Consider the following 70,798-nt stretch of genomic DNA (forward strand, 5'->3'; position numbering starts at 1 on the left):
TTAAATAAATAAAATGTATTTAATATGTAGGGTCTTTAGTATTGTAACTTCCTACATAACCTTTCATATAAATATATTAATTATATGAAGACACAACTTTTCAGATAAATATATTAATTTATGTGAGAATACAACTCTTCAAATAAATTTATTAATTTATATGAAGACATAGCCCCTTATATAAATTTATTAATTTAATAAATTTACATCCGGGCATGACTTTTCAAAAAACATCTCTTCATTTTAAAAATATTCCAACAATTACTAGGCAGCTTATAATTTAATAGACAGACAAAAGAAAGGGGGTAGAGACCTCTCAATAAATGAAATAAAATGCCTAATAAAGGTTTTGCGTTCCTTTGAGTTATTTGAGAGTTATCCAACTTGAGTTATGAGGTTACGAATACGAGTGATTTTCTTTTTTCGGAAAGAAAAGAATAAGAAAAATATTTAATTTAAATCATAGTCTAATGGATTTGATGATTTTTATGAATCTATTTGACATCATAATTCTATATATAGACAGAATTTTGAATTTTCTCACCGTACGAGAAGAAAACTTATACGTTTCTAGGGGTGTATTGTTTACCTATTCCAATGAGCCGTTTATCGAATCGATGCAATTACTAGGCAGCTTATAATTTAAACTTTTATTTTTCAAAATGCATCCCATAGCACAGGAGGGATCAACAATGTGCTCAAAGAATAACCAAATACCTCCTCCCTTGCTCCCTCCTCCAACAATCCAAAACAATTTTGCAATAACATATAGTATCGTAAAATAATTTTTGATGTATCTATCACCATAATTAATATATTTTTTAGTAACATTCAGTATTATAAGTGTAGAAAGTACTTGTTGCTATTAGAAAAATGCTTTAGGGACAAAATTGTACTAAAATTTATTTTAGAACATTAGGTACTACTGAAAAAATATTTTAAAATGCTAAATGTATAAAAATTTTTTTTTTGATACTAAATACCAAAAAAATACTTTAGAATACTAGATATTAATTTAACACAATTTATTTTAGTAATTTTATATTATATAAAATAAATATGTGAAGAAAATTTTGTCTTATAAAATATAATACTACTCGAGTTTTTTATTTTAAGTAACTTAAAACTTATTCTCACATACCAAAAACTGTATTTATGGATAAAATTTTTCAAACACACCCTCATTAAAATTTTCTATTTCTCTTTATCTACAAATCATTCTTACCTGTTATCTCTCTTTCTCTTTCTCTTTTTTCAATAAAAATTAAATAAGAGCTCACAAAATTAGAAAATAATCGTTAAATACCCTACAAATTACCGATGTTTTTGACAAAAAAATTTCTTTACAGGAGTAGAGTGGTAGCTTTTTTTTTTTTTTTTTTTTAGTGAATTAGCGATCCCAACTCGTGGCATTAAAGGGCCAATACATGTTGCCCATGTATAAAGCTGCAATTAATGCAATCAATTTACCCACCGCGCGAGTTTCTTTTTTTTCCTTTTTCTTTTAAAAAAAAATTTAGGGAAGCCTGTCTCCTCCTTAATAATTTCCTGCTCACCAGGACTCTATCTTTCATCCTTTCTTCAGTCATCACATTTCAGAATATTCTTGCAGGTAACAACACTTCGCTCTCCTTCTCAAGAAGAAACCTCCCCTTCTCTCTGTATTTCTTACTTAGATCTGCACTTATCCTTCCTAATCTATCCTATCCAAGCCTCAAACTCTTTTTATCTTGTTGTTTCCACCTACGCCCAATCCAAGTTCTCTTCATTTTATGCTTGTCTTTTTCGTTTAACACGCAGATAATATTCTTCTGCGTAATTAATTTTTGTATGAGACTGGATTAAATCTTTAGATTTCCCTAATTCTTTCTCTTTGATTTAACTTGGTTTTAGTTTGAAGGAGAGATTGGTTGAAATGACGAGAAGGAAGATAGCAATAAAGAAGATCGAGAACGTAGCTGCGAGGCAGGTGGCTTTCTCAAAGAGAAGGAAAGGTCTATTCAAGAAGGCTATGGAGCTGTCAACTCTCTGTGATGCTGAGATTGCTCTCTTAGTATTTTCAGCTTCGGGCAAACTCTTTGATTATGCCAGTACAAGGTATCTTTTCTCTCTCTATATAATGTATATGTGTGTTCTATCACTAGGAATCAGAATAATCTGAATTTTAATCACGTCTGGGATTTTCGTTTTTGTTTAGAGGAAAAGGAATCCTGATCTTTATTTGCTGATAAAGAAGCTGTGATAGCCTATGCTTTTATTCGTCCCATTTGTGCTCTCTTCTAAATTTGTCTATATAATCTCCTTCAGTTTTGATAGAGTGGATTTCACATGAAATGGCTCTAAAAAGCACAATAACTCAACCTAGAATCTAGATTATTAGCATACCAAGTTTGACCCCATAATTCATTTGTCTATTCTTTTTGAAGTGTCAGCATTTATGTATCTCATCTGTTTGATCATCACTTACCATGTTCATGTTTTGGTGAAAATTACCTTCTGTTATGCCAGTACAAGGTACCTTCTCTCTCTCTCTCTCTCTCTCTCTAATTGAAATCATTTAGATTCAAGTTGCTTCCACAAAGTACTTCTCTTGCTGTAAGAGGAAAGCTTGAACACGATGTGCTGACCAAAAAGTTGTGATAGAGTCCTTTTGTGTGCTTTTATATGTGTGTATCTGAGAATTAATCATGTGGGTATAATTGGAAATAATGAGTAATCTCATCATAACTGTGTTTTGCTTATACCTTTAACTTTTTACTACAATGTCTTGAGGTTGCTGCTAAAATAGTTTGAACACTGAAATCTTGATAGTCTTGGAAGAGAGACCAAGGAATTTGTTCAACGTTCATGTGAATATTATGTACAATAATCAACGTTTAAAACTTAAAATAGTACAAAATAGTGGTTTGAAAATAACGAAAACGACACATGTATGGAGGAATATTAGATTTCATGAAGCTGCTTCGGTTCCGGAGGCTTTTGTTAATGTCAAGATGCTATTTTCCTTCTGTAAAAAAAATATGATCCTTGCCATAACAATCAATATAGTTATATCAATTATATAAAATCTACAAGAAACTACACTATTCACAAGTCAAGAATAATGTATTCGTCTTTGATTTCTTAAAAAAAAAAAAAAAGGCCCACAATACGCTGTTCAAGCAGTACAGCATGTCCTCTCTTCATCTCTAGGGAGATATAGTCTGTACGTGAGATAGTTTTTATCTCAACATTTTAATTCTATTTTTATTCAAAATCACTTTCAATGGTGTTGGAAAATTGTATATATTTTTTTACCATGTTTCTTTCAAAATAAAAAATATCAAAAGATGATTTAAATCTTCTAGTTTAATTTAAATGGTCTAGAGAAGTACAAATACGGCATATTTTAAAGAGGTAGGGATGTTTTCTTTTTTAGGTCAATAGAGAACATCCCAAATTAAATTTTAGTTCATAATTTTTTTGTGTTTTTTATTGATTAATTAGGTGGATTAAAACAGTTTAAAGAGGATTATGAGAACATGCTACTGGAACAGTCAGGTCACTTTTGCTTTGAAGATACTAAAAATTTTGTAAGGCTATCAACTTATAACAGATTGCTCTTGAGGTTTTCCTTGTTGTCTTCATGTTTTGATATCCATTAATGGCAATATTTAAATGTTATAATTTTGAATGAGTCTATCTGGAGTCAAGATTCGGTTAATTAAACAGATGCTATTATATTACACATTATTGTCACATATATATATCTCTAAATAAAACACGCATCTGTAATGTTTTGCCATAGAAGCCACTAAGAATAAATTCATTGGTATATATATACATGACTGATTGAATATATAAACAAATTTAATGCTGTATTTAAATTCACTTATTTTAACTATGACTTTCATTGTGCCCCTCCCCCCAGCAAAAGTATGACTTCGATTAAAATTTAAATTCGATAAATAATTTTAATTCATCAAATGATAATTTATGCTATATAATTCAGTTAGAAGTAGTTTTAAAGTATGACTTCCATTTTAATTTGCAATATTTTGTTGTTTTAAGCACGAGGCAAGTAATTGAAAGGAGAAACCTATACTCAGATGTGAACCTTGTGAAGTCATACCAGCCACCTCAAGAGCTACAGGTATATAATTTTTCTTCTGCTCTCTACCCCTTCATCTATTGCTGTTTTGATTCATCTTTCTTTTTCCCATCTCTCTGTCTGTGTGTCTGTATATAAAAAATCTTACAAAAATATTTTTGGTTATAAGACATTTTGATCGTTTCAATGAGCATTAAATATTATTCTCATATATGCCCATATTTAACAAGGATAGTGAGACAGAATAAAAATTAATATGATATTGAAATTTAGTGTGATTAATAAGGATAATATTAGAAATCACTTAAATTTTATGACAAATTTAATGCTTTTAACTATTTTTATTAGTACTTGCAAATTAGTTAGAAACGTCTTATAATATGAATATGAGGGAGTACAATACGCTTCCCTCACCCTAAATATATGAGTTAAATAACTAATTTACATATATTAAGAAAATTAAATTAGTTATTTGTTAAAAAATGTGTGTTGGTTATCCTGAAATATCCCCTCTAGTCACTGGCATTGGAAACTACACTCATTGATGAAAACTCCTTTTATTTGTGCAATTAGGACTGCCTCTAATAGGGGGATATTAATGCCTATAAAAAATAGAGATAATTTCAAGAAAAATTATAAATTTGGAATACAAAGTGAACTGAGGTCTACTTCAATTAGAACCAAAAGAAACCTCTTAACTAATATTTAAAAGCGGAGGGAGTATATTATATTACTGCTATAATTATTCAACAGTAACTTCTTTTTTAATTCAAGGATATGATGGACTATATACATACCTAATATGAAAATGCTTGGAGTATATTAAAATTTTTGTTATTGAATGTGGAAAGCATATGGCAATGGACAGGTTGAAGGTGAATATTTTAAGCTAAACAAGGAAGTAAAAGAGAAGACTCTTGAAATAAGGTATTACTATTACCATTATTAAATGGTGCTAAAGATTTTATAATGGGGGATCTACAATGTGTTTATTATAGCTTCAAATATGTTGCTCTACTCTAATAATAGACAGCTCAACGGAGAAGATCTGCAAGGGCTGTCTGTAAAAGATCTGAGGAAGCTAGAAGATTTACTTAGCACAAGCTTGCATCGCATTTCAAAAGCAAAGGTTTGCCTTTTCCTTTCATGACAGTATTACAAAAATTGAAATATTTTATGATTGTTTTATCCCGTAAATTACATTTATCAACTGTCGATTAAACAATGGCTTATTTGAGAAAAAGGAAAAATTAACAAAAAAAATATCTGTTGAATTTCAAAATGATAGATAAGTGATTTTGACCGATTTTGGCTTATTAAAATCATTACAAGAGTAGTCTAAACCATTACAAGAATAGTCACCATGGCTTATTTGTCTTTTTGAAATTCAACATGTATTTTTTTTGGTCGTTTTCCCTTTGAAATAACTGTCTAATATGCAGAGGCTATTTGACTGTTATTCATCTTGTTTAGCTCATAATATTCGATTTATCCCTTTTATAATGACAAAACTATATATTATATTTCAAATATTCATTGCAGCATAAAAAGTAGGAAGTGAATGACATAAAAATTAGATAAGGTTAAGATCTCCCTATTCTTTTATCATTAGAAAGGTCAACTAAAGTCTCTTTATAAAGCTACCTTTTTGTTCTTTGTATTTTGGCTACCATAAGGCTACTTTTTTTTTTTTTTTAAAGGGGGCTACCATAAGGCTATCGCAATCCATGGTTCCAGCGAAGAATGTTAGCAATGTTCTAAAATTCTTTCCCCTTTTGTGAAGATAATTTTAAATCACAGATTACAAATCAACTATATCCTCATAATAAAATGCATAATTTAAACATTTTCTCTTGTATTGTGTTTCAACTTTGCCTCATGCTACAGGGATCGAAGTAACCTAAATAAATTCTAGTTTTAATGCACTACATGCCCTTTAGTTATACGAAATGATTTTTCTTGTTTGATGCTCATTTGACCCTTCAACTGTGCAAGATGCAAATTAACGAGTGCTCACAATGACCGATTTAAGGCACTAACTAACCTTATCTGCATTCCTTTTATAATTGATAATAAACAGTCTCGTAATCCTCATATCCTATAGGAAAATCATTCATAGTCCTGTCAAATCTCTGTTCATAAATCATTTTATATATTTATAACTATAAGTTACCGAATATGCCAAATATAACTTAGGTTGACCGTTATAACTCCAATAAGAGAAACCTGATAAATCTGACGCAATTATGGGATGCTTTTCATCCCTTAATTATTCCAAATGTAACTGAATCATAATTGAATTGACAACTTGCCTGTCATTGTATGTTCCGCTAACTTCACCAAGCATGGGTTGACAAGAGGGGATGATATTTTGGGGAAAATCCCAATAGGAAGGGAATACACATATATAATAACATCAAATGAATCACCATATAAAAGATGACATACATATTAATTAGATGATATCATAAACACCTAGAATTCATTATTAAAGAACCACTGCACTCTCCCCCTTACCTAGCCTGCTTATTATGCCAAAAAGACATCTCTTAGCCACAAGGCTTTCTTACTATACAGGCTCTGCCTTCGAGTTTCTTTGCCACAAGGGTATAATTCTCTGCCAAAGAGGCAATATTTAACTATTCAAGGCTCTAACTTTGAGTACAGATCTACTTATGACATAAAACTGCATAAAATAAACTAGGCCTCAAGCAAGACAGACATATAAGAAGAGCAGTATTGCTATCTTGTGCAGAATTGACAATATCAAGGGTATTGGGAAGCCTCACAAGTGTAGCGTGATTTACAAGTTTAATGAGCTCTTTTTTCTAATATACTGTCTTATGAGATTTAGCTCTCCTTTTGGGCTTTTACTCGTAAGAGGTTTCCGTACTATTTGTTTTACAACAACAAGCGCTCCAAATAAAGATTGTATCAATAATCTCACAAGCCTACTCAAAAACCTGTCTAGTTTCATGTCTTTTGTCCTGCCTAACATCTTAGTACACCAGGGCTTCTCAAGAAAGAAATTCTTGAAGTTATTGATGCAAAATCCAAAGTCTTGAAATCTTTAATTTTAGAAGAAGGAACTTACATTAAAATTGATGGGAGACTCGCCTCTTGTCTATTTGATATCTTTTATCCTAATCATAACTCCCTATCTCAACAAGTTGCCTTAAATTTTGAATTTTCCATATATGGAGGGATTAGATCTTGTAGAATTAGAGGAGGGAAGTTTAGGTTAGTGATGTAGATAACTTTCTCAATTTTAATTTTGCTTTTTCCTTCCCTGCCTCAGTAAAGCTATCTTTGCCTTTTTTTTGGCCGAGCGGCAAAAGAAAATTGGGGTTTATAATGTGTAGGATTTACTCCATAAAAGGATTAATATTTTAAAAATTTTTTTTATGAAGGGGTAAATATATCAAAATACATCTTTTATAGAAAGATATGGTTTAATCTCTTGTAAATCTCATACTTTCCCTTGTTGTACATTCTAATGTTGAGGGGACTGTTTTGTACCATAATTGTGAAGTTATATATTTCTGCCACAACTTCTCCTTCACTATACATAATTAGGATAAAACCTCAAAACTATATAATTCTCTACAAGTTGGTCCCTACAAATTTTCATGTATGTCCCTGTTAAATTATCGGATGTCACAATTTCTTCTAACTCATCATTTGAAAAGCAGAATTTGAATTAAATTGATAACAGGTAACTGCAACTAAGAAACCAAAAATGAAACAACTCTCACAATTTCAGATTTAGGAGTTGGAGAAGTCTTCTCAAAATTCATACCTTGTTGTTAGTATCCCTTGAAAACAAATCGAGCTTTATACTCTTAAATGCTTCCATTAGTAAGGTCCGGGCCAAAAAAAGCTATTTTTTAACATTTTGAAATAAAAAATATATAAGCCATAATGGTAATGTTCTTGTTCCAAAACCACATACCCTATAATGGTAATCCGTTTTAGTTAATATGAAATTTTGGTGGCTATTAACGTCTCTTGATTCAGGTATACTCCTCTTGTAAAGTGTTAAACATGCCATTCCCAGCATAATTACTCAAGAGGCAATAAAATCCAAAGCTACTCTTTAATGATTATACAGGGTCCGTTAGGTATATGTTTATCCCAATGGCAAATTAGAACACATCTAATCCCACTTTCCCAATCTATATCCATAATCAAGATTCCCTTTGTCAAGGAAAACCCTAATCCTCCTGATTCATAATTAATATTGGCCAAGCATCAACTAAACAAATAAATGCGTGTTTGAACAAACAAAATTAACATTAAGCACAAATAATTGATTCAAACATGCTGTGATCCAGTTCATAATAACTACTCTATGTTAATAGAACATTAGCCATGTTAAATGAAAGAACAAGAGGAGTATGATAGAGTAGAGCACAAGAGGAATGAAGGAGAGCTTAGGAGAAAGAAGTCAAGGACACTGCGTTGTCAGCAGAGGAATGGGGAAATGGGGAAAGATAAAATCACAAACAATTTACACCGCATCAAATCTAGATGGAGAACAACCAAGCTAAGTGAGACTTTGAGAGTTGAAGGAAGAGTGAAGAATTGAAGCTTGAGAATGAGATCTGGGGGCAGTTGGTGTGAGGATGGAGGGACTGAAGCTCTCTTGGTCTCTAGTAGTTTAAAAATTAAAAAACATATATTTAAGGGATGGCCTTTTAATTATTTGACCCAAATGGGCCCAACGTCTAACCCATTTACTCATTTTGGGACCTAATTTTAAGCCTGCTGGTCCTCAATCTAAAAGGGTTTAAATGGGTTGGGCTCTAACAGCTCTACCCGTGGGGACCTTATGACATTTTTTGCCTTCATGAACAGCTAACTCCCATGCATGTCGAGTTTTTGGAATGGCTTGAATCTCCTCTATCGTAGCACTTTGCCGCTCAAATTTTTCTATTGCTTCTAAAGAAGTTGGGTGTGGGGGTTCGAGACATACACAGAAAAACTACAAAATGCATAAATTTACTTTTAGTAAGCGCTTGAATTTTTTGGTGGTATTTCACTAGAGGATCTTGATGCTGAAGAACTTGTTGATCTTTTGGTACTTCTTTCACTAGGTGAGGTGAATGAAAAGGAATATGGACTTGTCAATGGAGGGTGGTGTTGCTTGTCTATTGTCAAACTCTAGTCTATAGGGATTCAAATAAGAATGCCTCCCTTGTTAATATTCCATTCCCAACTAGCCTCTTCATTGGATAGAATATTCCTGCCAACTATTACGTTAACACTTACAAGATTATACAGATGACATGCTTTGGTCTGACTACTATAGCCAATTTAAACTTTAGTTCTTTTTTTCAATTTTTCATCAATTGAAGAATGAAATTTAACCTACACATATGCTAGACAACTAAGAATTGTAAGTGGCTTACCTGAGGCTTCTTGCTTTTCCGAGCTTCATATGGGGTTTGATTCAAAAAAGCATTTTTTGGAGAGATAATATGCAATGTTATTTACCTTGTTATATAAATTAGAATTTATTGATACTGTTTGCTGTTCACTATAACGTTGCCTCTTCTTTTTTCATTTGTTTCTATACTATTTAGCAATAGTAAACAGCTATGATGCGCTTGTAAGTTCTATCTGTTTTTTGATTCCATGGCATGGGTAAAAAGCAGCTTGCAAGATTTATAACCGATAGAAACTAATTCCATGTGTTTCAGGTTAAAGTATTTGAGCAGGAGATCAATATTCTAAAGAAAAAGGTTAGCGTTATATTTGTTTATCAAAAGCATTCTATGCATTATATTCAGTCTTTTCCTCTCTGTTATAATGAGAAGGTATTGATCAGAATTAATTCCTTCTAACTTAACCTTTTATTTTAGTAATTAATGCTGCCTTTGGAATTCTGAAGTTAGTAAAGACAAGGGTAGAATGAAGAAAATGGTAATTATTTTTATCTTCAAATTTTGTAATGACAGATAAATATAAACAAGCATTTTCTTAAAAAGTGACCATTAAAAAGGAATGGAGAGAGTAATTTCTATAACCCTTCAAATAAGCCCATATTTAATAGAGATTACAAAAAACCACAAACGACATGCCTCAAATTAAAGACACGTAAATTCAACATACATAAACTCATACAGAACTAAAGCACATGTTTTTTATTAAATTTTAAACACATAACTTTATCAAAAAGTCTATACTTACCAATGTCAACAACTTAAATACACACAAAAAATGAACTTAGCACATCTGATTAAGTTTAACCATAAACTTGAGTTTATAATTCCAGTATTTCATGTCTTGTGGTAATATAATATGCTATGCAGTAATGTCTAAGGCACTTCCTCCAACCCATATTTTAGTTATAGTAACATGTGACATTAATAAAATATTTGTTAACATTTGTAGTACGATGTGAGTCTTCATTCGTGTCTCTTGTTTGTTTTAATGATGCGTTTAATTTTGATGTCAATAAAGGAAGACGAACTCAAGGAAGAAAACCAGAGGCTAACGAAGGTTGTCAGATTCTTGTCACTAATTCTCTTGTCAATTAATTTCTCATTAATGTGTCTTCATAGTGATAATATAACGTCCCATTTACCATGTTTTTAAACTTAATGCCAATCCAGTTAATCAAATCCACGGAAGAAAACCAGGTAATTAACAGGTTTCAGATTCCCATGGTCTTTGCTTTTGTCAGTACTTATCTGGGAATTTTATCGAACTGGGAAATGAAATAATGTGTTGATAGGCCCAATGGCTTGAGGATGAACAATATCAGCCATCAGACACAGTCTCCCGCAACAAGGCAGGTTGCTATAAACGCCACTGATGAGAGAGCTGTGTTTTATCTCCGGTTACTGTTGGTTAGTTATTTTGCTCCCTCAAAAGTATTTGGTCCTAAATATGGAAGTTAGTTAAAAGCATTGTTTAGGAGCATTGTTTAGGTTTCGACTGTAAGTCCTAAATCCATTTTATTTACAAATTTATAATACTTTTTCAAACAATCATGTTGGTTACAATACTAAAGGGCTTTTAAAAAAAAAAAATCCATGAAGGTAATTTTCAATTCAAATGAATGAATGTGGTGTTTTAGGTAAACTACCACATTTATTACAGATAACAAACCCCATTAATCATTCTCAATAACTGTAAATTAATTATCTGGCACTTATATTTAAGATGAGATTTATTAGATTTTGCTTTGAATGGGCCTAGTGCTCTAAATAAGCTTCACTTTTTACAACTTGTTAGTACTGCAACTTCCTACACTTGCGTGTCTGTGTACATTTGATATGATATTGTTGACCCCATTAATGTAGTTGTCCATGACGATGACGTTTTTAATGGTAAGTCCCTGTGGCTTACATGAATGATTTGCAATCCATGTGGGTGAGTTTGATTAGTCTAAAACTCTAAACAATTAAGATTGTCAAGTTTCATTAATCGTTATTTTATTTACTGAATCGCAGGTTACTCTTTCCCTGAATGAAATTAAAGCTTCTGAAGGAAGAAGCGCAGTAGATCTTTTTTTTTTTTTTGAAGTTTGTGAAAACCGTTCTTGACTGAAAAGCACAGTGCTAGATTTTAAATTTATGAATAGTGGTTGTACCATAATGCAAGTGTATAGCTGTGTGTAGTTGTTTCAACTTAGCTGTTCCTGGGCTGCAATGAAGTGGTGGAACAGTGCTTTTTTATTATTATTCATGAAGAAAATAAAAATAGTAGTAATCCATCCGATCAACTAATGTTCATTATTACTGTATAATTTTAGTGCTCTTGGCAATATATAATACGGGGAATTGTTATGAGGTTTTAAATAGGGAATATAATTATTAAAAAGTCCCAGTAATAACAAAGCAGGCTACAAAGACAAGTTTTAAGGATTTACTAGTAATTTTTTGTTAAGACTTTATTGTAATTCTCCCCATATAATAGACAAGTGTTCAATCCCACTTGAAAAGTAAAAACATATATGAAGAACATTTATTTTCACATTATATCACCATTAATTGAACACATATATTAGCTTTATATACAATGCCTTTGTATACTATAATTTTTATAAATAGCATGTATATGATATTACTAAAATTTAGTGCTAGTTTTATATATAATAATTAATTAAAAATCATATATTATAATTCACTTTTTTGGCAAAAATATATATTATAATTCATTTTTAGGTTCTCTTGTTTCAATTTATTCAACATAGTAAATATATCATTTGCCAGTTTTAGTGCCTTCCTTTTTTTGTTTGGTTTATACAATTCAAACACCACACACACACACCCCACTATATCAACACTCAACTCAAACTCAAAACTTTATCTAAAGGTGACATTATTACCACTAAGGCAGTTAGCCATTGTTTTGAGTCATTCCTTAAAGCCACTAATTATTAAATATTAGGATGCATATCTAGCCTATATTCTTTATTAAAAAAAATAATTATACAACAATTGTTTTTACATTTTTGCTAGATTACTTTTCTTGATTAGTAAATAATAGGTTACATAGGGTATAATTTATAAATAGTAAAATTGGCCAAAATATTTAATCAAATGATTGTGAGTTTAGATGTCAACCCTGTACATGTAGTGACATCATTGGGAACAGTCTATCGTTTGCCTTTAGTACTCAAAGTAAATTAAAAGAACACTCCACTGAAGCATCAATACTTCAAATGGTTTGATGTATTGGTATTGTATTATATCATATAATCATACACAACAATACTTTATACTATCTCCAGTCTTTAATATAAAAGTTAGTTGGAGATTTAATTTAATCTTAAATATAAGACATAAATCCACCTCATCTCACATATATGTCCTTTTTTTTTTAAAGTATTCGTTATAATGATTGCATGCGTTAAAGAATTTATATTAAATGATAATTCTAATACACATGATTAATAATGATATTATAGAAGAAACAACACTTATTTATTTTAAATAATTAATTTATATTGATATTGAAATATTTTTTTAAGACATTTTTATTGGATACTCCTAGAATCTTAGTGGATACTTTAAGACATTTTTATACAGAAATTAAATTCTGTTAAAGATTATGATGTTAAAGCTTTTCATTTTATAGAGGAGAGAAAAGAATAAGCGGAAATGTATGGAATTAGCTGGCAAAAAAGGGAAATGCACGGAATTACTTTGATGGCGCTAGAAAATTTTAGAATACTATTATCTTATCTTTGCTTGCATATGACGTCAAGAAAGGGAAGATGGGTTTAAAATCACTTATAAGCACATTTCATATAACAAAACTTTTTTCATATATTTATCCCGTATTTCTCAAATCACAATAATAGAAGAGCTTGATAACTAACTTGCAAATATCAAAAAAATTAGTTAAGTTTATTATTTATAATAAATGCGTCTTGATTTTTTTAAACTATCATTTTTAATAATGTATTCCTCTGGTTCTAAATATAAGACCCATTTTGTATTGTAAATTACACTAAGAAATAGGTCTCATATTTAGGAGTGGAGGAGTATATTGGAATTACCTTTTGATAGGAACTCCTTAAGAATATTTTGGGGGGAAAATTATAAATTTGAGAAATAAAATGAATTAAGATTTTATATTTACGATCAAATTTAAGCTCCCAACTTGTTCTTATATTAAATTATGTATTCTTTGGTATTCAATAGTAACAAAGGATTATATTCTAGTCTACATTTGGTTGAATTCCAACTATATTTTTTGTTTGCTTTATAAATTTTTTCATGAATATATAAACGCATGCTAGAAGTATCATATCTTATACTCTTTAAGAAATGAAAATGTCGACGTATTGGATATACATACATACATACTCTATATTTATATGTATATCACTGTGTATGCATCTGATTCATATATGGCATTTGTGTATCAGAAGTAAATATACACCTTGATTGTGTCTCCCCAAAAAAGGAAGAAAAATTAGTTTAATGTTATACATAGGGATTTTTATGAAACCTCTTATAGAGGAATTCTTGGGTACACTTGGAGCACCACCTCGTTTATGCTCTGACCAATCAGAATGTAACAAGTCACCACATTTTAATCTTATTAGGTGGCTGCCAGGTCATCTCTAATTCTTAAGCAATTAAGATTTTAATTAAAATATAATTATAAGTTAAATTCGGGGCTTTCAACTTGCATCAGAAAATTCCCATAAAAGAACCCTGATCTCTACATTCAACGATGATTGCCCTCTTCCTGGTGACTTGAGACGAAGCTTGAGCTCTTCCTAGTGGGTAAGTTAATCTGTGCCTTCCTTTTTCTCTTATTTTTGATCAAACAAGAAGCTATTTATCCTCATCTTCCTCTTACTGGTGATTGTCTTATAAATAGAGACGAAGTTTGAGCTTTGAAGGCTGAAGGTCTCTTGACGATCCTCTTCTGATCGTGTTTTGCTTCGATTTGTCGCTGTTAAGTTGTGATTTATGGTTACAAATAAGTAATGAAATCATTTTTTGAAGCCCAAAACCCTAACTTAAAATCAATTTTTGGAGCTTTTAAGAACACTTTTACGATCCCTGTGTCTTCAAATCAAAAGTCTGAACCTCAAAAGTATTTTAGAATTCTGACCTAGAGTGTTGCAATCACCAGAGCCTCTGTCGATAAAAATCATTTCACTGTGATTCTTGAGGTTTCACTGAGATGAGATGTTTGTTATTTGACTTAATTGATAATGAATGGAGGTACAATAAGACAAATCCTACATATCATCAGCACATTTGATTCAATTTATTTATTATTTTTCCAAGTATTTGTATTTTGCCAGTCCAAAATGCTGTTGAATATTTGTGGATTACTAGGGCCTTGAACCAATATCATTGTTTATATCTTCTACAAGGCATCTTCATGGATGGTGAGTTGAACTATATTTGTAATTTCGGCTACCTTGTTTTGTTTATGTTAAATCATTTTACTTATGTTTGCAATAATTTCTATTCAACCTGCACACATAGATTGTTTTTCATCTTGTATTTCAAGCACAAAAATTCCGCTGGCTTTTGAAAATACGAGGTGGGTTGTTCCAAAATATTATATGATGTGGTTGTCATAGTTGTCAAGACTGGTGATAATTTTTTTCAGAAATTTTGTGATGTTTATTCTATTTCTAACTCTTTGCAGAATTTGTAGGTCTAAATTCCATTTGAGTGAGTTGTCTATATAGATCATAAAGAAACTTACCTAGCTAGTGTCTGTATGGCTTTCTGGCTTGACAGCCTTTGCTTTTTCATTGTAATTAACAATCAGTGTTAAACCTTCTTTTGGTTACCTCATCAAAATGTGGCATTGGCACTATGGTTTCGCGTAGGTATGAAACTTCAAGGGAGGAGAATTATATGCATCATGGCAAGCTGGGTAGGTAAGAGGAGGACGTGGCCTTGCTGAAATCTTTCATTACAGGAGGCATAATGGCTAAAAATGTGATTTTGACGTTGAAAGTTTTTGAGAATTGAAGGGGATAATAACTTTAGTTTGACTTCGATGAGTTTGGCGCTGATTAGTTAGTTCGTTGGTATAGGTTGCCGCTATTTAGTATATGTAACTTGCTCTCCAAAAATGTTTCATGTATGTAATGTTTCAATTAAATGTTATTAATTTGGTGCAGTAACATGACAGTCGTTTGTTTCAATGGAATGCCTTTGATTTGGTGTTCAGATAGGTGATTCTTCTTCCAAAATGCCAAAATGCATAACAGAGTTCAAAAGTGAAGGGAATAACTGTACAGAAATTCATCTCGTGTCAAATCGGGAGAGCAAAGCGACATTTCAATTAATTGAATTAACTTTGTCGTGTTACAAAATACATATGATCAACCATACCATGCAATACAGCATTTGCAAAGCAAACCAACTAAATGTGCAGGATCACGTTCATCCCTACTAAAATAATGAAAACACTAAATCAATCCTTCACTCCTACAGCAGCTGAGGAGAAACCATTTCGGTTATTTTTCTCAGTCCATCTCGTCCCATAATCCAAACAATTGCTGCATCATACCTCCTGCATTTAAAGCAACAATATCATTTGCAGTGCACAAACAATTAAAAAAACAAATGATCAGCAGCATTGACACAGAACATGATGAGGCATTTTCAAAATCATTTTTATAAAGCTTTTTTCCCATATGTTCAAGAATGTGCCATTAGCTGAATTTCACCGAAAGGTCGTAATTTGAGGAATGACCAAACTGAATATCAAAGACTAGAGGTTGGTTATCCATCATCAACATTTGATTGAATACTAGATCTGTAAAATTATAAAATAATCAAGAAGTTTTAGGTAGAAACAACATAACTTAATAAACTAGTAAATTAAAACAAATATAAACAAATTGAAATCGAAGAAAATAATGGAAGAGAATACCGTGGCCTTCCATTGCTAATGAGTTAGAACGCACCATCACTTTTGGTCAAAAAAAAAAAAAAGCACCATCATCGATTCCTCATTCAACTTCACCACAGACACTAATGGTCCTAATCTTGTGGCCTTCAATCCTTCAACGACAATATCCTGCGGATAATTTAGGAAGGGATTGGCGTGAGGTTGGATTGGAAAAAGAATAGAGGAGAGGAAGAGAAGGGAACCTTTGGGCTGACGTAGTTGCCGGCAAAGGCGAGGCCGACAACCAATTCCCTAAGTAATCGACGGCGAGTGCGTTGAGCGGCAGAGCTCCATGGACGAAGAAGAGTGTTGGCTGCAGCGGCGGAGCTTCACGGACGAAGAAAAGCGTTGGCTGCAGTGTAGAGGTTAGGGTTCTTCGATGGAAATTTTGAAATTTCTTGACGGAAGTTGAAATCGCCGAGTCTTTCCCTGTAATTATTTCTACCTCCGTTATCCTAATCTATTTTATCTCTCGTATTTATATATATATTTTTTAAAATAGTTCTTTTAATAATATAGTTCTAATCAATACACTTAATTAGTAAAAATATTTTAAGAAAGACAACACCTATTTATTATAAATAACTAATTTAATTTATTTTTTTAATATCTTTAAATTAGTCAATTAATTTTTATAATTAAGATTGGAGGTAGTATTTTAATTGAAACTTATTTACTTAATAATATTATGAGTTGATATATTCTGATTGCTCATATCACAAGTGAGGTGGTGCAGCATGTGCATGCAAGAATTTATTGATAATATAATATTGTAAATATTTATTTAGCAATGGTGGTGAATTATTATTTGGAAGAGCGCAGATGTACTCGTCATTGACATTGATGTACTCTCGTAATGGTAGCTTTGCTGCTTTTGGTGGAGATAATCTATTATAAATATATGATCACGTCATTCTTACTCCCTAACACTCCTTTTTTTTTTAGAAAAGGAGAAAAATATTTTGATGTAATTATTTCTCTTTTCCTTGAAGAACTCGTCCGAAAACCTTTTTTCTTTAATCAAGATTTACTATCTTACAAAAGTCCTTCTCATCAGTTGGACCCAAAAAAAAAAAAGTCCTTCTCATTAGAACATTAAAATTTTATTGCATAAAAATGAATTGCCTACTCTCTCTCTCCGTCTCTCCCTACACACACGTTATTCATATTCAACATAACAATATCATTTATTATATTTTGAGAAAATTACACACAGGTCCCATAGAAGACAATTAATTCTGAAAAAATCTCTCGAAATCCCCAAATGCTTCCTAAGTCTCCAGGGATTTCAGAGCAAAAACTTAAAATTGTGAAATTACTTATCTGCCCTTACTGATGGAAAAGGTTGTGATTAGTTGCTGTGTAGGTTGTGACTGTATGCTGTGCATGTTGTCATTCGGTTGAGTGTGGGTTGTGATTGGTTTCTATGCATGTTGTGAATAGCTCAAATGTAGGTTGTGATTAGCTGTTGTGTAGGTTGTGACTGTAACTGTGCATGTTGTCATTCGGTGAGGACAAGTAGGTAATTCCACAATTTAAATTTTTTGCTCTGAGGTCCCCGGGGACTTAGGAAGCATTTGGGGATTTTTAGGGACTTTTTCAAAATTAATTGTCTTCTATGGGACTTGCATGTAACTTTCCCTTCTATTTGCTATTTCAGTACGCTCAAATAGATGATACTCCTCTGGTTCTTAATATACAACTTAATTGTTGAGTTAATTTTGATTCTAAATATAAGACCTATTTCTCATATTTATAAATTTTTTCTAAATTACCCTTGTGAATTTCCCTCAACCATAATCAAGTAGAAGAGGGAAAGAGGATATTAAGGAAGATGATCATGATGTTTTAAGAAAAACATGTCATGTTCCTTATAATTAACTAAGTTACCTAATTTCTTTAATCTAATCAAATTAATTAAATAGATCTTATATTAAGGATCGGAGGAGTACTACCAAAATAAGATTTACCAAAAGGTAAGTAACTAGTACTCCTCTGATCCTAAATATAAGCATCATTTTATAGTATAAATTATATTATAAAATGGTTCTTATATTTTGAACTAAAGAAAATAATAAATCAAAATTTATTTAATAAATACTATTTCTGATTTTTTTTTGAAAATATTTCTAACTATTTTTAATGAATTAGATTAAGGGGACTTTTTTTTGTGGAAGAAAATTCATGACATTAACTCTTAACTAGTAACTATAAATATAAATGTGATGAGGAAAGGACTCTCTCTCTCTCTCTCTCACCTTAAAAAGATCTGACATGGGGACCAGACACAGTTATTTCGACTTATGAACGTTCAAATGAAGATCACACAAGACTTATAGATTAAGCCATACGTTACAAAAAATTAAACGGAAAAGAAGAGAAAAAGGTCAAAATATTATCCTGTGAAAAAGTTTCAAATAAATATATCACAATACGAGAATACGAGGATCCTATACAGGTGCTGAAAGTGACATTAGCAAGTCCATGTTTACTCTTTTACTCTTAAAAAGACAATAATAGCGGGGTGACAACTAACATCTATCACCTAATTAATTATAACAAATATGATTTAATTTTTCTTAAAATACTCATATATAATATTAAATTATATGTTAATGTATAAGTTAAATAAATTGATTTAAAAAATTGATAAATATTAAAAGTAAAATGGAGTATGTAATACGAGAAGGACCACCTTATATTGGGGTGAGAATCCAGACCACCTCTGAAATAAATTATTTTCTTTTTTGTGGTCGTTGGTTTTTCTTCGATTTGAGGGCTATTTAAAAGGCCACGTGGACGTAGAGCTGCAAATAATTTAGCTTACTAAAGAAAAAGAACAAAAGGTTAAGATCGGGAAAGGTGAAGACTCAAGGTTTTGCCTTAATCTCACCAAGTTTAGCTTTTCTTCTCTCCAAAAACTTTCCTCAACCCTTGTTTTCTTCTTTCAGTGATCACTTTTTCAGATTCCTGCTTCTTCTTCTCAACACAAACCCCATCTTTTCTCCCGCCATCTTTCATATTTATTTTCTGTTTCCTTTCATGTGCACTGCTTATTCTTCCCAATCTTTAATGCAAAGGGCTCAGTGCTATTTCAACCCAACGCAGAAAATGTAGAAAGCCTTTTTGGCTGTGGATTTCTCTAATTATTTTTTTTTGGCACCTATATAAGAAGGAGGATTGAGATGACGAGAAGGAAGATAGAAATAAAGAGACCGAGAACGTAGCTGCGAGGCTGGTGGCTTTCTCAAAGAGAAGGAAAGGTCTATTCAAGAAGGCCACGGAGCCGTCAACTGTCTGTGACATGGTTATAAGAGCAGACTAGTGATGTTTAGGCAGCTTGCAGGCTCTATGAACCACCCACCCCGCTAATGTCAATGTTTAAGTACATACACATCCGCTCCCTCAAATAATAACCTTGTACTACTTATAGAAGTATTTTCTTTATTAAAATATACTTTTTCAATTATTAAAAATATTTTATATACATATATGCAAGTGTAATTCGCGCATATAAAGTGTTCAGGGAGGAATGGAAGATTATCATTAAAATTATTTCTTGGAAAGGTTAATGTAAACCAAAAATATTTACATTGTAAATTTGAACATTTGAAATTTTGAATAGTCAATATAGGTGTCGGTTGAGAGTTGAATTTAGGGAAAATTTTACTTAAGGACAAATTTGCCTATATATTGCAAACAATAAAAAAAGAAAATACCTAAATCCTATAAAATGAAAAGTATTTACTAAAATATTACACTGGTTTTGGTCCCTCAAATTTTTTTCCATTTAAAACATTAGTCTCTATAATATAATAAAGACCTGGACCATTTTACCCCTAGAAGATACCATATTGTTTTTCTGATTTTTACATTTTTATATTTTTTCATCCTTTATCTTATGAATCTTCATATTTTGTTATTTTCATACCTCATTTATTCATTTTATCTAAATGTGGGAGAGTGGGATGGGAGAGAGTAAGGGGAAAAAAATAAAAAGTAAGAGACAGGACAGGAAAAAAAGAGGAAGGAATGGGAAAGTTGCTCACCAAGTGAACGATTTTAGCTTTTCAACTTAACAAAAAAAGTTAATCTTAAGTTAAAATCAAAGAACAACTTCTTCACAAATTTAAAATCATTCTTTGCATGAACGATTTTAAGTGTAACATTTTAGTAAATGCTTTTTATTTTATAGGATCTGGGTAATTTGTTTTTTTACTATTTGCAGTATGTAGGTAAATCTGCTTTACTTAAGTCCTATTAGGGATGGGACTTTATTAAAAACAAATCTTAAAACATTCTGAAATATCATTAGAGTCTTCTAAGTCTAAAATGAAATTAAAATAGAAAGCAAAATGATGATGTTGGCTAATAACAAATAATAGAAATTAAGAAGAAATTAAATCTGAACCATTCAAATTCATATTTAAATGGTCCAGAAATGATGCCTTAAATGAAATAGTTCTTGTATGTATTGAGAATTGGAGGAAGTATTAATTTTTTTATGCGATCCTTGACTAATAACTACCATTCTCTTTAGTATTTATACATTTAAAAAAAAAATGCATTTGCATGAGAGATAAAGATAAAAATAATTACCATGATAATTTTGTAATAATTTCTCATGAATAAATTGGAAAATTTGCCTTCTGATGATATTCTTCTAATACTACACCATCTTAATGTCTCGAATCTTTGCTTATTTGGTTGTGAAGAAGAGGAATCGTTACTACATATTTTTTTGTTAACTGCTGTTTTTCTCCCGTTGTTTGTTTTGGGATATTATCTGTCAAAATTTCTTATGATTTCTTTGATAATTTGAGATCTTGGATTAAGATAGTCACTAGAAATTGCTCATCAGATTATATGTCTACTCAACATGATGTGTTCCCTATAGCCACCACTTCTATAGGTGTGTGTGAGAGAGAGATTTACATGATATCACAGTGGTCGATTCAAGAATGAAATATGAAATTGCACAAGTGCACAGCTCATTATCATTAACTATCTATATTTAAACTCATATCATCTCATTCTCTGTACTCTATTAAACTAGCTAGCCAGCTTGGCAGTTGATAAACACTAGTTGAAATCTATATAATTCTTGTTGCATTTGTAACCTTAAAGATTATTATATGTGTATGTTTCAGTACTTCTGTTTCTGTTGGTAATTAATAACTTAAAAGGTCAACCAATGAGAAAGTAACTTCATAGACTTGAAGTAACCGAATCATGATTGATATCCACAGTTGAAGGTTCTGAGTTTTCCCATTGGGATTCTGAAAGAATTTCGTTACCCCATACTTGACATAAAACTGTGCTTGATTGATCTAATCAGATCTTTTCCACTAATTGATCTTGAAGGGAAATAGAAAGTCACTCAAAAGAGTTACTATTTCTGTTGTTTCAGTATGCAGCGGGTAATTGAAAGGTACGATCAACATTCTGCCGTTCAAAGACTAGGCCAATCATCTGCTGATCTGCAGGTAATCAATATATTAATATCAATCACACAGCATGACTTATCTCAAGTTTTGTGTCAATGCACATAGCTCCTTTTAATTAACTTGATTCCTTTTCTTTTCTTTTTTGGTTAACATACTTGACTTCTTTTCTGGTTAATTACTATCAAATTGTGACTCACACACACGTGGGCGCACAAAGGGTTTCTTGTCTAATTCATTATGGAATTCGACAATTGAATATCTAAGGAAGTACTTACCAAATGAATCAGATGGGAAAAGGGATCCACTTCTTGGGAAGATTTTAACTCATTGAAGAAATTGAGCTGTACCGTTTGACTCTTTGCCTTGTTCATACTTCATAGATTCCTTTGAATAGGGGCCAATCTTATGCATACTCCATAATATGCATTAACAGTAAGTGATCAGGATGCATTGCCCTACAGAAAACCCTAGGTCTTGAATTAACTCCACAGGAGAACTGAAAAGTTGGGAGAATTACTTTGAGGGATGACATAATATTGAAATCAATTTATGATAACATATGAAGGAATGGAAAATCATGGAAGGTTAATCCTTTTTTTTTGTTGAAATATGTACAAGCTTGGAGGTGATGAGAATAAGCTGCACAAGGTAGTAGCAGAAAGGACTCGTGGATTGAGGTACGCAACTTTAATTCATACCTACCACGAATAAATGTTGAGAAGATTATGTTAATGAGACACATGACTTGCACTAAATTCTAAAGGCAATTGAATGGGGAAGAACTTCAAGAATGCACACTTGAAGAATTGCAGAAACCAGAGGAAAGACTTCAAAGAGGCTTGTCCCGCGTTTCAAAAACAAAGGTTTTTATTTGGTCCTTTTTATGCTTGACCCTTGATCCTCTAAATTTTGGGCTTTCTAAAATTTGTGAAGTTCTATGCAAAATATTACCACTGTCCATCTCATAATGTAAATCACGTTTTGGAAGATTTGGGATACTCAAAATGTAAGTCATATTTCATAGAATGTAGTAAGCATTAAATGTTTTCCTTCCAAATTTTCCCCCTATTTATGAGAGATACTAAGAGAGATATGACTGATATGAGAATACAGTTTAATAAGGGTTATTTTGGAATGTTCAAGTAATTTTTGAAAGGTACAAGATGTCTAATTAACTTTAACCAACTTTACTGGTTTGTGTAAAGTAGTTCAAAGTGACTTGCATTTTGGGACAGAAAGAGTAAGATCTTGTTTTATAGATTTTGTATTTTACATGCAAAGAAATTAAAATGTATTATTCTAGTATTTTGCATAGAATTTTTTGAACTGTGAGGGCTTCTTTGATTGGATTCTCAGAACCCCAATTCCTAATAATCTCAATTGCATTGTTAATGTGTTTGGTTTGGTTTTTGTTGTATGAATCTTGATTCTATGGGTAGTCTAATTATCACACTGCTAGGAGGATGATTCTCCATAAAAATGTGACCAATCCTGATTCCCAAATGCTAGAATCACACTATTTTTAATACCCTTCACCCGAGAAACCACAATGGGGGGGATTTTGGTTCATTCTATTTTAATTTATTTTTATTTAATCAAATATAAAACATAAAATTCTTCCATCATTTCCAGTATCATACCTGCTGAATTTATGGTTATTAACATTTGATTCCATTTTCGTGCTTTCCATGGATCAAACGGTCCCTGAGGTTTAGTCCAAAATAAGAAAACAGCCCAAAAAGTACAGACTTCTTTATCTTATAAATTTGTCGGAGACCAGCAACTTCTTTATCTATTGTTTCTTTTCTTTTCTTTACTATCATTTAATGCTCTATGACAAGATTCAGTATATTTCTTTAAACCTTCTACATTGCTGGTGTGGAATCTACCTGATGTGTGCATTTTCATCTATAAGACACTGTTTTGGTACTTATCAAACTTCTTTATTTTTACATTTTAAAAGTGATATGCCTTTACCGTGCATAGAAAAAATCTAATTTAGTTAGTGATTAAAACTGTTAGTTAATTTTCATCCTGACAACAAATTGGCTTGTTTTCTTCCTTGTCCGATTAGCTATATGAGTTGTGATTTTGTGTAGTTATTGCGTTCAAGATTAGAGCCGGAAAAACAGGCCGAACCCGTCGGACCGGCCCATTTAGGCCCTGAAATTATGAGGGCCGGGCTTGATATTTTTCTTTAAAATGAGAAATAATCCTGAAGGGCTGGCCCTAGAGGGCCGAGGGTTTAAAAGGGCCGGCCCTTTTAAGCCCTTTTATAATTTTTTTATTTTTTAAATTTTTTTATATAATATTAATGTTATTAATTTTTTACATTGTTAATAATATTTCAAATATTTAGTTATTATTATCATTTTAAAATTAAATTTCATTTTAGACAATAATTTATCCAATTAAATTTTTAAAAAATGGGTTAATTTGGACTTTAATAATGATTTGATTTATATTATATGTGTTGATATTTTTAAACTATATATATATATTTGATAATAGAATATTTTTATACTTATATAACTTGTGATTCTATAATTTGAATTAGAAATTCATGAGTTTCAACAACAATGTTTCTCACATTAAAGTAAAATAATAGTTAGATTGCAAAATTTAAAAATAAAATTTTTATAAAGAAGAAAAACTTGATATTTTTGTTACGAAAGAAAAGCATACTTATGAAGAAAAGTAATTGATTATAGTGATGATGAAGTTTCAAAAGATTAATGATAGTGTTTATTTATTGCACAATTGCATTATAGATAAAACTTTTAGATGTTGTTATCTTGTTAATGAATGTTTTAGATGTTCTTAGATGTTGATGAATATTTATATATGATGATATTTTATATTTGTGACTTAATTTTATTCATATTTATGTCTTTTATTAATAATTTCATTGGTTTATTTTTATATTTTTATAAAAAAATATGATAAATAAAAAAAATAGTATTTTTTCTTAAATGGGCCAAAAGCCCGCGGGCTGGCCCTAGCCCTGTAGCTTAAGGGCCGGGCTTAGCAAATTAGGGTATTTTTAAAATTTCAGCCCTGGAGGGCCGGCCCTTTTAAGCCCGCCAGCCTTGAAGGGCCGGCCCTGATTCCCAGCTCTATTCAAGATTTTGAGTTTGACATGTTTACTATGATTATTGTTTCAGGATGAAAGATTCATGAAACCCATCAACGCACTAAAGAGAAAGGTAGATACAAAACCAAACTTAGAATGTTAGGATCTACTATTTATGCATATGCAAGATATTATTCATCTGTAGATTTGGCCTTTTCATCAATTGGTCATGTTCACTTAATTCCTCGTATACAAGCAATTAATATTGGTGTGTGGAAATCTCATTGCATATAATCTATACGTCTAGAAGCAGGAAAACTTTTATGTCAATCGCACAAAAGTTTAGTCAATACATAAAATCACTTAAAACGTAGTTCCAAACATAAAAATGAGTCTTTCAGAGTAGGTATAATTGGAGAAAACAAAATGATTGAAGAGCGATCGATTAGAAACTACTCGACTTTACATCTTTATTCTATCCCTGTAATGGCAATTAGGTTCAATTCATTCGTCACTTTTTCCCATTTAGTGATTAGCCCCATAAAGAAAAACCACAAGTGTGACGACATAATAAAGAGATGTGAAGATCATTCTTTTTTTTAAAAAAAAATATAGTAGTCTCTATCTTTTGACACAAGACAAGATCTGAATCTTCTAAACGTGAGGGGCTCACACTTGACAGTTAATGTATGTTAAAGGGATAAAAAGAAGATGGCCCAGGAGGACTAACTCTCTCAATTGACTGAACGGTTTTACTTATAGAGAAATGAGAGAAGTTTCATATCTTAAAAAGAATATAATACAAAGCGTCACTTGAGGTTTCACTTGAATGATCAGTTCTATGTGAATCCCTTTCTAAATACATATATTCCAAGAGATTTGATGCTCGTTCTTTTCTTCACATGACACTTCAATTTGAAACTAGCCCATGAGAAGATTCATATCCACATTCTAACAAACTCGTGTATGTGATTTCACTATCATAGATACTACATTTGGTTCTTAATATAAGACTCAATTGACTAATTTGAAGAGATTAAGAAAGTTACTAAATTATTTTAAAATATTTATATTTATCATTTTTCTCCCAACTAATTTCCCTCACTTATAAATTGTTATATAATCTAATGATACTGATAAGTATTTTAGAGAGATCATATAACATATACTATAATTAAATAATTTAATAACTTTGTTAATTTCTCTAAATTAGTCAACTGGGTCTTATATTAAAGGCTTAAAATAGTATGATGGATTTCAAGAAAATGTCCAAGCTACATTTTGCTGCATATTTTATGACACTAACGATGTTCTACGCTCTCAGTCACCTTTGCTACATTGTTTGGCTTTCATGTACAGGGAATCCAACTCATGGAAGAAAATCAAACATTGAAGTAGGTGATCAAAGATTTATATTCTTGTCTTATTATAAAGTATTGCCTTTCTTCTCAAATGTTGAGAATTGAAAATCTCATAACACAAACACACACTTACAGAGACTTGCATGTGAACGAGGCCAGTCTTCTGACTCCATTGTCATTTGCAGTTCATCTGACAATCCTCCTCAAGACGCTGATAGTTCTGATGCATCTCTCAGGCTGGGGCAATTAACTAGATTATCTAGCTACTGATACATGTTTATATATTAGATAGCTTTTGTTTAATGTAATTTGAACTATCTGCATTTGATGTTTGGTGGTTTGGATTGAATATGGACTCTGCTGTCTTTTAGCATTTGCAGGAAGATTTCAATTCTTTAAAATAATTCGATCAATTTTCGAGTGGGATACTTCCTGAGAAGCATACAGTCCATTAATTCTGTGAAATTAGGGGGAAAAAAGGATACAACATTATGTTTTCTACCTTGGTTGGGACTGATTTTTATGTGGCCATTAGTTCATTCTTCATATCACTAATATGAGTTTGGCCTTCCATGTATTGCAGGTTGTCTTTATTCAAATAGAAACATATAAATGTTTATTCATCAGAGAGTTGTATATTACTGGTGGCTGATTCCTTCACTTTAGATGCCAACGCGAGAGGCAGGAAGCTGTTCAAACGCTGAGGTGAGAGGGAGAGTGTTTGAACTTTGAATTGGGACCTTTAGATTAGGAGGAATAGGGATGTCATGTTAAAATGGCAATATAGTACTCTAAGGTCTCTTAGGACCTGCTATTAATCTTAACATTTTTTGTAACCTTAGGTGAATAAATTATACTCCTTGGGACGTGTGTGTAATTTTCCCTTCTTAATTTGCTTCATATATATTATGTCATCAGGTAAAGGGATAAATTTACTTATTATAATATTGAAGAAGAGCAACAATACCATAATAGAATGTCAGGGCCAAAAATACCCATGATGATTCAAAAAGGGGCCTAAAATGTCATTACTATGAATGGTGACTATTTAGAATGAATACTTTGACTCAAAATAGTGACGTGGAGGTAGATGTGGCAAAATAATATTTAAGTTAGACAAAAAAATAACAAGTATCTCCATGATTGTCGTCTCCCCACCATCAAAGCAAGAGTATGTCATCATCACTGCTGTTCGCCATTTAGTTTAACTCCAAGTGCACGAGTCGCTAGTAGTATAAAAAATATCGTTCCCTTAGAGGTTAAGGCCAGACAAGTTAAAAATCACAATTGTGTTTATGATTAGGTTAAGTGAAATTAATGTGTAAATGAAGTTGTCTCAGAAAGGTACTTTGAAAATAAAGCTTAAAATCGAAGCTAATAACTTAACTTTGAGACAAATAAGAATCTAGGATTATTTCTTACTATTGTATTTCATAAAACTTGATTAAAAACTTCTCATTTAGTGTTTTAATGATAAGTTAAGTCAGTCTAAGGTTCACAAATGTTAATTAAGCTTTGTCAAGTCAAAACCAAATTTTGTAATCTTAATAAACTTTTACAATCTCTTGTTTTTGTTGACAACATTACACTTTGAAAATCAAAATCTTGTTTTGACCAATGCTAGATTAATAGATATATCTCTATTCTATCAACAAACCATCCATTTAATAGAATAAACTTTCAATATAGCAGGTTTTTACCCAAGATCAAAGATCAATTTAACTTTCTCAATTTCAACCAATTAAACAAATCACTTTAAGTGGTGGCCAATTACAAGAAAGCACTAAACTCAAGGTAAAAACAAAATAACATTATCATTAATACTAAAGAAAGAGTTAAAATAAGTTTTAATCCATACAATAAATCAAAATAATCTTAGAATGACTACTCAAGCTACACATGTTCAGTAAAGAGCCACAAATACAAGGGTATTTTCAGCCATTACAAAGACAAATGAGAAGAGAAGAAGAAAACCAAGAAAAATGAGAAATGAAGCTCCAAATCTCCTTCAAACTTCAAGCTCAAAGCTCCTAAGCTTTAAAACCTCTAAATCCTAGCAAAGAACTCCTCTAAACATGTGTCCTTACCACCTCAGCAATGATCGCCACGTGTCACTATCACCTCACCTCTGCCTACCACATGTCACCACCACATAATTCCTCCTCAAAGTGACTTCTCCATGGCTCGAACCTGAGACCTCATCTGTGGGTGCATACGGCTTTACCAGTTGAGCTGCAACAAACCTATTGACTTACAATGCAAAATTAAATATATATAATATTCTTTTACACAAACAATATTATATACATATATATTATTAAAAACTAAAAATAAACTATATGATAATTTTTATCATAGCTATTTTAATGACAAAATAATTTTTAAATATTTTTTACTATTTATATTATAATGTTTTATTTTAAAAAATATTTTTAATATAATTTTAATTTCCAATGAAACTAATTTTGAATTTTAAATCATAAATAATTTTTTCTTAAATATTTCTTAAAATTTATTTTTTAATTAACATTGATAAGATATCCAATTTAATTATATATATATATATATATATTACATTATATTATATTATCTGTATATGTCTTATATATTTAATGAAAACCATTTATAGTTAGCAAAAAAATCTAGTTATTCAAAAAATAACTACTATAATAAAATCTAATCAATTATTCTATTAAAAAATTAAATGATTTGAATAGATGATAACAAACAATATTCTCCTCCTTGTATATGTATATATCCTGTGTAATTTATTTTCTTAAAATTCTTTATTTATATCATTTATTTTTGCATAGAAGACCAAAACCAATCTATATTATCCGTATTAATTATATCACAATTAAATTTTATTATTTAATGATTGAATTTCAAAATTCACTTCAATATTAGTTTGTGTTCATATACATTTTTTGGTTTGAATTTCTATTATATATTATATCTTTCAATATATTGTACATATGATAAAATTATTTCTTTCTTGTATCAGTTTGTATAAGAAAATTATTAATATTCTTATTATTTTTAATTATTATTAATAATCAAGAGGAATTGATTTTAATGAAATATAAACAAGTTTTCTAAGAAATTGTCTTCCTATTCTCAATATGTACCTAATGATGACATGAATGATGATGATACCTTCATTAACACCAACTCTACAAATATATCAATTTATTTTACAATTAAAAATATATTTAAATCATTATATTCTTAATCACGTTATTATATAAATTGTTGTAAGGTTATAATCTAAAATAATGAAATTTAAAATTAGCGACGGGATTGTGACGGAATTAGTGATGAAAACTTCTGTGACAAATAATTTAGTGATGGAATTAGCAATAAAATTTTTTGATGAAAAAAATTCTGTCACTAAATATTTACTGACGGATTTTTTGACGGATTAGCGACGGACAAAAATTTTGTCACTAATCCATTGCTAAATTTAGTGACGAAATTTTTATTGGTAATCTGTTAGAAATTAGCGACGGAATAATTTTTTGTCACTAATGAGCTGTTTTTTTGTAGTGAAATAAAAAATGTGCGAGAGAGAAAGAAAGACAGAACTTGTGACAATCTTCATTGGTGAGCTAACTAAGAGGTTTGTCGAGAATGGATTGGAAGTTAGCAATGCCAGTGTTCATGGCTTCTAGATTCCGATGACTGTGTGTGTCCAACTTTGGAGAAAATAAAAGGCAAAGAAGAGAGGGGAGGAGAGAGATAGAGAAATGAAAAGAAAAAGTGAGGGTGTGTGATAATGTGTAAGTAGATGACAAAGTGAGTAGTGAGAAAGAAACACGTGTATGCTTAGTGGGATTCACAAAAGAAAAAGCGATGGACGTTAAGGGTAGTCAACAAAAATAGCATTTTTGCCCCGTTTTGAAAAATTAATGAGTATTTTTAGCCCTGACATTTTATTACGGTGCCTGGTGTTTCTTTTTGATAGTATAATAGGTAAATTTTTTCGTTCATCCTATCTCTTAAAACTAATACACATTATTGAATTCATTCAAAACTAGATATTCGATATTTTTTTAAAGTTATTTTCTTTTTGAATCAAGGTATTTTTTTTCCTCTAGGCATCAGTATTCTCCTATTAAAAATAATCATATTCAAAGCACTGTCTTCTAACATTTAGTGTCTGCCAATATCTCAAATAGAATTGCTTCTAATAAGAAAATATCTGTACATCAAACGTAATAAAATTTAATATATTCAGTCATCAACATTGGACAAAAATATATGAATTGTTAGAGGGATTTTTAGAAAATAATATTTTGATATCTTATTTAAAAATTGTTAATAACTTTAATAGTTTTATACATACTTTGATACTCACTTTATTTAATATTAATTGTTAATATGATCTGACATAATTATCAATTAGAAAGAATTATAATTAGTTTTTCCCCCTCAAATGACAAAGTGTTCCCATCTTGTCATTTATCCACTTTCTTATCAAAAATTAAAAAAGTTGTTAAATTTTTAATTGATTTGAAAATATTGTAACATTTCAATTAAATTAAAGAGAAATGAAGTCGCTATTAAAATTATAAAAATAAAAAAAATCATCTTATATTATTACTGCTGGTAGGGATGGTTTTGTGAAGAGTAAAAGAAGAAGAGAGGAAAAAGAAAGTGGTGTACGATGTCTTCAAGGTATGGCAGCACTTTCCTTTAGGCTTAATTCGCTTCTACCTATTCTTATCTTATAAGATGCAAGTCGGGTTGATTGGCAAATTTCTTTCAGGATACAATAAAACTCTTGAATATGGATTGCACTTCCAAGATTCAAGCGAATAAAACAATGGCCTTTACAAGGTGATAATTTGACTCTATCTCTACGTTCACTCAAAGACAAAGGCAGTGAGTTTGATCTTTGTGTTTGAATTGTGTTGTATCCAAATGAAGTGATGGTGACGGGTTTATACAGACCACGGAATGATGTCTTGAAGAGATGCCTTTTGAAATAATACTTTATTAAATACAAGTCCCATATGTTGGTTCATGAACTAACATAATTTAAATAAATAAAATGTATTTAATATGTAGGGTCTTTTATTATTGTAACTACCTACATAGCCTTTCATATAAATATATTAATTTATATAAAGACACAATTTTTCATATAAATATATTAATTTATGTGAGAATACAACTCTTCAAATAAATTTATTAATTTATATGAAGACATAAGCCCTCATATAAATCTATTAATTTAATAAATTTACATAAGAACATGATTTTTCAAAAACACATCTCTTCATTTTAAAAATATTTCAACAATTACCAGGTAGCTTATAATTTAATAGACAGACAAGAAAAGGGGAAGAGACCCCTCAATAAATGAAATAAAATGCCTAATTAAAGGTTTTGTTTTTCTTTGAGTTATTTGAGAGTTATCCAGCTTGAGTCGTGAGGTTGCGAATACGAGTGATTTTTTTTTTTTTGAGAAAGAATAAGAAAAAAGTATTTAATGTAAATCATAGTCTAATGGATTTGATGATTTTATGAATCTATTTGACATCATAATTCTATACATAGACAGAATTTTGAATTTTTCCAGCCATACAAGGAGAAAACTTCTTATATGAGCCGTTGCACTTACTAGGCAGCTTATAATTTAAACTTTTATTTTTCAAAATGCATCCTATAGCACAGGAGGGATGAACAATGTGCTCAAAGAATAACCAAATACCTCCTCCCTCACTCCCTCCTCCAGCACTCTAAAACAATTTTTCAGTAACATATTGTATCTTAAAGTAATTAAGATCTATTTTTGGTAATATTCAGTATCATAAGTGTAGAGAGTACTACTTGCTATTAGAAAAATGCTTTAGGGACAAAATTGAACTAAAATTTATTTTAGAACATTAGGAGCTACTAAAAAAATACTTTAAAATGCTAAATGAATATAAAAAAATTAGTTTTTGATACTAAATACCATAAAAAATACTTTGAAATACTAAATATAATTTAACACAATTTATTTTTAGTAATTTTATATTATATAAAATAAATATGTAAAAAGAATTTTGTCTCAAAATATAATACTACTCGAGTTTTTATTATAAGTTACTTATAACTTATTCTCACATACCAAACACTGTATTTATGGATAAAATTTTTCAAACACACCCTCATTAAAATTTTATATTTCTCTTTATTTAGAAATCATTCTTACCTGTTATCTCTCTTTTCTCTTTTTTCAATAAAAATTAAATAAGATCTCACAAAATTAGAAAATAATCGTTAAATACCCTACAAATTACCGATGTTTTGACAAAAAAATTTCTCCATGAGAAGTAGAGTGGTAGCTTTTTTTTTTTTTTTTAGTGAATTAGTGATCCCAAACTCGTGGCACTAAATGGCGAATGCGTGTGCCCATGTATAAAGCTGCAATCAATGCAATCAATTTACCCACCGCAAGAGTTTCTTCTTTTTTCCTTTTTTTTTTTTTTTTTAATTTAGGGAAGCCTGTCTCCTCCTTAATAATTTCCTGCTCGCCACGATTCTATCTTTCATCCTTTCTTCAGTCATCACATTTCAGAATATTCTTGCAGGTAACAACACTTCGCTCTCCTTCTCAAGAAGAAACCTCCCCTTCTCTCTGTATTTCTTACTTAGATCTGCACTTATCCTTCCTAATCTATCCTATCCAAGCCTCAAACTCTTTTTATCTTGTTTCTCCACCTACACCCAATCCAAGTTCTCTTCATTTTATGCTTGTCTTTTTCGTTTAACACACAGATAATATTCTTCTGCGTAATTAATTTTTGTCTGACACTGGATTAAATCTTTAGATTTCCCTAATTCTCTCTCTTTGATTTAACTTGGTTTTAGTTTGAAGGAGAGGGTGGTTGAAATGACGAGAAGGAAGATAGCAATAAAGAAGATCGAGAACGTAGCTGCGAGGCAGGTGGCTTTCTCAAAGAGAAGGAAAGGTCTATTCAAGAAGGCTATGGAGCTGTCAACTCTCTGTGATGCTGAGATTGCTCTCTTAGTATTTTCAGCTTCGGGCAAACTCTTTGATTATGCTAGTACAAGGTATCTTTTCTCTCTCTATATAATGTATATGTGTGTTCTATCACTAGGAATCAGAACAATCTGAATTTTAATCACGTCTGGGATTTTCGTTTTTGTTTAGAGGAAAAGGAATCCTGATCTTTATTTGTTGATAAAGAAGCTGTGATAGCGTATGCTTTTATTCGTCTCATTTGTGCTCTCTTCTAAATTTGTCTATATAATCTCCTTCAGTTTTGATAGAGTGAGATTTCACATGAAATGGCTCTAAAAAGCACAATAACTCAACCTAGAATCCAGATTGTTAGCATACCAAGTTTGACCCATGATTCATTTGTCTATTCTTTTTTAAGTGTCAGCATTTTTGTATCTCATCTGTTTGATCATCAATTACCATGTTCATGTTTCGGCGAAAATTACCTTCTGTTGTGCCAGTACAAGGTATCTTCTCTCTCTCTCTCTCTCTCTCTCTAATTGAAATGATTTAGGTTCAAGTTGCTTCCACACAGTACTTCTCTTCCTGTAAGAAGAAAACTTGAACTAGACGTCCTGACCAAAAAGTTGTGATATAGTCCTTTTGTGTGCTTTTATATATGTGTGTATCTGAGAATTAATCATGTGGGTATAATTGAAAATAATGAGTAATCTCATTATAACTGTGTTTTGCTTATACCTTTAACTTTTTACACAATGTCTTGAGGTTGCTGCTAAAATAGTTTGAACACTGAAATCTTGATAGTCTTGGAAGAGACTATGGAATTTGTTCAACGTTGATGTGAATAATATGTACAATAATCAACGTTTAAAACTTAAAACAGTACAAAATAGTGGTTTGAAAATAACGAAAACGACACATATATGGAGGAATATTAGATTCCATGAAGCTGCTTCAGTTCCAGAGGCTTTTGTTAATGTCAAGATGCTATTTTTCCTCTGGAAAAAAAATATGATCCTTTCCATAACGATCAATATAGTTATATCAATTATTTAAAATCTACAAGAAACTACGCTATTCACATGTCAAGAATAATGTATTCGTCTTTGATTTCTTTTGGAAACAGGGGGAAAAAAAAAGGCCCACAATACGCTGTTCAAGCGGTACTGCATGTCCTATATAGGCTGTATATGAGACGGTTTTTATCTTATTATTTTAATTCTATTTTTATTCAAACTCACTTTCAATGGTGTTGGAAAATTGTATATATATTTTTTACTATGTTGCTTTCAAAATAAAAAAATATCAAAAGAAGATTTAAATCTTCTAGTTTAATTTAAATGGTCTAGAGAAGTACAAATACGGCATACTTTTAAGAGGCAGGGATGTTTTCTTTTTTTGGGCAATAGAGAACATCCCAAATTAAATTTTAGTTCATAATTTTTTTTCTTTGTATTTTTTATTGATTAATTAGGTGGATTAAAACAGTTTAAAGAGGATTATGAGAACATGCTACTAGAACAGTCGGGTCACTTTTGCTTTGAAGATACTAAAAGTTTTGTAAGGCTATCAACTTATCACAGATTGCTCTTGACGTTTTCCTATTGTCTTCATATTTTGATATCCATTAATAGCAATATTTAAATGTTATAATTTTGAATGAGTCTATCTGGAGTTAAGAGTCGGTTAATGAAACAAATGCTATTATATTACACATTATTGTCACATATATATCTCTAAATAAAACACCCATCTGTAATGTTTGGCCATAGAAGCCACTAAGAATAAATTCATTGGTATATATATACATGACTGATTGAATACATAAGCAAATTTAATGCTGTATTTAAATTCACTTATTTTAACCATGACTTCCATTGTGCCCCTCCCCCCAGCAAAAGTATGACTTCCGTTAAAATTTAAATTCGATAAATAATTTTAATTCATCAAATGATAATTTATGCTATATAATTCGGTTAGAAATAGTTTTAAAGTATGACTTCCATTTTAATTTTCAATATTTTTGTTGTTTTAAGCACGAGGCAAGTAATTGAAAGGAGAAACCTATACTCAGATGTGAACCTTGTGAAGTCATACCAGCCATCTCAAGAGCTACAGGTATAATTTTCTTCTGCTCTCTACATCTATTGCTGTTTTGATTCATCTTTCTTTTTCCCATCTCTGTCTGTGTGTGTATATAAAAAATCTTACAAAAATATTTTTGGTCATAAGACATTTTGATAGTTTCAATGAGCATTAAATATTTCTTCCCATATATGCCCATATTTTATAAGGATAGTGAGAGAGAATAAAAATTAGTATGATATTGGAATTTAGTGTGATTAATAAGGATAATATTAGAAATCTCTTAAATTTTATGACAAATTTAATGCTTTTAACTATTTTTATTAGGACTTGGAAATTAGTTAGAAACGTCTTATAATATGGATCAGGGGGAATACAATATACTTCCCTCACCCTAAATATTCGAGTTAGATAAGTAATTTACATATATTAAGAAAATTAAATTAGTTATTTGTTCAAAAATGTGTGTTGGTTATCCTGAAATATCCCCTCTAGTCACTGGCATTGGAAACTACACTCATTGACGAAAACTCCTTTTATTTGTGTAATTAGGATTGCCTCTACTAGAAGGATATTAATGCCTATAAAAATAGAGATAATTTCGTGAAAAATTATAAATTTGGAATAAAAAATGAGAGGTCTACTTCAATTAGAACCAAAAGAAACCTCTTAGCTAATATTTAGGAAGTATATTATATTACTGCAATAATTATTCAACAGTTACTTCTTTTTTTATTCAAGGGTATGATGGGCCATATACATACCTAATATGAAAATGCTTGGAGTATACCAAAACTTTTGTCATTGAATGTGGAAAGCATATGGTAATTGGACAGGTTGAAGGTGAATATTTTAAGCTAAACAAGGAAATAGAAGAGAAGACTCTTGAAATAAGGTATTACTATTACCATTATTAAATGGTGTTAAAGATTTTATTATGGGGGATGTACAATGTGTTTATTATAGATTCAAATATGTTGCTCCACATCTAATAATAGACAGCTCAATGGGGAAGATCTACAAGGGCTGTCTGTAAAAGATCTGAGGAAGCTAGAAGATTTACTTAGCACAAGCTTGCATCGCGTTTCAAAAGCAAAGGTTTGTTTTTCCTTTTATGACAGTAATACAAAAATTGAAATATTTTATGATTTTTTTATCCCGTAAATTACAGTTATCAACTGTCAATTAAACAATGGCTTATTTGAGAAAGAGGAAAAGTAACAAAAAAAAAATACCTGTTGAATTTCAAAATGACAGCTAAGTGATTTTGATTGATTTTGACTTGCTAAAGTCATTACAAGAGTAGTCCAAACCATTACAAGAATAGTAACCATGGCCTATTTGTCTTTTTGAAATTCAACATGTTTTTTTGTCCTTGTTGTTTTCCCTTTGAAATAACTGTCTCATATGCAGAGGCTAATTTGACAGTTATTCATCTTGTTTAGCTCATAATATTCTATTTGTCCCTTTTATAATGACAAAACTATATATTATATTTCAAATATTCATTGCGGCATAAAAAATAGGAAGTGAATGAAATAAAAATTAGATAAGGTCAAGATCTCCCTATTCTTTTATCATTAGAAAGGTCAATTAAAGTCTCTTTATACTGCCACCTTTTTGTTCTTTGTTTTTTGGCTACCATGAGGCTACCTTTTTTTTGTTTTTGTGGGGGCTACCATAAGGCTACCTTAATCCATGGTTCCACCAAAGAATGTTAGTAATGATCTATAATTCTTTCCCCCTTTTGTGAACATAATTTTAAATCGCGGATCAAAAAGCAACTATATCCTCATAATAAAATGCATAATTTAAACATTTTCTCTTGTATTGTGTTTCAACTTTGCCTCTTGCTACAGGGATCGACGTAACCTAAATAAATTCTAGTTTTAATGCTCTACATGTCCTTTAGTTATAGGAAATGATTTTTCCTGTTTGATGCTCATTTGACCCTTCCACTGTGTAAGATACAAATTAAAGAATGCTCACAATGACCGATTTAAGACACTAACTAACCTTATCCGCATTCCTTTTATAATTGATAATGAGCAGTCTCATAATCCTCATATCCTATATATCCAAATGGTACAGATATAGGAAAATCATTCATAGTCCTCTCAAATATCTGTTCATAAATCATTTTATATATTTATAACTATAATTTATCGAATATGCCAAATATGACTTAGGTTGACCATTATAACTCCAATAAGAGAAACCTGATAAATCTCACCCAATTACGGGATGCTTTTCATCCCTTAATTATTCCAAACGTAACTGAATCATAATTGAATTAGATCCTCTTTATTCTTCTCAAAACTCATTGACAACTTGCCTGTCATTGTATGTTCCACTAACTTCGCCAAGTATGGGTTGACAAGATGGGATGATATTTTGGGGAAAATCCCAATAGGAAGGGAATACACATATATAATGACATAAAATGAATCACTATATAAAAGATGACATACATATTAATTAGATGATATCACAAACACCTAGAATTCATTATTAGAGAACCACTGCACTCTCCCCCTTACCTATCCTGCTTTTTATGCCATAAAGACATCTCTTAGCCACAAGGCTTTCTTACTATACAGACTCTGCCTTCAAGTTTCTTTACCACAAGGGTATAATTCTTTGCCAAAGAGGCAATATTTAACTATTCAAGGCTCTAACTTTGAGTACAGATACACTTATCACATAAAATTACATAAAATAAACTAGGCACGCAAACAAGACAGACATATAAGAAGGGTAGGATTGCTATCTTGTGCAGAATTGACAATATCAAGGATTTTGTTGTGATTCCCATATTGGGGAGTCTTGCAAGTGTAGCGTGGTTTACAAGTTTAATGAACTCTTCTTCTAATATACTAGTTTTTTGGGATTGAGCTCTCCTTTGGGCTTGTACTCATAAGAGATTTCCTCACTATGTGTTTTACAATAACAAGTGTTCCAAATAAAGATTATATCAATAATCTTATAAGCCTACACAAAAACTTGTCTAGTTTCATGTCTTTTTTCCTACCTAACATCTTAGTAAAAGGATTAATATTTTAAAATATTTTTTTATGAAGGGGTAAATATATCAAAATACATCTTTTGTAGAAAGATATGGTTTAATCTCTTGTAAATCTCTTACTTTCCCTTATTATACATTCTAATGTTGAGGGGACTGTTTTGTACCATATTGTAATGTTCTTGTTCCAAAACCACATACCCTATAATGGTAATCCCTTTTAGTTAATATGAAGTTTTAGTGGCTATTAATGTCTCTTGATTCACATATACTCCTCTCTTAATGTTTTAAACATGCCATTCCCGGCATAATTACTACAGAGGCAATAAAATCCAAAGTTACTCTTTAATGATTTTATGGGGTCCACTAGTTATATGTTTATCCTAATGGCAAATTAGAACACATCTAATCCCACTTTCCCAATCTATATTCATAATCAAGATTCCCTTTGTCAAGGAAAACCACAATCCTCCTAATTCATAATTAATATTGGCCAAGCAGCAACTAAACAAATACATGCATGTTTGAACAAACAAAATTAACATTAAGCACAAATAATTGATTCAAACATGCTCTGATCCAGTTCATAATAATTTCTCTATGTTAACAAAACATTAGTCATGTTAGATGAAAGAACAAGAGGAGTAGGGTAGAGTAAAGCACAAGAGGAAGGAAGGAGTACCTAGGAGAAAGGAGTCAATGACACTGCATTGTCAGCAGAGGAATGGGAAAGGATAAAACCACAAACAATTTACCCCGCATAGAACAACCAAGCTAAGTGAGACTTTGAGAGTTGAAGGAAGATTGAAGAGTTGAAGCTTGACAATGAGATCAGAAGGCAGTTGGTGTGAGGATGGAAGGACTGAAGCTCTCTTGGTCTCTAGTAGTTGAATAATTTAAAAACATATATTTAAGGGATGGCCTTTTAATTATTTGACCCAAATGGGCCCAACGTTTAGCCCATTTACTCATTTTGGGACCTAATTGTTAAGCCTGCTGGTCATCAATTTAAAAGGGTTTAAATGTGTTGGGCTCTAACAGCTCTACCCCTCGGGACCTTATAACATTTCGGCCTTCATGAACATCTGACTCCCACGCATGTTGAGTTTTATGGATGCTTGAATCTCCTCCGTCGTAGCACTTTGCCACTCAAATTTTTCTATTGCTTCTAAAGAAGTTGGGTGTTGGCGTTTGAAACATACACAGAAAAACTACAAAATGCATAAATTTGCTTTTAGTAAACATTTGAAATTTTTAGCGGTATTTCACTAGAGGATCTTCAGGCTGAAGAACTGTTGATCCTGTGGTACTTCTTTCACTAGGTGAGGAAAATGAGAAAGAATATGGACTTGACAATGGAGGTTGGCGTGGCTTGCCTATTGTCAAACTCAGTCTATAGGGATTCAAATAAGAATGGCTCCCTTGTTAATATTCCATTCCCAACTAGCCTCTTCATTGGATACAATATTCCTGCTAACTATTACTTGTAAGATTATACAGATGACACGCTTTGGTTTGACTACCCTCGCCAATTTAAAATTTAGTTTTTTTTCCCCCCTATTTTTCGTCAATTCAAGAATGAAATTTAACCTAAACATGTGCTAGCTAGACAATTAAGAATTGTAAGTGGCTTGCCTGAGGCTTCTTGCTTTTCCGAGCTTCATATGGGTTTGATTCAAAAAGGCATTTTTTGGAGAGATGATATGCAATGTTATTCACTATGTTATAAAGATTAGAGTTTATTGATACTGTTTGCTGTTCACTATAACGTTGCCTCTTCTTTTTTTTCATTTGTTTCTGTACTATTTAGCGATAGTAAACTGTTATGATGCGTTTGTTCTTTCTATCTGTTCTTCGATTCCATGGTATGGGTAAAACGCAGCTTGCAATATTTAGAACAGATAGAAACTAATTCTATATGTTTCAGGTCAAAGTATTTGAGCAGGAGATCAGTGTTCTAAAGAAAAAGGTTAGCGTTATGTTTGTTTATCAAAAGAATCCTATGCATTATATTCAGCCTTTTCCTCAGCGTTATAATGAGAAAGTATTGATCAGAATTAATTCCTCCTAACTTAACCTTTTATTTTAGTAATTAATGCTGCCTTTGGAATTCTGAAGTTAGTAAATACAAGGGTAGAATGAAGAAAATAGTAATTATTTTTATCTTCAAATTTTATAATGACAGATAAATATAAACAAGAATTTTCTTAAAAAGTGACCGTCAAAAAGGAATGGAGTGAGTAATTTCCGTGAGCCTTTAAATAAGCCCATAGTTAATAGAGATTACAAAAAACCACAAACGACATGCCTCAAATTAAAGACATGTAAATTCAACATACATAAACTCGTACAGAACTAAAGCAGATTTTTTTTTTCGAATTTTAAACACACAACTTTATCAAAAAGTCTATACTTACCAATGTCAACAACTTAAACACACACACAAAATGAACTTAGCACATCTGATTAAGTTTAACCATAACTTTGAGTTTATATTTACAGCATTTAATGTCTTGTGGTAATATAATATGCAATGTAGTAATGTCTAAGGCACTTCCTCCATCCCATATTTTAGTTATAGTAACATCTTACATTAATAAAATATTTGTTAATCTTTGTAGCACGTTGTGAGTCTTCATTCATGTCTCATATTTGTTTTAATAATGCGTTTTAATTTTGACGTCAATAAAGGAAGACGGACTCAAGGAAGAAAACCAGAGGCTAAAGAAGGTTGTCAGATTCTTGTCACTAATTCTCTTGGCAATTAATTTCTCATTAATGTGTCTTCATAGTGATAATATAATGTCTCACTTTCCATGTTTTTAAACTTAATGCCAATCCAGTTCACCAAATCCATGGAAGAAAACCAGAGATTAGATCAGGTAATGAACAGGTTTCATATTCTTATGGTCTTTGTTTTTGTCAGTACTGATCTGGGAATTGTATCGAACTGGGAAATGAAATTATGTGTTCATAGGCCCGATGGCTTGAGGATGAACAAGATCAGCCATCAGACGCGCCTCCCACAACAAGGTAATTTGCTATAAACGCCACTGATGAGAGAGCTGTGTTTTATCTCCGGTTACTGTAGATTAGTTATTTTGCTCCCTCAAAAGTATTTGGTCCTAAATATGGAAGTTAGTTAAGAGCATGGTTTAGGTTTTAACTGTAAGTCCTAAATCCATTTTATTTTACAAATTTATAATTCTTTTTTAAACAATCATGTTGGTTGCAATACTAAAGGGCTTTTTACTTTTATTTGTTTATTGATGACGGTAATTTTCAATGCAAATGAATGAATCTGGTGTTTTAGGTAAACTAACACATTTATTATAGATAACAAACCTCGTTAATCATTCTCAATAACTGTAAATTAATTATCTAGTACTTATATATATTTAAGATCATTTTATTAGATTATGCTTTGAACGGGTCAAGTGCTCTAGATAAGCTTCACTTTTTACAACTTGTTAGTACTCCAACTTCCTACATTTGCGTGTCTATGTACATTTGATATGATATTGTTAACCTCATTAATGTAGTAGTTGTCCATGACGATGTAGTTTTTAGTGTTTAAGTCCTGTGGCTTACATGAATGATTTGCAATCCATGTGGGTGAGTTTGATTAGTCTAAAACTCTCAACAATTAAGATTATCAAGTTTCATTAATCGTTATTTTATTTACTGAATCGCAGGTTACTGTTTCCTGAATGAAATTAAAGCTTCTGAAGGAAGAAGCGCAGTAGATCTTTTTTTTTTTTAAGTTTTGTGAAAAACATTCTTGCCTGAAAAGCACAGTGCTAGATTTTAAATTTATGCATAGTGGTTGTACAATAATGGAAGTGTATAGCTGTGTGTAGTTGTTTCAACTTAGCTGTTCCTGGGCTGCAGTGAAGCGGTGGAACTGTGCTGTTTTTTATTATTATTCATGAAGAAAATAAAAATAGTAGTAACCCATCCGATCAACCAATGTTCATTATTTACTGTATAATTTAACTGCTCTTGACAATATATAATAGGGATAATTATTAAGATAATTATCCGATCAACCAAAAGTTCTAGTAATAGCAAAACAGGCTACAAAGATAAGTTTCAAAGACTTCCTAGTAATTTATTTTAAGACTTTATTATAATTGTCTCTATATAATATAGAGAAGTGTTCAATCCCACTTGAAAAGTAAAATCATAAATACTTGTCAAATAGATAGGGTTGATTAATTGTTGGGCAGGTCATTTGCCTTGATCGGTGTTTCACATAAGAAAAGCTTTCAAATAAAGTAACTATATTTGACAGTTTTTTATTTAAAATATATATATTATAATTCCTTTTTAGGTTCTCTTATTTTAGTGCCTTCCCTTTTTTGTTTGGTTTATACAATTCAAACACCACACACACACACCCACCGCAATATCAACACTCAACTCAAACTCAAAACTTTATCTAAAGGTGACATTATTACCATTAAGGCAGTTTACCATTGTTTTGAGTCATTCCTTAAAGCCACTAATTATTACATATTCGGATGCATATCTAGCCCGTATTCTTTATAAAAAATAAAATAAAATAATTATACAACAATTGTTTTTACATTTTTGCTGGATTACTTTTTCTGATTACGAAGTAATAGGTTACATAGGGTATAATTTATAAATAGTAAAATTGGCCAAAATATTTAATCAAGTGATTGTGAGTTTAGATGTCAACATTGTACATGTAGTAACATAATTGGGAACGGTCTATCGTTTGCCTTTTGTACTCTGAGTAAATTAAAAGAGCACTCCAATGAAGCATCAATACTTCAAATTGTTTGATGTATTTGTATTGTATTATACCAGATAATCATACACCACAATACTTTATACTATTTCCCGTCCTTAATATAAAAGTTGATGGGAAATTTAATTTAATCTTAAATATAAGATATAAATCCACCTCATTTCACATATTTGTCCTTTTTTTCTTCAAAGTAATCCTTATATTGATTGCATGTGTTAAAGAATTTATATTAAATGATACTACCTCCGGTCCTAATTATAAGAGCTAGTTGACTAATTTGAGGAGATCAAGAAAATAAGTTAAGTTAGTTATTTGTAATAAATAGATGTTATCTTTCCTAAAATATCTTTGCTAATCAAGTGTATTGGCTAGAACTACCATTATTAGAAGGACTATCTTGGAAAAAATGCATAAATATGAGAGACAAAGTAGATTGGAGTCTTATAATGAGGACCAAAATAAAAATCAAATGAGATCTTATATTAAGGATCAGAGGTAGTAGTTTCAATACACATGATTAATAATGATATTGTAGGAAAGACAACACCTATTTATTATAAATAATTAATTTAATTAATTTTCTTAATATTCATACAGTTATAGGATCAAGGGAGCACATACATACTATTGAAATTGAAATACTTTTTTAAGAAAAAATTTAAAATTTTTTATACATGTCGGCTACTCCTAGAATCTTAGTGGATACTTCAAGACATTTTTATACAGAAATTAAATTCTGCTAAAGATTATGATGTTTTTTTTTTTTACCCAAGCTAAAGATTATGATGTTAAAGCTTGTCATTTTATATAGGAGGGAAAAGAATAAGCGGAAATGCATGGAATTAGCTGGCAAAAAGGGGGGATGCACGGAATTATGTTTGCTTGCATAGACATCAAGCAAGGGAAGATGGGTTTAAAATAACCTATAAGCACAATTCATATAATAAAACTTCTCTCATATATTTATCTTGTATTTCATCAATCACGATTAAAATTTTATTTATAAACTACTTCAAAAGGCTCCAAAAAGAGATTGATTACCTCCATTTTTTTAATGGAAGAACTAGACAACTAACTTACAAATATTAAAAAAATTAGTCAAGTTTATTATTTATAATAAATGCGCCTTGATTTTTTTTAAACTATCATTTTTAATTATATAATCCTCTTGTTTTAAATATAAGATGTATTTTGTAGTGTAAATTATACTACGAAATAGGTTACACTAAGAAATAGATCTTATATTTAGAACTAGAAGAATATATTTGAATTACCTTTTGATAGGAACTCCCTAAGAATATTTTGGGGGAAAAATTATAAATTTAAGAAACAAAATAAATTGAAATTTTATATTTAGGATAAAATTTAAACTCCAAACTTGTTCTTATATTAAATTATGTAATTTTTGGTATTCAGTAGTAACAAAGGACTATATTGTAGTCTACATTTGTTTGAATTCCAACTATATTTTTTGTTTGCTTTATAAATTTTTTCATGAATATATAAACGCATCCTAGAAGTATCATATCTTATACTCTTTAAGAAATGAAAATGTTGACGTGTTGAATATACATACATCCATACATATGTTTATATGTACATCACTGTATATGCATCTTATTCATATATGGCATTTGTGTATCAGAAGTAAATATACACCTTGATTGTGTCTCCCCAAAATAGGAAGAAAAATTAGTTTAATGTTACTCATATGGATTTTGATGATAATATAAGAGGAATTCTTGGGTACACCACCTCATCTATGCTCTGGCCAATTAGAATAAAACAAGTAACCACATTTTAATTTATTAGGTGGCTGCTAGGTCATCTCTAATTGTTAAGATTTTAATTAAAATATAATTATAAGTTAAACTCGGGGCTTCCAACTTGCATCAGAAAATTCCCATAGAAGAACCCTAATCTCTACATTCAATGATGATTGCTCTCTTCCTGGTGACTTGAGACGAAGCTTGAGCTCTTCCTGGTGGGTAAGTTAATATGTGCCTTCCTTTTTCTCTTATTTTTGATTGAACAAGAGGCTATTTATCCTTATCTTCCTCTTCCTGGTGGCTGTCTTATAAATTAGAGATGAAGTTTGAGCTCTGAAAGCTGAAGGTCTCTTGACAATCCTCTTCTGATCATGTTTTGCTTCGATTTGCTGCTGGTAAGCTATGATTTATGGTTACAAATAAGTAATGAAATCATTTTTGAAGCCCAAAACCCTAACTTAAAATCAATTTTTGGAGCTTTTAAGAACACTTTTACGGTCCCTGTGTCTTCAATTCAAAAGTTTGAACCTTGCAATCACCAGAGCCTCTGTCGATAAAAATCATTTCACTATGATTCTTGGGGTTTCACTTGAGAAGAGATGTTTGTTATTTGACTTAATTGATAATGAATTGAGATACAATAAGACAAATCCTACCTATCATCAACGCATTTGATTCAGTTTATTTATTATTTTTCCAAGTATTTGTATTTTGCCGGTCCAAAATGCTGTTGAATATTTGTAGATTACTGGGGCCTTGAATCAATATCATTGTTTATATCTTCTACAAGGCATCTTCATGGATGGTGAGTTTAACTATATTTGTAATTTCAGCTACCTTGTTTTGTTTATGTTAAATCATTTTACTTATGTTTGTAATAATTTCTATCCAACTTGCACGCATAGATTGTTTTTGATCTCATACTTCAAGCACATAAATTCCTCTTGCTTTTGAAAATACGAGGTGGGTTGTTCCAAAATATTATATGATGTGGTTGTCATGGTTGTCAAGACTGGTGATAATTTTTTTCGGGAATTTTGATTATTCTGTTTCTGACTCTTTGCAGAATTTGTAGGCCTAAATTCCATTGGAGTGAGTTGTCTATGAAGATCATAAAGAAACTTACCTAGCTAGTGTCTGTATGGCTTTCTGGCTTGACAGCCTTTGCTTTTTCATTGTAATTAACAATCAGTGTTAAACTTCTTTTGGTCACCTCATCAAAATGTGGCATTGGCATTATGGTTTCGTGTAGGTATGAAACTTCAAGGGAGGAGAATTATATGCATCATGGCAAGCTGGGTAGGTGAGAGGAGGACGTGGCCTTGCTGAAATCTTTCATTACGGGAGGCATAATGGCTAACAATGTGATTTTGATGTGGAAAGCTTTTGAGAATTGAAGGGGATAATGACTTCAGTTTGACTTAGATGAGTTTGGTGCTGACTAGTTAGTTCGTTGGTATAGGTTGCCGCTATTTAGTATATGTAACTTGCTGTCCAAAAATGTTTCATGCATGTATGTCATGTTTCAATTGAATGCCATTAAATTGGTGCAGTAACATGACAGTTGATTGTTTCAATGGAATGCCTTTGTTGGTGTTCAGATAGTTGATTCTTCTTCCAAATAGTTATGCCAAAATGCATAACAAAGAGTTCCAAAAGTGAAGGGAATAACTGCACAGAAATTCATCTCGTGTCAAATCGGGAGAGCAAAGCAACATTTCAATTAATTGAATTAACTTTGTCATGTTACAAAATACATATGATCAACCATACAATGATCTTGAAGGACTAGAACCATGCAATACAGCATTTGCAAAGCAAACCAACCAAATGTGCAGAATCACGTTCATCCCTACTAAAATAATGAAAACACTAAATCAATCCTTCACTCCTACAGCAGCTGAGGAGAAGCCTTGAACCATTTCGGTCATTTTCCTCTGTCCATCTCGTCCCATAATCTTGCCCCCAAAGTTTCAATCTAATCCAAACAATTGCTGCATCATACCTCCTGCATTTAAAGCAACAATATCATTTGCAGTGCACAAACAATTAAAAAAAAAATGATCAGCAGCATTGACACAGAACATGATGAGGCATTTTCAAATCATTTTTATAAAGCTTTTTTCCCATATGTTCAAGAATGTGCCATTAGCTGAATTTCACCGAAAGGTCGTAAATTGGGGAATGACCAAATTGAATATCAAAGACTAGAGGTTGGTTATCCATCATCAACATTTGATTGAATACTAGATCTGTAAAATTATAAAATAATCAAGAAGTTTTAGGTAGAAACAACATAACTTAATAAACTAGTAAATTAAAACAAATATAAACAAATTGAAATCGAAGAAAATAATGGAAGAGAATACTGTGGCCTTCCATTGCTAATGAGTTAGAACGCACCATCACTTTTGGTCAAAAAAAAAAAAAAGCACCATCATCGATTCCTCATTCAACTTCACCACAGACACTAATGGTCCTAATCTTGTGGCCTTCAATCCTTCAACGACAATATCCTGCGGATAATTTAGGAAGGGATTGGCGTGAGGTTGGATTGGAAAAAGAATAGAGGAGAGGAAGAGAAGGGAACCTTTGGGCTGACGTAGTTGCCGGCAAAGGCGAGGCCGACAACCAATTCCCTAAATAATCGACGGCGAGTGCGTTGAGCGGCAGAGCTCCATGGACGAAGAAGAGTGTTGGCTGCAGCGGCGGAGCTTCACGGACGAAGAAAAGCGTTGGCTGCAGTGTAGAGGTTAGGGTTCTTCGATGGAAATTTTGAAATTTCTTAACGGAAGTTGAAATCGCCGAGTCTTTCCCTGTAATTATTACTACCTCTGATTCTTAATACAAGATCTCATTTGACTTTTATTTTAATCCTAAATATAATATTTTAATCTATTTTATCTCTTATATTTATATATATTTTTCAAAATAGTCCTTTTAATAACGATAGTTCTAATCAATACACTTAATGTAAAAATATTTTAAAAAAGACAACACCTATTTATTGTAAATAACTAATTTAATTTATTTTTTTAATATCTTTAAATTATTCAATTAGTTTTTATAATTAAGATTGGAAGTAATATTTTAATTGAAACATATTCTGATTGGTCAGGTCACAAATGAGGCGGTGCAGCAGGCGCATGCAAGAATTTATTGATAATATAATATTGTAATTATTTTTTTACCTATGGTGGTGAATTATTATTTGGAAGAGCGCAGATGTACTCGTCACTGACATTGATGTACTCTCGTACTGGTAGCTTTGCTGCTTTTGGTGGAGATAATCTATCACAAATATATAATCACGTCATTCTCGCTCCCTAGCACTCTTTTTTAAAAAAAGAAAAGAAAAAAATTTTTGATGTAATTATTTCTCTTTTCCTTGAAGAACTCGTCCGAAAACCTTTTTTCTTTAATCAAGATTTACTATCTTACTAAAGTCCTTCTCATTAGTTGGACCAAAAAAAAAAAATCCTTCCCATTAGAACATTAAAATTTTATTGCATAAAAATGAATTGCGTACTCCCTCCCTCTCTACCTACACACATGTTATTCATAATCAACATAACAATATCATGTTATTATATTTTGGAAAAATCACACACAGGTCTCATAGAAGACAATTAATTCTGAAAAAATCCCTCAAAATTCCCAAATGCTTCCTAAGTTCCAAGGGACTTCAGAGCAAAAATTAAAATTGTGAAATTACCTACTTGCCCTCACTGATGGAAAAGGTTGTGATTGGTTGCTGTCTAGGTTGTGATTGTATGCTGTGCATGTTGTCATTCGTTGAGTGTGAGTTGTGATTGGCTGCTGTGCATGTTGTGAATGACTTAAATGTAGGTTGTGATTGGCTGCTGTGTAGGTTGTGATTGTAGCTGTGCATGTTGTTATTCGGTGAAGGCAAGTAGGTAATTCCACAAGTTAAATTTTTTGCTCTAAGGTCCCTGGGGACTTAGGAAGCATTTGGGGATTTTTAGGGACCTTTTCAAAATTAATTATCTTCTATGGGATCTGCATGTAATTTTTCCTTATATTTTCTATTTCAGTATGCTCAAATAGATGATACTCCTCCGGTTCTTAATATATGGCCTAATTATTGAGTTAATTTTAGTCTTAAATATAAGACCTATTTCTCATATTTATAAATTTTTTCTAAATTATCCTTGTGAATTTTCCTCAACCATAATCAAGTAGAAGAGAGAGAGGATATTAAGGAAGATGATTATGATGTTTTATGAAAAACATGTCATATTCCTTATAATTAACTAACTTACCTAACTTCCTTAATCTAATCAAATTAATTAAATAAATCTTATATTAAGGATCAGATGAGTACTACCAAAATAAGATTTACCAAAAGGTAAGTAACTAGCTAGATTCCTCCGATCCTAAATATAAACCTAATTTTATAGTGTAAATTATACTATAAAATGGTTCTTATATTTTGAACTAAAGAAAATAATAAATTAAAATTTATTTAATAAATACTATTTCTGATTTTTTTGGAAAATATTTCTAACTATTTTTAATGAATTAGATTACGGGGACATTTTTTTGGTGGAAGAAAATTCATGATATTAACTCTTAACTAGTAACTATAAATATAAATGTGATGAGGAAAGGACTCTCTCTCTCTCTCTCACCTTAAAAAGATCTGACATGGGGACCAGACACAGTTATTTCAACTCATGAACGTTCAAATGAAGATCACATGAGGCTTATAGATTAAGCCATACACTACAAAAAATTAGACGGAAAAGAAAAGAAAAAGGTCAAAATATTATAGTGTGAAAAAGTTTCAAATAAATATATCACAATACGAGGATCCTATACAGGTGCTGAAAGTGACATTAGCAAGTCCATGTTTACTCTGTTACCCTGAAAAAGACAATAATAGTGGGGTGACAACTAACATCTATTACCTAATTAATTAATTATAACAAATATGATTTGATTTTCTTAAAATACTCATATGTAATATTAAATTATATTTTAATGTATAAGTTAAATAAATTGATTTAAAAAATTGATAAATATTTTTTGATTGTTTTTCTGATTTTTACATTTTTATATTTTTTTAATCCTTTATCTTATGAATCTTCATATTTTGTTATTTTCATACCTCATTTATTCATTTTATCTAAATGTGGGAGAGTGGGATGGGAGAGAAAGGGGAAAAAATAAAAAGTAAGAGACAGGACAGGAAAAAAAGAGGAAAGAATGGGAAACTCGTTCACCAAGTGAATGATTTTAGCTTTTCAACTTAACAAAAAAAGTTAATATTTAAGTTAAAATCTAAGAACAACTTCTTCACAAATTTAGAATCGTTTTTTTGTATGAACGATTTCAAGTGTAACATTTTAATAAATACTTTTTATTTTATAAGATTTGGGTATTTTTTTTTTAACTATTTGCAATATATAGGTAAATTTGCCTTACTTAAGTCCTATTAATGATGGGACTTTATTAAAAACAAGTTTTATTATTAGAGTCTTCTAAGTCTAAAATGAAATTAAAATAGAAAGCAAAATGATGATGTTAGCTAATAACAAATAACAGAAATTAAGAAGAAATTAAATCTGAACCATTCAAATTCATATTTAAATGGTACAAATATGATGCCTTAAATGAAATAGTTCTTGTATATATTGAGAATTGGAGGAAGTATTAAATTTTTTATGCAATCCTTGACTAATAACTACCATTCTCTTTAGTATTTATACATTTTAAAAAAAATGCATTTGAATGAGAGATAAAGATAAAAATAATTACCATGATAATCTTGTAATAATTTCTCATGAATAAATTGGAAAATTTGCCTTCTGATGATATTCTTCTAATACTACACCATCTTCATGTCTCGGATCTCTGTTTATTTGGTTATGAAGAAGAGGAATCTTTACTACATATTTTTTTTGTTAACTGCCCTTTTTCTCCGGTTGTTTGTTTTAGGATATTGTCTGTCAAAATTTCTTATGATTTCTTTGATAATTTGAGATCTTGGATTAAGATCACTTTGAACAACCCATGTCAAGGTAGTCACTTGAAATTACTCATCAGATTATATGTCTACTCAACATGATCTGAAATAATTCCTTTCATGCTTAACTGGGAAAAAAAACGAGGAAAAGGCATAAACCAAAGTTCTCGTAGTTAACAAGCTTACCTTTACTTTCCCTTTATAAAACTAAGCCAGAAAGATTTATGACGGCCAATTGTGTAAAACGGGAAATAGAAGAAAATGTAATAGAAGTGGTGGCTACAGGGAACACATCAACTTGCCCATAAAAGGAAAAGGCGCATATATCAATTTCCTTTGAAATGCCATTAACGTGGGAACCACCAAAGCTGAGAAGATAAAAGGAGGACAACAGCTAGAAGCCTACAATATTCAAGAAATCTCTTACAATCTTCCAGGTAGGGTTCCATGTTTGCATGAGCTCCAGCTTAACTCTTCTTCTTTCTGAAAATGCTTTATCAATTGTTTTCTTATTTGCCCCAGTAACTTGGTAGTTCGAGGTTCTTGGCCAAAAACATTTTTTTTTCTGGCTTTCCATTTTTCACATCCTTAAAGACGGATGAATTTCCCTTCACCCAATTTGGTCGCCCAGTTTGAAATTCTCATATAGTTCTACATATCTTTCCTTTGGAATTGTTTTTAATTATTTCTTCTTTCAAGATCACTAATCTTTCTAGTTTAATATATTTAACAGCAAAAGCATTATCCTTTTCTCTCTTCTCCCCCGATTTTCATATTCGATATGTCGGTTCTTGGAGGGATTCTCTCTCGTGTGAAACCCACTGGATTTACTGTCTGTATAGCCTCTCTATTGTTCAGTTCAAGTACAGTTTTCCACCCAATTCAACTTTGCTGTGTGCGTGCGTGTTGGATTTTTCACTTTATAATTTACCGTATATAATAACCTCGCGTTACTGATGATTCTGAGAAGGAGAAGGGAAATGACGAGAAGGAAGATACAGATAAAGAAAATTGACAGTATAACAGCAAGACAAGTGACTTTCTCAAAGAGAAGGAAAGGTCTCTTCAAGAAGGCACATGAACTCTCGACTCTTTGTGATGCTGAGATTGCCCTCTTAGTCTTCTCGTCTACTGGCAAGCTCTTTGATTATGCTAGCTCAAGGTTCTTATATATCATATTATCAGTCTCAATTTCTCATACATACATACATAAACACGCATTTCTATTGGTGTGTGTGAGAGAGAGAGAGAGATTTACATGATATCACACTGGTCGATTCAAGAATGAAATATGAAACTGCACAAGTGCACAGCTCATTATCATTAACTATCTATATTTAAACTCATATTATTTCATTCTCTGTAGTCCATTAAACTAGCTAGCCAGCTTGGCAGTTGATAAACACTAGTTGGAATCTATATAATTCTTGTTGCATTTGTAACCTTAAAGATTATTATATGTGTATGTTTCAGTACTTCTGTTTCTGTTGGTAATTAATAACTTAAAAGGTCAACCAATGAGAAAGTAACTTCATAGACTTGAAGTAACGGAATCATGATTGATATCCACAGTTGAAGGTTCTGAGTTTTCCCATTGGGATTCTGAAAGAATTTCGTTACTCCATACAATTTGACATAAAACTGTGCTTGATTGATCTGATGAGATCTTTTCCACTGATTGATCTTGAAGGGAAATAGAAAGTCACTCAAAAGAGTTACTATTTCTGTTGTTTCAATATGCAGCGGGTAATTGAAAGGTACGATCAACATTCTACTGTTCAAAGACTAGGCCAATCATCTGCTGATCTGCAGGTAATCAATATATTAATATCAATCACACAGCATGACTTATCTCAAGTTTTGTGTCAATGCACATAGCTCCTTTTAATTAACTTGATTCCTTTTCTTTTCTTTTTTGGTTAACATACTTGACTTCTTTTCTGGTTAATTACTCTCAAATTGTGACTCACACACGCGTGGGGGCACAAATGGTTTCTTGTTTAATTCATTATGGAATTCGACAACTGAATATCTGAGGAAGTACTTACCAAATGAATCAGATGGGAAAAGGGATCCGCTTCTTGGGAAGATTTTAACTCATTGAAGAAATTAAGCTGTACTGTTTGACTCTTTGTCTTGTTCATACTTCATGGATTCCTTTGAATAGGGGCCAATCTTATGCATATTCCATAATATGCATTAACAGTAAGTGATCAGGCTGCATTGCCCTACAGAAAACCCTAGGTCTTGAATTAACTCCATAGGAGAACTGAAAAGATGGGAGAATTACTTCGAGGGATGACATAATATTGAAATCAATTTATGATAACATATGAAGGAATGGAAAATCATGGAAGGTTAATCTTTTTTTTTTTTGAAATATGTACAAGCTTGGAGGTGATGAGAATAAGCTGCACAAGGTAGTAGCAGAAAGGACTCGTGGATTGAGGTACGCAACTTTAATTCATACCTACCACGAATAAATGTTGAGAAGATTATGTTAATGAGGCACATGACTTGCACTAAATTCTAAAGGCAATTGAATGGGGAAGAACTTCAAGAATGCACACTTGAAGAATTGCAGAAACTAGAGGAAAGACTTCAAAGAGGCTTGTCCCACGTTTCAAAAACAAAGGTTTTTATTTGGTCCTTTTTATGCTTGACCCTTGATCCTCTGAAGTTTGGGCTTTCTAAAATTTGTGAAGTTCTATGCAAAATACTATCACTGTCCGTCTCATAATGTTAATCACGTTTTGGAAGATTTGGGATACTCAAAATGTAAGTCATATTTCATAGAATGTAGTGAGCATTAAATGTTTTCCTTCCAAATTTGCCCCCTATTTATGAGAGACACTAAGAGAGATATGACTGATATGAGAGTACAGTTTAATAAGGGTTATTTTGGAATGTTCAAGTAATTTTTGAAAGGTACAAGATGTCTAATTAACTTTAACCAACTTTACTGGTTTGCGTAAAGTAGTTCAAAGTGACTTGCATTTTGGGACAGAAAGAGTAAGATTTTGTTTTATAGATTTTGTATTTTACATGCAAAGAAATTAAAATGTATTATTCTAGTATTTTGCATAGAATTTTTTGAACTGTGAGGGCTTCTTTGATTGGATTCTTAGAACCCCAATTCCTAATAATCTTAATTGCATTGTTAATGTGTTTGGTTTGGTTTTTGTTGTATGAATCTTGATTCTATGGGTAGTCTAATTATCACACTGCTAGGAGGATGATTCTCCATAAAAATGTGATCAATCCTGATTCTCAAATGCTAGAATCACACTATTTTTAAAACCCTTCTCCCAAGAAACCACAATAGGGGGGATTTTGGTTCATTCGATTTTAATTTATTTTTATTTAATCAAATATAAAACATAAAATTCTTCCATCATTTTTAGTATCATACCTGCTGAATTTATGGTTATTAACATTCGATTCCATTTTTCGTGCTTTCCATGGATCAAACGAGCCCCGAGGTTCAGCCCAAAAAAAGAAAACAGCCCAAAAAGCACATATTTCTTTATCTTATAAATTTGTCGGAGGCCACCAACTTCTTTATCTATTGCATCTTTTCTTTTCTTTACTATCATTTAATGCTCTATGACAAGATTCAGTATATTCCTTTAAACCTTCTACTTTGCTGGTGTAGAATCTACCTGATGTGTGCATTTTCAGCTATAAGACACTGTTTTGGTACTTATCAAACTTCTTTATTTTTACATTTTTAAAGTGATATGCCTTTACCGTGCATAGAAAAAATCTAATTTAATTAGTGATTAAAACTGTTAGTTAATTTTCATCCTGACAACAAATTGGCTTGTTTTCTTCCTTGTCCGATAGCTATATGAGTTGTGATTTTGTGTAGTTAAAATAGTGACGTGGAGGTAGATGTGGCAAAATAATATTTAAGTTAGACAAAAAAATAACAAGTATCTCCATGATTGTTGTCTCCCCACCATCAAAGCAAGAGTATGTCATCATCACTGCTGTTCGCCATTTAGTTTAACTCCAAGTGCATGAGTCGCTAGTAGTATAAAAAATATCGTTCCCTTAGAGGTTAAGGCCAGACAAGTTAAAAATCACAATTGTGTTTATGATTAGGTTAAGTGAAATTAATGTGTAAATGAAGTTGTCTTAGAAAGGTACTTTGAAAATAAAGCTTAAAATCGAAGCTAAAAACTTAACATTGAGACAAATAAGAATCTAGGATTATTTCTCACTATTGTATTTCATAAAACTTGATTAAAAACTTCTCATTTAGTGTTTTAATGATAAGTTAAGTCAGTCTAAGGTTCACAAATGTTAATTAAGCTTTGTCAAGTCAAAACCAAATTTTGTAATCTTAATAAACCTTCACAATCTCTTGCTTTTGTTGACAACATTACACTTTGAAAATCAAAATCTTTTTTTGACCAATGCTAGATTAATAGATATATTTCTATTCTATCAACAAACCATCCATTTAATAGAATAAACTTTCAATGTAGCAGGTTTTTACCCAAGATCAAAGATCAATTTGACTTTTTCAAGTTTCAACCAATTAAACAAATCACTTCAAGTGGTGGCCAATTACAAGAAAGCACTAAACTCAAGGTAAAAACAAAATAACATTATCATTAATATTAAAGAAAGAGTTAAAATAAGTTTTAATCCATACAATAGATCAAAATAATCTTAGAATGACTAGGAAAATGAGAAATGAAGCTCCAAATCTCCTTTAAACTTCAAGCTCAAAGCTCCTAAGCTTTATATTATATTATCTATATATGTTTTATATATTTGATGAAAACCATTTATAGTTAGGAAAAAAATCTAGTTATTCAAAAAATAACTACTATAATAAAATCTAATCAATTATTCTATTAAAAAATTAAATGATTTGAATAGATGATAAGAAACAATATTCTCCTCCTTGTATATGTATATATCCTATGTAATTTATTTTCTTAAAATTCTTTATTTATATCATTTGTTTTTGCATAGAAGACCAAAACCAATCTATATTATCCGTATTAATTATATCACAATTAAATTTTATTGTTTAATGATTGAAATTCAAAATTCACTTCAATATTAGTTTGTGTTCATATAAACTCATTTTTTGGTTTTGAATTTCTATTATATATTATATCTTTCAATATATTATACATATGACAAAATTATTTCTTTCTTGTATTAGTTTGTATAAGAAAATTATTAATATTCTTATTATTTTTAATTATTATTAATAATCAAGAGGAATTGATTTTAATGAAATATAAACAAGTTTTCTAAGAAATTGTCTTCCTATTCTCAATATGTACTTAATGATGACATGAATGATGATGATACCTTCATTAACACTAACTCTACAAATATATCAATTTATTTTACAATTAAAAATATATTTAAATCATTATATTCTTAATCATGTTATTATATAAATTGTTGTAAGGTTATAATCTAAAATAATGAAATTTAAAATTAGCGACGGAATTGTGACGGAATTAGTGATGAAAACTTCTGTGATAAACAATTTAGTGATAGAATTAGCAATGAAAATTTTTGATGAAAAAAATTCTGTCGTTAAATATTTACTGACGGATTAGCGACAGACATAAATTTTGTCACTAATCCATTGCTAAATTTAGTGACGAAATTTTTATTGGTAATCTATTAGAAATTAGCAACGGAATAATTTTTTGTCAGTAATGTGCTGTTTTTTTGTAGTGAAATAAAAAATGTACGAGAGAGAAAGAAAGACGGAACTTTTGACAATCTTCACTGGTGAGCTAACTAAGGGGTTTGTCGAGAATGGATTGGAAGTTAGCAATGCCAGTGTTCATGGCTTCTAGATTCTGATGACTGTGTGTGTCCAATTTTCGAGAAAATAAAAGGTGAAGAAGAGAGGGGAGTAGAGAGATAGAGAAATGAAAAGAAAAAGTGAGGGTGTGTGATAATGTGTGAGTAGACGACAAAGTGAGTAGTGAGAAAGAAACACGTGTATGCTTAGTGGGATTCACAAAAGAAAAAGTGATGGATGTTAAGGGTAGTCAACAAAAATAGCATTTTTGCCCCGTTTTGAAAAATTAATGAGTATTTTTACCCCTAACATTTTATTACGATGCCTGGTGTTTCTTTTTGATAGTATAATAGGTAAATTTTTTCGTTCATCCTATCTCTTAAAACTAACACACATTATTGAATTCATTCAAAACTAGATATTAGATATTTTTTTAAAGTTATTTTCTTTTTGAATCAAGGTATTTTTTTCTTCTAGGCATCAGTATTCTCTTATTAAAAATAATCATATTCAAAGCACTGTCTTCTAACGTTTAGTGTCTGCCAATACCTCAAGTAGAATTGCTTCCAATTAGAAAATATCGGTACATCAAACATAATAAAATTTAATATATTCAGTCATCAACATTGGACAAAAATATATGCATTGTCAGAGGAATTTTTAGAAAATAATATTTCGATATCTTATCTAAAAATTGTTAATAACTTTAATAGTTTTATACATACTTTAACACTCACTTTATTTAATATTAATTGTTAATATGATCTGACATAATTATCAATTAGAAAGAATTATAATTAGTTTTTCCCCCTCAAATGACGAAGTGTTCCCATCTCGTCATTTATCCACTTTCTTATCAAAAATTAAAAAAGTTGTTAAATTTTTAATTGATTTGAAAATATTGTAACATTTCAATTAAATTAAAGAGAAATGAAGTCGCTATTAAAATTATAAAAATAAAATAAAATATATCTAATATTATTACTGCTGGTAGGGATGGTTTTGTGAAGAGTACAAGAAGAAGAGAGGAAAAAGAAAGTGGTGTACGATGTCTTCAAGGTATGGGCAGCACTTTCCTTCAGACTTAATGTGTCTCTACATATTCTTATCTTATAGGATGCAAGTCGGGTTGATTGGCAAATTTCTTTAGGATACAATGAAGACTCTTGAATATGGATTGCACTTCCAAGATTCAAGCGAATAAAACAATGGCCTTTACAAGGTGATAATTTGACTCTATTTCTATGTTCACTCAAAGACAAAGGCAGTGAGTTTGATCTTTGTGTTTGAATTGTGTTGTATCCAAATGAAGTGATGGTGACAGGTTTATACAGACTATGGAATGATGTCTTGAAGAGATGCATTTTGAAATAATACTTTATTAAATACAAGTCCCATATGTTGGTTCATGAACTAACATAATTTAAATAAATAAAATGTATTTAATATGTAGGGTCTTTTATTATTGTAACTACCTACATAGCCTTTCATATAAATATATTAATTTATATGAAGACACAATTTTTCATATAAATATATTAATTTATGTGAGAATACAAATCGTCAAATAAATTTATTAATTTATATGAAGACAGAACCCCTCATATAAATTTATATAAGAACATGACTTTTCAAAAACACATCTCTTCATTTTAAAAATATTCCAACAATTACCAGGAAGCTTATAATTTAATAGATAGACAAGAAAAGGGGAAGAGACCCCTCAATAAATGAAATAAAATGCCTAATTAAAGGTTTTGTTTTCCTTTGAGTTATTTGAGAGTTATCTAGCTTGAGTCGTGAGGTTGTGAATACGAGTGATTTTCTTTTTTCGGGAAAGAATAAGAAAAAAGTATTTAATTTAAATCATAGTCTAATGGATTTGATGATTTTATGAATCTATTTGACATCATAATTCTATACATAGACAGAATTATGAATTTTTTCAGCCGTACAAGGAGAAAACTTCTTATATGTTTCTAAGGGGGTGTATTGTTTATCTGTCCCAATAAGCCGTTGCACTTACTAGGCAGCTTATAATTTAAACTTTTAGTTTTCAAAATGCATCCTATAGCACAGGAGGGATGAACAATGTGCTCAAAGAATAACCAAATACCTCCTCCCTCACTCCCTCCTCCAACACTCTAAAACAATTTTTCAATAACATATAGTATCTTAAAATAATTTTTGGTGTAGCTATCACCATAATTCATATATATTTTTAGTAATATTCAGTATCATAAGTGCAGAGAGTACTACTTGCTATTAGAAAAATGCTTCAGGGACAAAATTGTACTAAAATTTATTTTAGAACATTAGGAGCTACTAAAAAAATACTTTAAAATGCTAAATGAATATAAAAAAATTAGTTTTTGATACTAAATACCATAAAAAATACTTTAGAATACTAAATATAATTTAACACAATTTATTTTTAGTAATTTTATATTTTATAAAATAAATATGTAAAGAGAATTTTGTCTCAAAATATAATACTACTCGAGTTTTTATTATAAGTTACTTATAACTTATTCTCACATACTAAAAACTGCATTTATGGATAAAATTTTTCAAACACACCCTCATTAAAATTTTCTATTTCTCTTTATCTAAAAATCATTCTTACCTGTTATCTTTTTTTTCTCTTTTTTCAATAAAAATTAAATAAGAGCTCACAAAATTAGAAAATAATCGTTAAATACCCTACAAATTACCGATGTTTTTGACAAAAAAATTCTTCATGAGGAGTAGAGTGGTAGCTTTTTTTTTTTTTTTTTTCAGTGGTGGCACTAAATAGCGAATGCGTGTGCCCATGTATAAAGCTGCAATCAATGCAGTCAATTTACCCACCGCAAGAGTTTCATTTTTTTTCCCTTTTTTTTTTAAAAAAAAAATTTAGGGAAGCCTGTCTCCTCCTTAATAATTTCCTGCTCACCAGGACTCTATCTTTCATCCTTTCTTCAGTCATCACATTTCAGAATATTCTTGCAGGTAACAACACTTCGCTCTCCTTCTCAAGAAGAAACCTCCCCTTCTCTCTGTATTTCTTACTTAGATCTGCACTTATCCTTCCTAATCTATCCTATCCAAGCCTCAAACTCTTTTTATCTTGTTGTTCCACCTACGCCCAATCCAAGTTCTCTTCATTTTATGCTTGTCTTTTTCGTTTAACACACAGATAATATTCTTCTGCGTAATTAATTTTTGTCTGACACTGGATTAAATCTTTAGATTTCCCTAATTCTTCTCTTTGATTTAACTTGGTTTTAGTTTGAAGGAGAGATTGGTTGAAATGACGAGAAGGAAGATAGCAATAAAGAAGATCGAGAACGTAGCTGCGAGGCAGGTGGCTTTCTCAAAGAGAAGGAAAGGTCTATTCAAGAAGGCTATGGAGCTGTCAACTCTCTGTGATGCTGAGATTGCTCTCTTAGTATTTTCAGCTTCGGGCAAACTCTTTGATTATGCTAGTACAAGGTATCTTTTCTCTCTCTATATAATGTATATGTGTGTTCTATCACTAGGAATCAGAACAATCTGAATTTTAATCACGTCTGGGATTTTCGTTTTTGTTTAGAGGAAAAGGAATCCTGATCTTTATTTGCTGATAAAGAAGCTGTGATAGCGTATGCTTTTATTCGTCCCATTTGTGCTCTCTTCTAAATTTGTCTATATAATCTCCTTCAGTTTTGATAGAGTGAGATTTCACATGAAATGGCTCTAAAAAGCACAATAACTCAACCTAGAATCCAGATTGTTAGCATACCAAGTTTGACCCATGATTCATTTGTCTATTCTTTTTGAAGTGTCAGCATTTATGTATCTCATCTGTTTGATCATCACTTACCATGTTCATGTTTTGGTGAAAATTACCTTCTGTTATGCCAGTACAAGGTACCTTCTCTCTCTCTCTCTCTCTCTCTCTCTCTAATTGAAATTATTTAGATTTAAGTTGCTTCCACAAAGTACTTCTCTTGCTGTAAGAGGAAAGCTTGAACACGATGTGCTGACCAAAAAGTTGTGATAGAGTCCTTTTGTGTGCTTTTATATATGTGTGTATCTGAGAATTAATCATGTGGGTATAATTGGAAATAATGAGTAATCTCATCATAACTGTGTTTTGCTTATACCTTTAACTTTTTACTACAATGTCTTGAGGTTGCTGCTAAAATAGTTTGAACACTGAAATCTTGATAGTCTTGGAAGAGAGACCAAGGAATTTGTTCAACGTTCATGTGAATATATGTACAATAATCAACGTTTAAAACTTAAAATAGTACAAAATAGTGGTTTGAAAATAACGAAAACGACACATGTATGGAGGAATATTAGATTTCATGAAGCTGCTTCGGTTCCGGAGGCTTTTGTTAATGTCAAGATGCTATTTTCCTTCTGTAAAAAAAAATATGATCCTTGCCATAACAATCAATATAGTTATATCAATTATATAAAATCTACAAGAAACTACACTATTCACAAGTCAAGAATAATGTATTCGTCTTTGATTTCTTAAAAAAAAAAAAAAAAGGCCCACAATACGCTGTTCAAGCAGTACAGCATGTCCTCTCTTCATCTCTAGGGAGATATAGTCTGTACGTGAGATAGTTTTTATCTCAACATTTTAATTCTATTTTTATTCAAAATCACTTTCAATGGTGTTGGAAAATTGTATATATATTTTTACCATGTTTCTTTCAAAATAAAAAATATCAAAAGAAGATTTAAATCTTCTAGTTTAATTTAAATGGTCTAGAGAAGTACAAATACGGCATATTTTAAAGAGGTAGGGATGTTTTCTTTTTTAGGTCAATAGAGAACATCCCAAATTAAATTTTAGTTCATAATTTTTTGTGTGTTTTTTATTGATTAATTAGGTGGATTAAAACAGTTTAAAGAGGATTATGAGAACATGCTACTGGAACAGTCAGGTCACTTTTGCTTTGAAGATACTAAAAATTTTGTAAGGCTATCAACTTATAACAGATTGCTCTTGACGTTTTCCTTGTTGTCTTCATGTTTTGATATCCATTAATGGCAATATTTAAATGTTATAATTTTCAATGAGTCTATCTGAAGTTAAGATTCGGTTAATTAAACAGATGCTATTATATTACACATTATTGTCACATATATATATCTCTAAAACACGCATCTGTAATGTTTGGCCATAGAAGCCACTAAGAATAAATTCATTGGTATATATATACATGACTGATTGAATATATAAACAAATTTAATGCTGTATTTAAATTCACTTATTTTAACTATGACTTTCATTGTGCCCCTCCCCCCAGCAAAAGTATGACTTCGATTAAAATTTAAATTCGATAAATAATTTTAATTCATCAAATGATAATTTATGCTATATAATTCAGTTAGAAGTAGTTTTAAAGTCTGACTTCCATTTTAATTTGCAATATTTTGTTGTTTTAAGCATGAGGCAAGTAATTGAAAGGAGAAACCTATACTCAGATGTGAACCCTGTGAAGTCATACCAGCCACCTCAAGAGCTACAGGTATAATTTTTCTTCTGCTCTCTACCCCTTCATCTATTGCTGTTTTGATTCATCTTTCTTTTTCCCATCTCTCTGTCTGTGTGTCTGTATATAAAAAATCATACAAAAATATTTTTGGTTATAAGACATTTTGATCGTTTCAATGAGCATTAAATATTATTCTCATATATGCCCATATTTAACAAGGATAGTGAGAGAGAATAAAAATTAATATGATATTGAAATTTAGTGTGATTAATAAGGATAATATTAGAAATCACTTAAATTTTATGACAAATTTAATGCTTTTAACTATTTTTATTAGTACTTGCAAATTAGTTAGAAACGTCTTATAATATGAATATGAGGGAGTACAATACACTTCCCTCACCCTAAATATATGAGTTAAATAACTAATTTACATATATTAAGAAAATTAAATTAGTTATTTGTTAAAAAATGTGTGTTGGTCATCCTCAAATATCCCCTATAGTCACTGGCATTGGAAACTACACTCATTGATGAAAACTCCTTTTATTTGTGCAATTAGGACTGCCTCTAATAGGGGGATATTAATGCCTATAAAAAATAGAGATAATTTCAAGAAAAATTCTAAATTTGGAATACAAAGTGAACTGAGGTCTACTTCAATTAGAACCAAAAGAAACCTCTTAACTAATATTTAAAAGCGGAGGGAGTATATTATATTACTGCTATAATTATTCAACAGTAACTTCTTTTTTAATTCAAGGATATGATGGACTATATACATACCTAATATGAAAATGCTTGGAGTATATTAAAATTTTTGTTATTGAATGTGGAAAGCATATGGCAATTGGACAGGTTGAAGGTGAATATTTTAAGCTAAACAAGGAAGTAAAAGAGAAGACTCTTGAAATAAGGTATTACTATTACCATTATTAAATGGTGCTAAAGATTTTATAATGGGGGATCTACAATGTGTTTATTATAGCTTCAAATATGTTGCTCTACTCTAATAATAGACAGCTCAACGGAGAAGATCTGCAAGGGCTGTCTGTAAAAGATCTGAGGAAGCTAGAAGATTTACTTAGCACAAGCTTGCATCGCATTTCAAAAGCAAAGGTTTGCCTTTTCCTTTCATGACAGTATTACAAAAATTGAAATATTTTATGATTGTTTTATCCCGTAAATTACATTTATCAACTGTCCATTAAACAATGGCTTATTTGAGAAAAAGGAAAAATTAACAAAAAAAAATATCTGTTGAATTTCAAAATGATAGATAAGTGATTTTGACCGATTTTGGCTTATTAAAATCATTACAAGAGTAGTCTAAACCATTACAAGAATAGTCACCATGGCTTATTTGTCTTTTTGAAATTCAACATGTATTTTTTTTTGGTCGTTTTCCCTTTGAAATAACTGTCTAATATGCAGAGGCTATTTGACTGTTATTCATCTTGTTTAGCTCATAATATTCGATTTATCCCTTTTATAATGACAAAACTATATATTATATTTCAAATATTCATTGCAGCATAAAAAGTAGGAAGTGAATGACATAAAAATTAGATAAGGTTAAGATCTCCCTATTCTTTTATCATTAGAAAGGTCAACTAAAGTCTCTTTATAAAGCTACCTTTTTGTTCTTTGTATTTTGGCTACCATAAGGCTACTTTTTTTTTTTTTTTTAAAGGGGGCTACCATAAGGCTATCGTAATCCATGGTTCCAGCGAAGAATGTTAGCAATGTTCTAAAATTCTTTCCCCTTTAGTGAAGATAATTTTAAATCACAGATTAAAAATCAACTATATCCTCATAATAAAATGCATATATTTAAACATTTTCTCTTGTATTGTGTTTCAACTTTGCCTCATGCTACAGGGATCGAAGTAACCTAAATAAATTCTAGTTTTAATGCACTACATGCCCTTTAGTTATACGAAATGATTTTTCTTGTTTGATGCTCATTTGACCCTTCAACTGTGCAAGATGCAAATTAACGAGTGCTCACAATGACCGATTTAAGGCACTAACTAACCTTATCTGCATTCCTTTTATAATTGATAATGAACAGTCTCGTAATCCTCATATCCTATAGGAAAATCATTCATAGTCCTGTCAAATCTCTGTTCATAAATCATTTTATATATTTATAACTATAAGTTACCGAATATGCCAAATATAACTTAGGTTGACCGTTATAACTCCAATAAGAGAAACCTGATAAATCTGACGCAATTATGGGATGCTTTTCATCCCTTAATTATTCCAAATGTAACTGAATCATAATTGAATTAAATTGAATTAGATCCTCATTATTCTTCTCAAAACTCATTGACAACTTGCCTGTCATTGTATGTTCCGCTAACTTCACCAAGCATGGGTTGACAAGAGGGGACGATATTTTGGGGAAAATCCCAATAGGAAGGGAATACACATATATAATAACATCAAATGAATCACCATATAAAAGATGACATACATATTAATTAGATGATATCATAAACACCTAGAATTCATTATTAAAGAACCACTGCACTCTCCCCCTTACCTAGCCTGCTTATTATGCCAAAAAGACATCTCTTAGCCACAAGGCTTTCTTACTATACAGGCTCTGCCTTCGAGTTTCTTTGCCACAAGGGTATAATTCTCTGCCAAAGAGGCAATATTTAACTATTCAAGGCTCTAACTTTGAGTACAGATCTACTTATGACATAAAACTGCATAAAATAAACTAGGCCTCAAGCAAGACAGACATATAAGAAGAGCAGTATTGCTATCTTGTGCAGAATTGACAATATCAAGGGTATTGGGAAGCCTCACAAGTGTAGCGTGATTTACAAGTTTAATGAGCTCTTTTTTCTAATATACTGTCTTATGAGATTTAGCTCTCCTTTTGGGCTTTTACTCGTAAGAGGTTTCCGTACTATTTGTTTTACAACAACAAGCGCTCCAAATAAAGATTGTATCAATAATCTCACAAGCCTACTCAAAAACCTGTCTAGTTTCATGTCTTTTGTCCTGCCTAACATCTTAGTACACCAGGGCTTCTCAAGAAAGAAATTCTTGAAGTTATTGATGCAAAATCCAAAGTCTTGAAATCTTTAATTTTAGAAGAAGGAACTTACATTAAAATTGATGGGAGACTCGCCTCTTGTCTATTTGATATCTTTTATCCTAATCATAACTCCCTATCTCAACAAGTTGCCTTAAATTTTGAATTTTCCATATATGGAGGGATTAGATCTTGTAGAATTAGAGGAGGGAAGTTTAGGTTAGTGATGTAGATAACTTTCTCAATTTTCATTTTGCTTTCTCCTTCCCTGCCTCTTAGTAAAGCTATCGTTGCCTTTTTTTTGGCCGAGCGGCAAAAGAAAATTGGGGTTTATAATGTGTAGGATTTACTCCATAAAAGGATTAATATTTTAAAAGATTGTTTTTTATGAAGGGGTAAATATATCAAAATACATCTTTTATAGAAAGATATGGTTTAATCTCTTGTAAATCTCATACTTTCCCTTGTTGTACATTCTAATGTTGAGGGGACTGTTTTGTACCATAATTGTGAAGTTATATATTTCTGCCACGACTTCTCCTTCACTATACATAATTAGGATAAAACCTCAAAACTATATAATTCTCTACAAGTTGGTCCCTACAAATTTTCATGTATGTCCCTGTTAAATTATCGGATGTCACAATTTCTTCTAACTCATCATTTGAAAAGCAGAATTTGAATTAAATTGATAACAGGTAACTGCAACTAAGAAACCAAAAATGAAACAACTCTCACAATTTCAGATTGAGGAGTTGGAGAAGTCTTCTCAAAATTCATACCTTGTTGTTAGTATCCCTTGAAAACAAATCGAGCTTTATACTCTTAAATGCTTCCATTAGTAAGGTCCGGGCCAAAAAAAGCTATTTTTTTAACATTTTGAAATAAAAAATATATAAGCCATAATGGTAATGTTCTTGTTCCAAAACCACATACCCTATATTGGTAATGCCTTTTAGTGGCTATTAACGTCTCTTGATTCAGGTATACTCCTCTCGTAAAGTGTTAAACATGCCATTCCCAGCATAATTACTCAAGAGGCAATAAAATCCAAAGTTACTCTTTAATGATTATACAGGGTCCGTTAGGTATATGTTTATCCTAATGGCAAATTAGAACACATCTAATCCCACTTTCCCAATCTATATCCATAATCAAGATTCCCTTTGTCAAGGAAAACCCTAATCCTCCTGATTCATAATTAATATTGGCCAAGCATCAACTAAACAAATAAATGCGTGTTTGAACAAACAAAATTAACATTAAGCACAAATAATTGATTCAAACATGCTGTGATCCAGTTCATAATAACTACTCTATGTTAATAGAACATTAGCCATGTTAAATGAAAGAACAAGAGGAGTATGATAGAGTAGAGCACAAGAGGAATGAAGGAGAGCTTAGGAGAAAGAAGTCAAGGACACTGCGTTGTCAGCAGAGGAATGGGGAATGGGGAAAGATAAAATCACAAACAATTTACACCGCATCAAATCTAGATGGAGAACAACCAAGCTAAGTGAGACTTTGAGAGTTGAAGGAAGAGTGAAGAATTGAAGCTTGAGAATGAGATCTGGGGGCAGTTGGTGTGAGGATGGAGGGACTGAAGCTCTCTTGGTCTCTAGTAGTTTAAAAATTAAAAAACATATATTTAAGGGATGGCCTTTTAATTATTTGCCCCAAATGAGCCCAACGTCTAACCCATTTACTCATTTTGGGACCTAATTTTTAAGCCTGCTGGTCCTCAATCTAAAAGGGTTTAAATGGGTTGGGCTCTAACAGCTCTACCCCCGGGGACCTTATGACATTTTTTGCCTTCATGAACAGCTAACTCCCATGCATGTCGAGTTTTTGGAATGGCTTGAATCTCCTCTATCGTAGCACTTTGCCGCTCAAATTTTTCTATTGCTTCTAAAGAAGTTGGGTGTGGGGGTTCGAGACATACACAGAAAAACTACAAAATGCATAAATTTACTTTTAGTAAGCGCTTGAATTTTTTGGTGGTATTTCACTAGACGATCTTGATGCTGAAGAACTTGTTGATCTTTTGGTACTTCTTTCACTCGGTGAGGTGAATGAGAAAGAATATGGACTTGTCAATGCAGGGTGGTGTTGCTTGTCTATTGTCAAACTCTAGTCTATAGGGATTCAAATAAGAATGCCTCCCTTGTTAATATTCCATTCCCAACTAGCCTCTTCATTGGATAGAATATTCCTGCCAACTATTACGTTAACACTTACAAGATTATACAGATGACATGCTTTGGTCTGACTACTATAGCCAATTTAAACTTTAGTTCTTTTTTTCAATTTTTCATCAATTGAAGAATGAAATTTAACCTACACATATGCTAGACAACTAAGAATTGTAAGTGGCTTACCTGAGGCTTCTTGCTTTTCCGAGCTTCATATGGGGTTTGATTCAAAAAAGCATTTTTTGGAGAGATAATATGCAATGTTATTTACCTTGTTATATAAATTAGAATTTATTGATACTGTTTGCTGTTCACTATAACGTTGCCTCTTCTTTTTTCATTTGTTTCTATACTATTTAGCAATAGTAAACAGCTATGATGCGCTTGTAAGTTCTATCTGTTTTTTGATTCCATGGCATGGGTAAAAAGCAGCTTGCAAGATTTATAACCGATAGAAACTAATTCCATGTGTTTCAGGTTAAAGTATTTGAGCAGGAGATCAATATTCTAAAGAAAAAGGTTAGCGTTATATTTGTTTATCAAAAGCATTCTATGCATTATATTCAGTCTTTTCCTCTCTGTTATAATGAGAAGGTATTGATCAGAATTAATTCCTTCTAACTTAACCTTTTATTTTAGTAATTAATGCTGCCTTTGGAATTCTGAAGTTAGTAAAGACAAGGGTAGAATGAAGAAAATGGTAATTATTTTTATCTTCAAATTTTGTAATGACAGATAAATATAAACAAGCATTTTCTTAAAAAGTGACCATTAAAAAGGAATGGAGAGAGTAATTTCCATAACCCTTCAAATAAGCCCATATTTAATAGAGATTACAAAAAACCACAAACGACATGCCTCAAATTAAAGACACGTAAATTCAACTTACATAAACTCATAGAGAACTAAAGCACATGTTTTTTATTAAATTTTAAACACATAACTTTATCAAAAAGTCTATACTTACCAATGTCAACAACTTAAATGCACACAAAACTGAACTTAGCACATCTGATTAAGTTTAACCATAAACTTGAGTTTATAATTCCAGTATTTCATGTCTTGTGGTAATATAATATGCTATGCAGTAGTGTCTAAGGCACTTCCTCCATCCCATATTTTAGTTATAGTAACATGTGACATTAATAAAATATTTGTTAACATTTGTAGTACGTTGTGAGTCTTCATTCGTGTCTCTTGTTTGTTTTAATGATGCGTTTAATTTTGATGTCAATAAAGGAAGACGAACTCAAGGAAGAAAACCAGAGGCTAACGAAGGTTGTCAGATTCTTGTCACTAATTCTCAATTAATTTCTCATTGATGTGTCTTCGTAGTGATAATACAACGTCCCATTTACCATGTTTTTAAACTTAATGCCAATCCAGTTAATCAAATCCACGGAAGAAAACCAGGTAATTAACAGGTTTCAGATTCCCATGGTCTTTGCTTTTGTCAGTACTTATCTGGGAATTTTATCGAACTGGGAAATGAAATAATGTGTTGATAGGCCCAATGGCTTGAGGATGAACAATATCAGCCATCAGACACAGTCTCCCGCAACAAGGCAAGTTGTTATAAACGCCACTGATGAGAGAGCTGTGTTTTATCTCCGGTTACTGTAGGTTAGTTATTTTGCTCCCTCAAAAGTATTTGGTCCTAAATATGGAAGTTAGTTAAGAGCATTGTTTAGGTTTCAACTGTAAGTCCTAAATCCATTTTATTTACAAATTTATAATTCTTTTTCAAACAATCATGTTGGTTACAATACTAAAGGGCTTTTAAAAAAAAAAAAATCCATGAAGGTAATTTTCAATTCAAATGAATGAATGTGGTGTTTTTAAACTACCACAGATAACAAACCCCATTAATCATTCTCAATAACTGTAAATTAATTATCTGGCACTTATATTTAAGATGAGATTTATTAGATTTTGCTTTGAATGGGCCTAGTGCTCTAAATAAGCTTCAATTTTTACAACTTGTTAGTACTGCAACTTCCTACACTTGCGTGTCTGTGTACATTTGATATGATATTGTTGACCCCATTAATGTAGTTGTCCATGACGATGAAGTTTTTAATGGTAAGTCCCTGTGGCTTACATGAATGATTTGCAATCCATGTGGGTGAGTTTAATTAGTCTAAAACTCTAGGCAATTAAGGTTATCAAGTTTCATTAATCGTTATTTTATTTACTGAATCGCAGGTTACTCTTTCCCTGAATGAAATTAAAGCTTCTGAAGGAAGAAGCGCAGTAGATCTTTTTTTTTGGAAGTTTTGTGAAAACCGTTCTTGACTGAAAAGCACAGTGCTAGATTTTAAATTTATGAATAGTGGTTGTACAATAATGCAAGTGTATAGCTGTGTGTAGCTGTTTCAACTTAGCTGTTTCTGGGCTGCAGTGAAGTTTTTTATTATTATTCATGAAGAAAATAAAAATAGTAGTAATCCATCCAATGAACTAATGTTCATTATTACTGTATAATTTTACTGCTCTTGGCAATATATAATACGGGGAATTGTTATGAAGTTTTAAATAAGGAATATAATTATTAAAAAGTCCCAGTAATAACAAAACAGGCTGCAAAGACAAGTTTTAAGGATTTACTAGTAATTTTCTTTTAAGACTTTATTGTAATTCTCCCCATATAATAGATAAGTGTTCAATCCCACTTGAAAAGTAAAAACATATATGAAGAACAATTATTTTCACATTATATCACCATTAATCGAACACATATATTAGCTTTATATACAATGCCTTTATATACTATAATTTTTATAAATAGCATGTATATGATATTACTAAAATTTAGTGCTAGTTTTATATATAATAATTAATTAAAAATCATATATTATAATTCACTTTTTTGACAAAAATATATATATTATAATTCATTTTTAGGTTCTCTTGTTTCAATTTATTCAACATAGTAAACATATCATTAGCCAGTTTTAGTGCCTTCCTTTTTTGGTTTGGTTTATACAATTCAAACACCACACACACACACCCCACTATATCAACACTCAACTCAAACTCAAAACTTTATCTAAAGGTGACATTATTACCACTAAGGCAGTTAGCCATTGTTTTGAGTCATTCCTTAAAGCCACTAATTATTAAATATTAGGATGTATATCTAGCCCGTATTCTTTATTAAAAAAAATAATTATACAACAATTGTTTTTACATTTTGCTAGATTACTTTTCCTGATTACTAAGTAATAGGTTACATAGGGTATAATTTATAAATAGTAAAATTGGCCAAATATTTAATCAAGTGATTGTGAGTTTAGATGTC

At 31.0% G+C, this 70,798-nt stretch overlaps 4 protein-coding genes across 4 annotated transcripts; all 4 read left to right on the forward strand.

Moving 5' to 3' along the window:
- The first annotated feature begins 1,588 nt into the window (after positions 1-1,588).
- Positions 1,589-26,634, forward strand: LOC114750891 (MADS-box protein JOINTLESS-like). The gene is made up of 7 exons (XM_028939531.1): positions 1,589-1,606; positions 1,908-2,097; positions 4,051-4,132; positions 4,959-5,017; positions 22,694-22,793; positions 25,095-25,136; positions 26,500-26,634. Exons 2-7 carry the CDS (start codon positions 1,916-1,918, stop codon positions 26,632-26,634), a joined length of 600 nt encoding a protein of 199 aa, XP_028795364.1. The 5' UTR covers positions 1,589-1,606; positions 1,908-1,915.
- A 6,611-nt stretch (positions 26,635-33,245) lies between these two features.
- Positions 33,246-42,161, forward strand: LOC114750888 (MADS-box protein JOINTLESS-like). Its single transcript, XM_028939527.1, has 9 exons — positions 33,246-33,429; positions 35,377-35,458; positions 36,262-36,320; positions 36,424-36,523; positions 40,375-40,416; positions 41,139-41,207; positions 41,291-41,329; positions 41,425-41,480; positions 42,143-42,161. Exons 1-9 carry the CDS (start codon positions 33,248-33,250, stop codon positions 42,159-42,161), a joined length of 648 nt encoding a protein of 215 aa, XP_028795360.1. The 5' UTR covers positions 33,246-33,247.
- A 9,756-nt stretch (positions 42,162-51,917) lies between these two features.
- Positions 51,918-54,669, forward strand: LOC114750889 (MADS-box protein JOINTLESS-like). The gene is made up of 6 exons (XM_028939528.1): positions 51,918-52,144; positions 52,456-52,468; positions 52,726-52,794; positions 53,361-53,431; positions 53,518-53,617; positions 54,664-54,669. The coding sequence occupies exons 1-6, from the start codon at positions 51,939-51,941 to the stop codon at positions 54,667-54,669; spliced, it is 465 nt and encodes a 154-aa protein (XP_028795361.1). The 5' UTR covers positions 51,918-51,938.
- Positions 54,670-60,062: 5,393 nt separating this feature from the next.
- On the forward strand, positions 60,063-68,808 carry LOC114750890 (MADS-box protein JOINTLESS-like). Its single transcript, XM_028939529.1, has 6 exons — positions 60,063-60,244; positions 62,202-62,283; positions 63,109-63,167; positions 63,270-63,369; positions 67,975-68,016; positions 68,737-68,808. The coding sequence occupies exons 1-6, from the start codon at positions 60,063-60,065 to the stop codon at positions 68,806-68,808; spliced, it is 537 nt and encodes a 178-aa protein (XP_028795362.1).
- Positions 68,809-70,798: the final 1,990 nt, after the last annotated feature.

The sequence above is a fragment of the Neltuma alba genome, unplaced genomic scaffold (assembly GCF_004799145.2).
Source record: "Neltuma alba isolate B1F8T4 unplaced genomic scaffold, ASM479914v2 tig00006674_pilon, whole genome shotgun sequence".
Classification (NCBI taxonomy): domain Eukaryota; kingdom Viridiplantae; phylum Streptophyta; class Magnoliopsida; order Fabales; family Fabaceae; genus Neltuma; species Neltuma alba.

Bases quoted from the DNA above. Each gene is read 5' to 3' on its own strand.
- LOC114750891 (XM_028939531.1), top strand. From the start codon at position 1,916: ATGACGAGAAGGAAGATAGCAATAAAGAAGATCGAGAACGTAGCTGCG. The intron at 5,018-22,693 runs GTATTACTATTA...TAAATTCTAAAG, and splicing joins GAGAAGACTCTTGAAATAAG to GCAATTGAATGGGGAAGAAC. The intron at 25,137-26,499 runs GTAGATACAAAA...ACACACTTACAG, and splicing joins TCAACGCACTAAAGAGAAAG to AGACTTGCATGTGAACGAGG.
- LOC114750888 (XM_028939527.1), top strand. From the start codon at position 33,248: ATGACGAGAAGGAAGATAGCAATAAAGAAGATCGAGAACGTAGCTGCG. The intron at 35,459-36,261 runs GTATAATTTTCT...GTAATTGGACAG, and splicing joins AGCCATCTCAAGAGCTACAG to GTTGAAGGTGAATATTTTAA. The intron at 41,330-41,424 runs GTAATGAACAGG...ATGTGTTCATAG, and splicing joins AAAACCAGAGATTAGATCAG to GCCCGATGGCTTGAGGATGA.
- LOC114750889 (XM_028939528.1), top strand. From the start codon at position 51,939: ATGATTCTGAGAAGGAGAAGGGAAATGACGAGAAGGAAGATACAGATA. The intron at 52,795-53,360 runs GTAATCAATATA...TTTTTTTTTTGA, and splicing joins AATCATCTGCTGATCTGCAG to AATATGTACAAGCTTGGAGG. The intron at 53,432-53,517 runs GTACGCAACTTT...TAAATTCTAAAG, and splicing joins GAAAGGACTCGTGGATTGAG to GCAATTGAATGGGGAAGAAC.
- LOC114750890 (XM_028939529.1), top strand. From the start codon at position 60,063: ATGACGAGAAGGAAGATAGCAATAAAGAAGATCGAGAACGTAGCTGCG. The intron at 63,370-67,974 runs GTTTGCCTTTTC...CATGTGTTTCAG, and splicing joins ATCGCATTTCAAAAGCAAAG to GTTAAAGTATTTGAGCAGGA. The intron at 68,017-68,736 runs GTTAGCGTTATA...ATGTCAATAAAG, and splicing joins TCAATATTCTAAAGAAAAAG to GAAGACGAACTCAAGGAAGA.